The sequence below is a fragment of the Cornus florida genome, unplaced genomic scaffold, assembly GCF_030987335.1.
Source record: "Cornus florida cultivar Cherokee Brave unplaced genomic scaffold, ASM3098733v1 CherokeeBrave_3.0.0_Hap2_Chr08, whole genome shotgun sequence".
NCBI lineage: Eukaryota > Viridiplantae > Streptophyta > Magnoliopsida > Cornales > Cornaceae > Cornus > Cornus florida.
In genome coordinates, this window is record NW_026775578.1 from 92,624,655 (window position 1) to 92,696,743 (window position 72,089).

The 72,089-nt window shown below is 36.2% G+C and overlaps 1 protein-coding gene and 1 pseudogene across 1 annotated transcript; one reads left to right on the top strand and one right to left on the bottom strand.

The window, feature by feature from the left end:
* The first annotated feature begins 31,947 nt into the window (after positions 1-31,947).
* LOC132268268 (pectinesterase-like) lies at positions 31,948-34,350 on the top strand. The gene is made up of 2 exons (XM_059769095.1): positions 31,948-32,904; positions 33,570-34,350. The coding sequence occupies exons 1-2, from the start codon at positions 31,971-31,973 to the stop codon at positions 34,217-34,219; spliced, it is 1,584 nt and encodes a 527-aa protein (XP_059625078.1). The 5' UTR covers positions 31,948-31,970; the 3' UTR covers positions 34,220-34,350.
* Positions 34,351-61,028: 26,678 nt separating this feature from the next.
* On the bottom strand, positions 61,029-61,127 carry LOC132272098 (small nucleolar RNA R71; annotated as a pseudogene).
* Between the last annotated feature and the right edge of the window lie 10,962 nt (positions 61,128-72,089).

Consider the following 72,089-nt stretch of genomic DNA (forward strand, 5'->3'; position numbering starts at 1 on the left):
CAGCGCTACTCTATTCATCCTTGGGAGCACCCTGAGAGAGGAACCTGTCACTTCTTGAAGAAGGACTGGAACAAAAGCTATAACGCCATTATTACTAGACTGTAGGACCACGCGGTAGTGGCTGCAGAGGAGCTAGAGGAGGAGGAGGTAGAGGCAGCAGCTCAGGCAGCAACAGCAGATCCCGCAGCGGACGACGCACTAGTCGATCCAGCTGCTGAGCATATAAACATCGATTTAGACCGCCCTGCAGACGCTATAGAGCAGTACTCTCTAGCTGGGTTACCCATTCACGACCAGGAGCAGACTCAAGAGTTTTCTTCTGATTAATCTATACCTGAGGCTCCAAATCTGACCCCCGGCTTTGCAGTACATCTGCAGACTCTTCAGGATGTTGTTGTTGCTATACGAGCTGATCTTACAACCCACAGAGCTAATTTTGCTACCTTCCGTACGGATGTCGCGACTACATTCTGAGATCTATCCAGAGATATCCGCCGAGCCTGACCTGCCCGTCCTCCCTCATCGTCCTGAGTTCCAGTTCCTTCTATCTTTTAATCCATCTCTGATCTCTGATCTCTATTTTTGTCACTGTACAGTACTATTATTTTTGCACCAGGTCTGTCGGCTTTGATATTTCTGTTGTACCTGCACTTTATCTATTTTATATATCTATTTTTGCTATGGATGTCATATGATTATATTCTCATATCTGTATGTTTGACTCCATCAGGTGCATCACAGTGATTTCAGTGAGAGAGTGCTTCCCGATTTTCAGGACCACCCTTATATCTCTCTCCCTATTTTATTTCATTATCCCATTTACACTTGCATGTCCACTGTGCACTGATTATCCCATTTTATTATCTGATGAGTTTATCCAAGTGCCAATTTTCAAGACCACAGTTAATCCCAAGTTTGGGGGAGCCATGCCACCCACTTTGGATACTTCAGTCCCGATCATTCTTGCTTAGTTGCACTAGTATACTCTTTCTTTTGTTCTCTTGCACATTGAGGACATTGTGCCATTTAAGTTTAAGGGGAGTGGTGCTTTGTAGTGTTAGCTTTAAATTTCAAAATTTTGAGCATGACTTGTGTATTTGAAGGATATTTCTATGATTAGTCCATATCTAGCTATGATTTTGATTTTTTGAGGACTATATTGCTTAAAATTTAAAAATTGCTTGACTTGAGAGTCCAATACTCCTTGTATGTCTTATGGAAGCCATTTAGGCGTAAATTTTTTGAAAAATTGATATCTTGCTTGCACTTGTGGTCCACATCATCTTGATTTTGTGATTGTTTTGAGATGCATTCTAAGATTCTACACTAGCACAGGCGCACATTAGCATTCAATTGTGGGGTACATGCTTTGTTAATTATTGAATTAGTTATATCCCAATTAGGCTAGTAGTGCATTGAAAGCTTTCATTCTTGATAAAGGTAGATAACAACCCCTTTTCACTAAGTAACCGGGATTCTAGCCTCATCAAGCACTGAACTTCTCGCGCCGAAAGGTGGTGGGCCCAAACTCTAGGCTAATAATTGAACTTGATTTAAAAAAAAAAATAAAAAATAAAAAATAAAATAAAAAGTTGCAAAAGCAATAAAAAAAGTGAGGACTTCTCCCAAAAGGAGAGAAGTAGGAAATGATTAGATGAAACTTGTCTTGATTTGAGATTGTAAGTCCGTAAGGGTGTTTGAACGCCTAATGCCCTAAAGCCGTCTGGTTTGGGAGTCATTGACCTAACCCTTGATCTCATGAATCGCTAGAAAGCTTAATAGATCAACACATTGCACCATGCTTCCATCTTTGATCCTAAAAAAAATTAAAAAAATAAAATAAATAAAAAAATCGAGTGAAAAGAATAAGCGGACCTAAAACAATAAAGCTTTAATAAAAGGTTCACTTTTTGTCCTAATGATCGATACTAGATTTGTGTACTAGTTTGAGGGTAAGGATGTGATTAATTCTTTAGTTGGCTAAGATAGCAACACATTTGATGCCGGTCCACTCAAAAGGATTGTAAAGTTGTTTTGATTTGCATGATCATTTTCTTGATATGTGGAGGACCATACTTGCTTGCTTGATGTTGAGATTTTGGGAGATTGCTTGGAAATGTTTGAAAAATTGCATACTTGAGGTAGTTTTCTCTCAATGCTTGTTTGCAATATTGGTACCTCTTTTGAAAGAATGAGCTTAATGTTTGTGGGTACCATTTCTGGAAACCCTCATGAGACTTCATTCGTCCACTAGGGGTAACCTAGGGGTTCAAAAGGATTGTTGCATGTGCTAAGTGCAATCGTGTTCCCTACAAAAGTGGCGTTATCCATTTATTGTTTTCTAGATTCATAGTTGTATAGTTGTAAATTTCATTCTTTACTTTCTAGTTCATTGCTAGGGACTAGCAATATTTAAGTTTGGCGGTGTGATGAGTGCTGAAAAGTGCATATTTAAACCCCTTAAGCTTAGGCATTCTAGTACCTTTATCTATCTTACTTTACCGTTTTAGATTGATTTCGTATTATTTCTATTTTTGGGCACTTATCCCGAAAATAAGCTAACTCAGCCAAATAAGAGCTTAATTGATGCAATTCTGGGATTAAACAAAGAAATGAGCAAAGTAGAGAAAGAAAGAAGCAAATGAAGCCAAAGGTGGGAAGCAGCAAAGTTCGATCGATCCAACTTCAAGGTTCGATCGATCGAACACTGATCGATCTCAGTACTTCAAGGTAGGTCCAAACCTTGACCCAAAACATAAAGTCTAAAGTTCGATCGATCGAACACCACCCTTTGATCGATTGAACACTTTTGTCCTTATTCAAATGATTGATCTTATCCACAGTTGTACCACCCACTAACCACTTTTGTCCTTTTCCCAAAAATATCTCCCAAAAAGCTCAACCAGTTGGATCGATCCAATCTTAGTTCGATAGATCTCAGCCAAGTTCGATCGATCGAACTTCCTCCGATGCAAAAAAGTTAAAAAGCCAGCTTGTTCGATCCGTCCTCTATCCAATCATTAGAGAATATTCTTTGCACAACCCCAGCTCATTTTGTGTGTCATTTGACCTACCTATAAAAGGAATATGATGCACTTTTTTAGGAGACTTAGCATTGGAGATATAGAATTCTAGGGATTATTCTCAAAGGAGGCAAGCTTAGAGGAGGAGGAGGCTAGAGACACCATTGGAGTTCTTCATCAACAAGGAGCGGATTTCTTCCATGGAGTTAGCCCTTGAGGGTTGGAGCAACATCACCATGAGTGGCTAGACATCCTCTTGGGGCTAGAGTTAGCCCCAAGCATGCTTTCTATATCTTAATCTTGCGTATTATTGAGGGATTAGTGTTGTAGTTGATGTTTTGACACTTTGATTTATATAGATCTTGATTGTTCAATGATTTATGCAATTAATTGCTTCCAATTGATCATTTCATTCTATCCATATGTCTATATATGTTAGAATAGATGCTCATGTGCTTGTCTTTAGATTTAGTGTTATTGATGCATGTCTATGTGTATTGATGCTATAGATTTAGAGATTGTCAAAACATAGTGCTTAATGGAATGCTCTTGTGATTTTCTTGATGGTTCATACTTATTCCTTGATGGATTGTGCCTCTCCTTAGTTTAATTTATGCTAGTAGTGTAGATGTAGTGTAGTTGTAGTGTAGTGTTAAATGGGAGGACAATCTATGTTTATTGTTTGATGATCCAAGCTTTTGAATGCAAGTAGGATATGTCTCTAACCTTGTGTTGTATTTGGATTATGAGCTTAATGAAAGGATTAATGACTTGTTTTGATCTATTGTGCCTTTCACATATTATTTAGACAATATATGCTTCATTTCTTATTATGCCTTTCACATGATGTTTAGACAATACATGTTTGACTAGCCATCATTGCTTGTTGAATCAACCAAACACACACACACACCAATATTGCAATACACCATTTGCCCTCATTAGTCATTTGTCAATGGTATAGAAATGCATTGCTTGGCGGTGATTTCTAAACCCCAAGACTCTTCTCTCTCTTATTTGCTCTTAATTGCATTCTTTTGTTATAACTTAGTTTAATTTAGTTGTTCTCTTGTTTAATCAACCAACCAACCAATTGTTTGATCACTCGACCTACTAGCCCTAATAGCGATTCCACAACCTTGTTTGACCCTCATAATCCCTTGGGACGATCCCTACTCGCCCTAGCTATATTTATAGTGAAAGGTAGTAATGGCTTCTATAAATGTAAAACTCTTGGCCCACACCTAAAATTCACACTCTCAAACTTGATGGTAGTGCGATAGACCAGTCATAAGTCTTTCAGCTTGTTCGGCTAATTTGACTTAAGTATCAATAGCAAACAATCCAGATAGTCATTCAACTTTGTTCGGTCGATCTAACTTAAATATAGGTAGGACTTAACATTTTTAATTAACATTCCCTTATATAAAATAGGTAGGACTTAACTTCTTTGGTTAATCCGTCCCTAGAATGCCACCGTCCCATACCGGTTCATTAAACCATACAATCCATAGTAAATGATGCACAAATAAAATAGTACACCAATTAATCCATACCTAGCATGATATAAATCACACACATAACCTTTTGTATTTATTTAAGCAAATATAAGAATTTAAATAGCATATAGTTAACTTACATTCTACGTAATTAACCTACATCTTAGATAGATTGTATAAATGCTTAATCATGAATAAAGACATTTCAACATTTAATTCAATTGTTAAAACAATTATATAACTAACCATCCATTAAATAATTTATACAAATTATTTATAAATCCGTATTGTCTAGTTCCTTAAGCATATGAAGTATATTATGCATTCTAGAACCTTCCAAAGTCCATTTAACTCATTTAGATTAATTAAAATAGGTTTAAAAATAATTCTGGGTAATTAAACCAAAAATCCAAGCCGCGGTCCAACTAAGCAGGCTAAGTTCCCAACTGAGTAGGCTAAGTTCCAACTTAGTCGGCTCGGTTGGTGCTGAAGTGTCTTCTTCATCTGTTCAACCTCTATAAACCCTAAAACTTCTTTGCTAAGGCCTCTAAGCTTCAACCTAAGTCTCATACATCCATACTAAATTATTTTAAGTGTTTTAGTAGACAAAGATTCAACTTAAACAATAGTTCATGCATAAATATCTAAGAATAAAGAAATCACGAACAAGCATATATAATCATGAAACTCTCTGTTTTAGTCCGATTAAGCATGCATGACTATTCCGTTTTAATTGTTTAAGTCTCCTGGAATATCCTGGGCATGTATAGAAACACAGATTAAAGGGAGAGAGTAAGAGAAGAACTTGCCTCTAAGGTTTTTGGACGACTTGCTCTGCCGTCAAACCTGTAACAACCCGGTCATTTACCTCCCTTTCTATTTTCCAGAAATTTAACGGATAAATTTTTTTTTTTTTTTTTTTCCGTTTAATTTTCTTTTCCGAGTTCTGTTTCTTGTCACTTAGTGTCATCTCGAGTGCTTGGAATTGGTTTCTGAGACTCTTTCGTTCGGATTGACAACTTCCTTTGAGGACCGAGTCATTTCTGCATTTTTCATTTTTTTTACACTATTCATCTTTTGTCTTTTTCTCAATTGTCACTTTGTTGGCATAACCTCACTTTTCGTGTCGGTTTTGCTTCCACTTTTGCATGCACTCATGATATATGATTTCTTAGAGATGTGTGTTTTTACTTTCCTAGAAATGCATGCCATTTATGCACTTTCTTCCTTAGGGGTGTGGATGCACACTTTCCTTGGAATTTTCCTTTCTTTTGGGGTCACTAGTGTAATTACTAAAAGTAATTATTTTTCGTCTTAGGGACCATTTTTTAATTTAATTTGGAAGATACTTTCAAATAGGACCTTTTTGCAATTTCAGGAAAGTGTGACAAGTGTCACACTCTCATTGATCCACTTGTTGACATTTGTGTGGAGACACTTTTATGCCTTGGATGATGACATTTGGAGGGTGGAGATTCACCCACTTGTTGGCATAGGATTGGTGCACTTGTTGGCTTAGATGGTTGACAAGTGTAGGCTTGAGATTAAGCCTAGAAAGGAGCCATTGATTTATGACAAATGTATGCTCCAAATTTAGTCTTGCAAATTACTTTTGGTCCACTTAGGTATTATGGTTTTAAAGAAGGGCTTTTGTGCAATTGACTAAGACTTGTGTGTGTTGACCATGGTGTAAGATCACATAGTGAGTGGAGGATTTCTAATTCCTCCACTCACACTTCATCTCATTATTTCGTTCTCTTCCTTACAAGAAAACCCTAGCCTCCATGGATGGAGCTTGATGCTTAAGCTTTGACCTTGATCTTTGAGGGCCTTCCACTCACCTTAGACCATGAAGCTTGGAACACTTTTTGTTCCTCTCACTCTCCTCTTCATAACCCTAGAAGGGTTTGCCATTTTATGTTGATTTGCCTTGGATTCAAGAGGAACAATCCTCTTGTGAGGTAGGGGATGTTATAGGTTTATATTTTGTTGTCTTGCATGCTTTTGATACTTATACATGTTGTATGCATGTCTTTCACTAATTTGAGAATTTAATGATTGTTGTAACTTGCATATAACTCACTTTTGACTTGGTATATGGCATAGCCTTCACTTGATCTTTGTTATATAATCATTTGGAACCATTTGAATGAGTTTTCAAATCTAGAGATTTAATGAATTTAATTTGATTTAAATTCCCCTTAATTGTACCTTGCTTGTTTTCCATTTTTGACATGATATATGGCATGACCATGTCTTAATCCTCGATATATATTTATTTGCAATTATTTGAACAACTTTTGAAATATAGAAATTTAATAAATTTAAATTAATTAAATTCCACATGATAATTTCCCGCTCATTTTGTGAAATTGATGTGATAATTGCAACCACCATGGAACGGACATTCACATATATTAAATTGAGAACTTTTGGTCAACTTTGATTTCTAGAGAAATTAATTAATTAGGTTAATTAATTTTTACTTAGTGTTCAAATGATTTGGACATCTATTTCATAGGGCTTTTGCCTATTTATCATGTATCATGACTTGTTGCAACTTAGCTCCATTAATGTAGTTAATGAACTTGCACCCTTACATTGGAATGGTTTAATTGTTCAAGAATGGTTAAGCAAATGACTGAATGATTAATCTTATACTAGTGGTATACTTACATCAATGGATTCTATGTGCTATATATATCTTGGTTGTAGTTTACATAGATGCACACTATGATTTCTTGACATTTCACATACCGTGATAGTCGATGAACTTAGGGCATGACTTGTGTGTTTCAAAATCTTGGTTATGCATGGAATGTGGCTTAATGCATTACTAGTATCTTGATACTATCTTGACATGCACAACTTGTTGATTTTGGAACTTGGGATATCAATCAAGAATTGACATGGCTAGGACTTGGTTCTAGTACGGGGGAATGTCCTTCTACAACTATAGTGCGCACTAGGAGAAAGGTACCCATGGGTTAGTAGCCCTAAAGTGATCTCAAGAGTACGGTTTTAATCCGGGCGATATCCGAGTTTCCACATTGGTTGATTTCACTCTTTAAATTTTAAATTGTTATTCCTTGAAGATTTAAACTTGTCGTGTATGTGAAATGCTCCAATCTTGTTTCATTGCATAGATTTTATGCTTCATTCGTGATTTAACTCCTTAAATTTCAAGTGTTGTATTCCTTGAAGATTTAAGACTTTTTTCGTGTTGTATGGAGTATTTCATTCTTGTTTAGTTGCATAGATTTTATGCCTTGTTCTTGATTCCATGTGTGACTCTTTCGTGGTTCATGTAACATCCCATTCTTATTTAGTTGCACAGATATTATGCCTTATTCTTGATTTCACGTATGACTCTTTTTCTGTTTCATGGAATGTTCCATCCTTGTTAATTGCATAGACAATATGCCTTATTCTTGAATCCTTGTTTACTTGCATAGATATTATGCCTTGTTCTTGAACCCTTATATAACTCTTATCGTGTTAATCAGAATATCCTAATCTTGTTAATTACATAGATATTGTGCTATATTCTTGATTTCGTGTATTAAACTTTTCGTGTCATGTGGAATGATCTAACTTGCTTAAATTACATTGATAATGTGATTCTTGTATTCTAGTATCTTCTTGTCGTGTTGAATGAATATTTCTAAACCTTGCTTAATTCTATTGAAAATGGAAATCATGTTAATCCATGTTCAAGCATTCTTCTTGTCATGTTCCTTGGATTATCCCAAACTTGACTCATTTCATATTTGTATATATATCATGATTCTTGTTGATTAGACTCTAAGATAGCTTAGGATGCTCCCTGAGTCTCACTTTGACATAGACATTAGGAGGCATAAGCCCTTTAACATGTTTCACCTTAAGGTGATAAATTTGTAAAATGCTAGGTCGATGCATGCTCATCTCCTACGAGTAGCTTTATGTTGCTCACCCCTACGATACTGGGGCCTATTTCAGGTACGAAGACTTGGTTCATGACGTTTAGCATTCCTTAGGTGGTTTGGAGACTTGAAGTCCTTTTAAATGCATTATTGATCACATGCAAGTGTTAGCATGCTTTAGTTCAGTTTTTGAATTGTATTGTGTAAGTAGGCCAAAATGTCATTTTTTTTGCCTTTGACTTGTAATATGTGCTTAAGCACACTTTTTGGCACTCATTCTATGTATATGATATATAGCCGAGGCCAAACTTCATTTGAAATCCTTTCGTATTGAAAATGTATAAATTTGTCTCTAATGTGAATGCTATGAAAACCATGTGAATTACCATGTCATTTTTGCACTGGAGTGTGTATCGAGTGTGTAATTCATCCTTTAGTATCCATTTACCATGTATGAGGTGTGGCTAAGGGCCAAACACCAATTTGTCTTCACTTTTGCATTTTAGTCCCATACATTGCATTTTGGGCCAAAATAGTTAAAACCGATCCTTTAATGATTTATTTTCAAATCGGGAGGTGCAAAGTGTGTTCTGGCACCTCCACTAGGTCTCATTGCTCTTGTTTGAAGTGTGGTCAAGGGCCAAATGGTCATTTGAAGTCATTTGTTGATTTTGGATTTCGAAATCTCCATTTCAAGTTCATTTTTGCCTTTTTGGCCGTCGGGGGGTCGGATTTTGACTCGGCCATTTTCGGGAGCCGTGGACCATTCCCGAACACTCAAAATCACTTATTACGTATGCATACATATTCTTTTAACCTTAGAAGTGCATTTGGGGTCAAACGTATGCTTGGTACAAAGTTGCATTTTTACCGTTTTGAGCCTAAACTGATTTAAGGGCAATTTGGGGATTTACTTTGGGAATTAAATTCCGTTCTCAACTTCATCACATAGAAAATGTGATTTTAGGGGGAGTTTCCTATTCGTGTTTTTTCGAAAAATATCATCTTGACCACAAAAATCACGCTTCGAACGCAAAAATCTTCTAAAAACACTATTCCTGCAATTTTTGAGGTTCCAGACCACCCCTCTGCCTCATTTCGCGGGCCCCCGCAGTGTTCTGGTGGGCGCCCGCGAGAATCTTCCATGTTTGGTGGGCCCCCGCGGGTCTTTGGCGGGCACCCGCGAACACTGTTCCTGCTCCAGATATTTTTTTTCAATGGGTCATATCTCACTCGTTTTAACTCCGAATTAGTCCGTTCTTGAGTCTAAATTGACCGCGTTGAAACAAGATTTCTAATGGTACCAATTAGAGCTTTATATTACTCTTGTAGCTCAAGATATTGAAGTTTTAGTAAGGTAGTGTCAGAATTTGGTTCAAACCAGGATAGGGTTTCCCTTTCTTCGACTTCAGAACTTGATATCTTTTCTGTCCGAACTTCGAATCAGGTGATTCTTAAGTCTAACTTCATTAATTTTTCATTTTCTTTCCACTGGTACCAGTTTTAGTTTCTTAAATTTCTCCTAACTCAAGATATCCTTGTTTTAGTGTGAGGGTGTCGGATTTGGTTTGAACCGGGATAGGGTTCATCTGGGATTCCACTTCCTTTGGCCCTGGTGTTGGGATTTGTATGCCCTAGCATAGCAAATTCCTGTTTGGATTAAAGTGACATATGTTCCTGATGTTTCTGAAATATTTATGTTTTATACAATTGGTGAATTCAATGTATTATATTTCGATTCATTATAGAATTGATAGTGTCCACTTGATTACAAGAGATATTTATATATGTATGTGATGGCAATCAATACATGAATATAAATAGTAATCATAAATGGTTCATAGTCGGTAATTATGGATGGACTCATAATTAATTAAGACTTGAACTGGATCCGCGTTAGTTTGAGATATATTGCGAGAGCCGTCGTATGCAATTGCTCCTTATCACCGTCATGGCATTTGACTCTTAAGCATGAGAAAATTATAGACTCTTTTATTAATTAATAATTACTTTAATTTATTCGGCGGATTCTTTGGGATCCTTAGATCGACACTTTAGGTAGTTATGTAATTAATAGTTAGAGGGTTATATTTTCAATATTGGCATCATTGCTACTTGTATTTATTTTGTATTGATTATGGTTGATCACAAAGTAAATTCGAAGGCCTTCGTATGTTTTTAGACAAAATGATTTATTATATATTTATTTATTTAAATTATTATTTTTGTCCAACAAATGTTTTTATTGTGATCGAGCCAGAAATAATCAATGGTACGAAAATAAATATATTAATTAAGTAGTTGGATTGATGGTTTTATTTATCCGATAACTAATTAAGAATAGAGGGGTCAAAGTGCAATATTGACTTAGAAATTATTTATTATTTAATTGGAGTTCAATTAATTTCTTTTAGTAGAGTAGAAATTAATTTATGAATTAATTGAATTGGGTCTATGGACTGGGCCAATTATTAATTCATTGTAGCCAATAAAATAATAGGCCCAATGGATTCTCACTCATAGCCCAACTTGATATTGGAATCATATTAGATTTGAGATATATGAATTAGAGATTGAGAAGGATTTGTTGTTTCCTTTTCTTTATTTTTATGTTGCCTATAAATATACATGGTCTATGTATATTTTGTGAGTGATTTTTGGAAAGAAGGAAAAAGGAATAAATTTTCTCTCTCTAGAAAATTAGGGTTAGTATTCTCATCTAATGGAGGCTCCCACAAGCCTAGTTTTCCAAGGTCATTCATGGAGGCTTATGAGTGATTCCTAAAGGCAAGACCATTACCAAGAAGATGGAGATCCATAGAAAAGGTGTCTAGCAAAAGGGATCTACAATAAGTGAGAACATTCACTTTAGAGGAGAGATCTAAGGTTTACTCAAACCTTGATGTAAGTATTTAATCTTTTAATTGAATGATACATCATGTTTTATTTTTACATAAAACTTGTCTCTATGTGATAAATCAAGATCTATGAATTAAAATTCCTCGAAAAGTTTTTAAATATTGCACGTTTCCCAACACTTGGTACTTCATGTGAAGTTACCAAAGGATGTTTTAGATCTAATTTGACTTGTTGAAATTTAAATTCCTTCCTCTTGGGGTAAAATGACCATTTTACCCCTGGCTCTTCTCTTGTAGGGTTTTGATGCCCTTCTCATCATTTTGTTTCCATTGAGTCTCGAAACTCTTTGAGAGTCCATTCTTGTGCCCTAGGGATGACGTACATCTCTAAGGACTTGTCTTTGTCTTGCTTCAGTACTTTATTCATTTGAATTTCGTGACTTCATAGGGAGTCATCGTGGTACCTAGGGATGGCGTACATCTCTTAAGGCCATTTTGCTTCTTTTGCTTCCGCATCTTAAATTCAGTTCGGGTCATAAAAGGACACACTGGGTTGAAAAATCCAGGGTCGTTACTGGTGGTATCAGAGCTTCCGGGTTTAAATACCTTGGACGATGGGTTTTGGGTGCATATCATGCTCACAGTGTTTGCTTTGATATAACATTGTATCTTAATAACATATCTTGTTTGATAACATGTCTTGTATGATAACATGTTCACATGCTTAGGTGTTGTGAGACGCCTATTATTATTTGTTAAGTATGCTTTATGTGAAAATATGTTTCCTGATAACATAGGACCTAGATCATGTCTGTGTTGTTCTCATATTCTAATATGATATCATGACTGCATGCTTATGTTAGCATGACTATATGCAACATATGTCGACATACCTTACGTTTTTCATTCGCGTGTGTTATCGTACCATGTACTTACGTGCTTCTTGATAACATGTTTTGAGTTGACAACATGTATGTTTGCTTATATGGCAACTTGTTTAGAAGCTTACTTGACTGTCTTAGCGTATGATATATGCTTATTTACCTTACATGGTACCTATTTGTTATCTTAGCATGTGGTGCATGCTTGTCTACCTAAGTATACTGTATACGTTTGTTCATCTTGACATGATTATATGCATCATATCATCATGCCTTACGTCCTCCTGTATACTCTGACATATTCTACGAGATTTTTACTACTTGTGTGAGTAGGTAGTCTGTTGATATGTTGCATGCTAGCTGTTTACTTTATGTCAGGTTTTGGCATTGTCTCATAGGGTCTGTTGTATCCCTTGGATACGTTCTTGTTTCATGAGTTTTTTCCTTGGATAGGAGAAATTTATTCCGTAAGGACCAATGTAGGGAACCTTCTTGTCTGTTCTGTCGGTTGATGTGAGTGTAGCGTCGTAGTCCTTGTCTGGTGGAGTAAGACGCGTGCCAGGGAGGCACCGTTTCATTTCCCTTTCCTTCGTGGCTTCTGGATCTAAGGCCTTAAGCGTAGCGGTGCTTATGACATTGTTGTTAGAGTTTTGGGATTAGCTACCCCAACTCTCGTAGATGCCTGGTTCCTGTAGTGTTTATGGTATTGGTCATTTCTGACATTTATGTCATCCGTATCGATATGTTTTTCCGAGTCGACCTGGTTTGGGGCATGTTATGAACTAGTGCCTTATACCGTCATGCTACCTTACTAACGAGTAAGTGTGGGCGGGTTCTGGTCGCTGTTCATACTGCCGTGTCACTCTCTTCTTTTGTCGTGTTTCAATGTTTTGTTGTCTTGGGATTCTCTTGGTGGTTAACATTGAGTCAATGTGCCGATTCGTGTGAGGTGTTGTCTCAGTCCATGGTTTCGCGTTCCTTCAGTTGATCTTGAGACATCTAGAGTTATCCTTCAGTGCTCTATCAACTATCATTTGTTTTGACCTTCTGTTTGGTCCCCGTTCTGTTCTTTCCTGTGTGTTCTGAATTTCAGGGACGAAATTCCTTTAAGGAGGGTAGGTTGTAACAACTCGGTCATATACCTCCCTTTCTATTTTCCTGAAATTTTACGGATAAATTTTTTTTTTTTTTTCCGTTTAATTTTCTTTTCCGAGTTCTGTTTCTTGTCACTTAGTGTCGTCTCGAGTGCTTGGAATTGATTTTTGAGACTCTTTTGTTCAGATTGACAACTTCCTTTGAGGACCAAGTCATTTCCGCATTTTCATTTTTTTTACACTATTCATCTTTTGTCTTTTTCTCAGTTGTCACTTTGTTAGCATAACCTCACTTTTCGTGTTCAGTTTTGCTTCCACTTTTGCATGCGCTCATGATATATGATTTCTTAAAGACGTGTGTTTTTACTTTCCTATAAATGCATGCCATTTGTGCACTTTCTTCCTTAGGGGTGTGGATGCACACTTTCCTTGGAATTTTCCTTTCTTTTGGGGTCACTAGTGTAATTACTGAAAGTAATTATTTTTCGTCCTAAGGACCATTTTATAATTTAATTTGGAAGCTATTTTCAAAAAGGACCTTTTTGCAATTTCAGGAAAGTGTGACAAGTGTCACACTCTCATTGGTCCACTTGTTGACATTTGTGTAGAGACACTTTGATGCCTTGGATGATGACAATTGGAGGGTGGAGATTCACCCACTTGTTGGCCTAGGATTGGTGCACTTGTTGGCTTAGATGGTTGATAAGTGTAGGCTTGAGATTAAGCCGAGAAAGGAGCCATTGATTTATGACAAATGTATGCTTCAAATTTAGTCTTGCAAATTACTTTTGGGCCATTTAGGGATTATGCTTTTAAAGAAGTGTTTTTGTGCAATTGACCAAGACTTGTGTGTGTTGACCATGGTGTAAGATCACATAGTGAGTGGTGGATTTCTAATTCCTCAACTCACACTTCATCTCATTATTTCTTTCTCTTCCTTATAAGAAAACCCTAGCCTCCATGGATGGAGCTTGATGCTTAAGCTTTGACCTTGATTTTTTAGGGCCTTCCACTCACCTTAGACCATGAACCTTGGAACACTTTTTGTTCCTCTCACTCTCTTCTTCATAACCCTAGAAGAGTTTGCCATTTTGTGTTAATTTGCCTTGGATTCAAGAGGAACAATCCTCTTGTGAGGTAGGGGATGTTATAGGTTTATATTTTATTGTCTTGCATGCTTTTGATGCTTATACATGTTGTATGCATGTCTTTTACTAATTTAAGAAATTAATGATTGTTGTAACTTGCATATAACTCACTTTTGACTTGGTATATGGTATGGCCTTCACTTGATCTTTGTTATAATCATTTGGAACCATTTGAATGAGTTTTCAAATCTAGAGATTTAATGAATTTAATTTGATTTAAATTCCCCTTAATTATACCTTGCTTGTTTTCCATTTTTGACATGATATATGGCATGACCATGTCTTAATCCTCGATATATATTTATTTGCAATTATTTGAACAACTTTTGAAATCTAGAGATTTAATTAATTTAAATTAATTAAATTCCACATGATTATATCTTTCTCATTTTGTGAAATTGATGTGATAATTGGAACCACCATGGAATGGACATTCACATATATTAAATTAAGAATTTTTGGTCAACTTTGATTTCTAGAGAAATTAATTAACTAGGTTAACTAATTTCTACTTAGTGTTCAAATGATTTGGACATCTATTTCATAGGGCTTTTGCCTATTTATCACGTATCATGACTTGTTGTAACTTAGCTCCATTAATGTAGTAAATGAACTTGCACCCTTACATTGGAATGGTTTAATTGTTCAAGAATGGTTAAGCAAATGATTGAATGATTAATCTTATACTAGTGGTATACTTACATCAATGGATTCCGTGTGCTATATATATCTTGGTTGTAGTTTACATAGATGCATACTATGATTTCTTGACATTTCACATGCCATGATAGTCGATGAACTTAGGGCATAACTTGTGTGTTCCAAAATCTTGATTGTGCATGGAATATGGCTTAATGCATTACTTGTATCTTGATACTATCTTGACTTGCACAACTTGTTGATTTTAGAATTTGGGATATCAATCAAGAATTGACATGGCTAGGACTTGGTTCAAGTACGGGGGAATGTCCCCCTACAACTATAGTGCGCACTAGGGGAAAGGTACCCATGGGTTAGTAGCCCTAAAGTGATCTCAAGAGTACGGTTTTAATCCGGGCTATATCCGAGTTTCCACATTGGTTGATTTCACTCTTTAAATTTTAAGTTGTTATTCCTTGAAGATTTAAACTTGTCGTGTATGTGAAGTGCTCCAATCTTGTTTCATTGCATAGATTTTATGCTTCATTTGTGATTTAACTCTTTAAATTTCAAGTGTTGTATTCCTTGAAGATTTAAGACTCTTTTCGTGTCGTATGGAGTATTTCATTCTTGTTTAGTTGCATAGATTTTATGCCTTGTTCTTGATTCCATGTGCGACTCTTTCATATTTCATGTACCGTCCCATTCTTATTTAGTTGCATAGATATTATGCCTTATTCTTGATTTCACGTATGACACTTTTTGTGTTTCATGGAATGTTCCATCCTTGTTAATTGCATTAACATTATGCCTTGTTCTTGAATCTTTGTTTACTTGCATAGATATTATGCCTTGTTCTTGAACCCTTGTATAACTCTTATCGTGTTTATCAGAATATCCTAATCTTGTTAATTGCATAGATATTGTGCCATATTCTTGAATTCGTGTATTAAACCTTTCGTGTCATGTGGAATGATCTAACTTGCTTAAATTGCATTGATAATGTGATTCTTATATTCTAGTATCTGCTTGTCGTGTTTAATGAATATTTCTAAACCTTACTTAATTCTATTGAAAATGCAAATCATGATAATCCATGTTTAAGCATTCTTCTTGTCATGTTCCTTGGATTATCCCAAACTTGACTCATTTCATATTTGTATATATATCATGATTCTTGTTGATTAGACTCTAAGATAGCTTAGAATGCTCCATGAGTCTCACTTTGACATAGACATTAGGTGGTATGAGCCCTTTAACATGTTTCACCTTAAGGTGATAAATTTGTAAAATGCTAGGTCGATGCATGCTCATCTCCTACGAGTAGCTTTATGTTGCTCACCCCTACGAAATTGGGCATATTTCAGGTACAAAGACTTGGTTCGTGACATTTAGCATTCCTTGGGTGGTTTGGAGACTTGAAGTCCTTTTAAATGAATTATTGATCACATGCAAGTGCTAGCATGCTTAAGTCTAGTTTTTGAATTGTATTGTGTAAGTAGGCCAAAATGTCATTTTTTTTGCCTTTGACTTGTAATATGTGCTTAAGCACACTTTTTGGCACTCATTCTATGTGTATGATATATGGCCGAGGGCCAAACTTCATTTGAAATCCTTGCGTATTGAAAAATGTATAAATTTGTCTCTAATGTGAATGCTATGAAAACCATGTGAATTACCATGTCATTTTTGCACTGTAGTGTGCATCGAGTGTGTAATTCATCCTTCAGTATCCATTTACCATGTATGAGGTGTGGCCAAGGGCTAAACACCAATTTGTCTTCACTTTTGCATTTTAGTCTCATACATTGCATTTCGGGCCAAAATAGTTAAAACCATGCCTTTAATGATTCATTTTCAAATCGGGAGGTGCAAAGTGTGTTCCGGCACCTCCACTAGGTCTCATTAGTCATGTTTGAAGTGTGGTCAAGGGCCAAACGGTCATTTGAAGTCATTTGCTGATTTTGGATTTCAAAATCTCCATTTCAAGTTTATTTTTGCCTTTTTGGCCGTCACGGGTTGGTTTTGACTCGGCCATTTCCGGGAGCCACGGACCATTCCCGCATGCTTAAAATTACTTATTATGTGTGTGTGCATATTCGTTTCAGCTTAGAAGTGCATTTGGGGTCAAAATTATGCTTGGTGCAAAGTTGCATTTTTACCGTTTTGAGCCTAAACTGATTTAAGGCAATTTGGGGATTTACTTTGTGAAATAAATTCCGTTCTCAACTCCTTCACATAGAAAATGTGATTTTAGGGGGAGTTTCCTTTTCGTGTTTTTTCGAAAAATGTCAGCTTGACCTCAAAAACCTCGCTCCGAACTCAAAAATCTGCTAAAAACACTATTCCTGCAATTTTTGAGGTTCCAGACCACCCCTCTACCTCATTTGGCAAGGCCCCGCAGTGTTCTGGCCGGCACTTGCGAGAATCTGCCATGTTTGGCGGGCCCCTGCGGGTCTTTGGCGGGCGCCCGCGAACACTGTTCCTATTCCAGACATTTTTTTTCAACGGGCCATATCTCACTCGTTTTAACTCTGAATTAGTACGTTCTTGAGTCTAAATTGACCGTGTCGAAACAAGCTTTCTAATGGTACCAATTAGAGCTTCATATTCCTCTTGTAGCTCAAGATATTTAAGTTTTATTAAGGTAGTGTCAGAATTTGGTTCGAATCGGGATAGGGTGTCCTTTTCTTCGACTTCAGAACTTGATATCTTTTCTGTCCGGACTCCGAATCAGGTGATTCTTGAGTCTAACTTCATTAATTTTTCATTTAATTTCCAATGGTACCAGTTTTAGTTTCAGAACTTTCTCCTAGCTTAAGATATCTTGTTTTAGTGTGAGGGTGTCGGATTTGGTTTGAACTGGGATAGGGTTCATCTGGGATTTCACTTCTTTTGGCCGTGGTACTTCATGTGAAGTTACCAAAGGATGTTTTTGATCTAATTTGACTTGTTGAAAGTCAAATTCCTTCCTCTTGGGGTAAAATGACCAGTTTACCCCTAGCTCTTCTCTTGTAGGGTTTTGATGCCCTTCTCATCATTTTGTTTCCATTGAGTCTCGAAACTCTTTGAGAGTCCATTCTTGTGCCCTAAGGATGACGTACATCTCTAAGGACTTGTCTTTGTCTTGCTTCCATACTTTATTCATTTGAATTCTGTGACTTCATAGGGAGTCATCGTGATGCCTAGGAATGGCACACATCTCCTGAGGCCATTTTGCTTCTTTTACTTCCGCATCTTGGATCCGGTTCGGGTCATCATAGGACACACTGGGTTGAAAAATTCAGGGTCGTTACAAAACCACTCTGCTATCCCGTACACAGACCCTTCTTTCTTTCCCTTGGGTTCGGCCTTGCACTCCCTTGGCTGAATCTCCTTCTTCCTCTCAAGACTCTCGGCTCTCTCTATTTCTCACGTTCTCTCTCTATGTCTGCTTAATAGTTTGTAACAATCCTATGTAGACTTGTAATATGCATATATATAGACATAAAACAAAACACTAACCCCAAATCCATTACAACTCCTAAAACTGGCGTGAAATAAAAGTAAGAGGAAAATAAAATAAAACTAATATTATTATTTTATATATTAACTATATATATATATAATCATTTATATAGATACATATATACTTTGTTTGCCTTAACGTGATAATATTACATATAATATATTAATTATATAACTATTAATTAGTAATTAATAATAATAGCTACAATTATAATTACATCCTTATATACATATATAACCATATATATATGTATAACCATCCATGGGAAGTATCCATACCTATTTAAACCTACCCAAGTAGTCCATGCGACCCATGGGTTTGATCCCTTATTATGAACCATAAACATTAAAATAAAATAGAATTTAAACAAATAAGATAACATCTAAATTATTTAATTCTAACAATTAATTACAAATAAACAACTAACATTTAAACAACCAAATACACATCACCAAGAATATAATTTAATTAAACAAGTATGTTAAACAAACACAAAATCAATTAATTCAAATAAACTATTAAAACAATTTAAACAAATAGTTAAGAAATCAAATAAATAATTAAAATGCAATTAAAATAATTAATTAAATACCGAGACTATCCTTTTAAAATTAGGGGTATTACAGAAAGTGCCCTCATCATGACATACCTTCGTGGCAACTAGTTCAATATTTCTTTGAAAGTTTACCAGATAATCACAAGGGTATGGTTGATGCATCCATGGGTGGTTCTTATCTTGATAAGCATGAAAATGATGTGTGGTAATTGTATGAAAGCATGAGTGAGAATTCAATGCATAGATCTTTATCCTCTAAAAATGGTAGAAACCTAGGTGGAAGGAAGAATGTTGGCTTATATCAAGTTGACAACTCCAATGATATAGCCGCCGAGATGAAATCCTTATCTCAAAGGTTTGATCAATTTTTGATAAACCAAAATTCGGCGAATCAAGTATCTTCCTCCCATAATCATGTTCATCATCGTTCATCTAATGAATCTTGCATGACTTGTTCAAGTGTTTTACATTCTACTTCCAATTGTCTCCATGGACATATGCAAAGTAAGCCCCATGAGCAAGTCAATGCAACATTTGTCAACTAAGGGAATAATCCCTATGGCACTCATTATAATTCAAGTTGGAGGAACCATCTGAACTTTTCTTGAAAAAGCCAAGGGGAAGGCTCAAACCCTCCCCAAGGTGGTTTTCAAAACAAGTATGTTCCACCTCCAATGCAAGGCCAAGGTTCCCAAGGTTTTAAATCATCATCATTTCAATCACATAGCAATCAATTTTCTAATTCTCATTTTCCTAACCAATCATCATATTCTCAAGGAAACTCTAGGAGTCCCACTTTTGAGGAGAAAGTGTTAACCGCTCTAGGTACTTTAGAGGCGAACACTCAATTGTTTCATTCCCATTCTTAATCCATTGCTAAGCTAGAAACCCAAGTCGGGCAAATAGCTAGTACCTTAAAAGCTAGAGAGAAGGGGAAAATGCCTTTGAATGAACCACCAAAGCAACAATGTGTTGTGGAGACTCATTCCTCATCGGAAGGGCACATAATTGAACATGTCAATGCGGTAACAACCTTGAGAAGTGGGAAGATTTTTGACAACCAAGTAGGTACTCCCAATAAAGAGAGTGAACCGGTGCAACCAAAAGTTGACACCCATCCCATTTCTCATCTTATTCCTCCTTCATTGCATATGCATGATCATTTTTTTAAGAAAGTTGTCAAAAATGATTTGAAAGATGAATTGCAATATGATTTGAAAAAGGATTCTAAAAATTCATGTGTTCAAGATTCTTCAAAGAAAATCTTTGAAAAAGATTTTGAGCCAAGAGCTCCATTTCCAGATGCCTTGAAATGATCCATTTTGCTTGAAAAATAAAAGATCAAGACCAATGAAATCATTGAAATGTTTAGGCAAGTGAAGATTAATCTTCCACTTTTGGATACAATTAAGCAAATTCTGACTTATGCCAAGTTCTTGAAAGATCTTTGCACCCAAAAGAGGAAGAACAAAAGCCAGGCACCAAAGAAAGTGGTCTTAACCAAGCAAGTGAGCTCCATTTTACAACATAACACTCTCCCAAAGTTTAAGGACCCTGGTTCACCTACTACTTCTTACATCATTGGTGACTATGTCATTAATCGGTCTCTTCTAGACTTAAGTGCAAGTGTCAACCTTTTTCCATACTCGATATATGTCAAATTGGGCTTAGGAGACTTAAAGTCGACGTCGGTGGTTTTACAACTTGCCGACTAATCCATCAAAAAGCCTCGGGGTATCATAGAGGATGTTTTGTTTAAGATTGATAAGTTCTTCTTCCCCGTTGATTTCGTTGTCATAGACACGAAACCGATTCCGAACCTTAAGAGCCAAATTCCCTTTATCCTTGGCCGTCCCTTCTTGGCAACTGTGAATGCCAACATAAATTGTAGGATGGGGATAATGAAAATCTCATTTGGGCATATGAAAGTGAAGTTGAACATCTTTAATCCAACCCTAAATTCGATAGACAAGTATGAAGAAGTGTGTGTTGTAGAAAAGTGCATTGATAAAGAACTTGAAAAACATGAGTTTTTGCTTGGAAATGCTAAGAGTCAATCTTCAAACTTGAATTCAAGAATGGTTGTTTCAAAAGAAAAGTTTGAAAGGGCATGGAAGCCCAAGAGTTGTTTTGACCAAGGACCATCAATGTCTTCTGATCCAAATTCAACAAGTTCTCTAAAGAACCAATTTTTGGATGAGGTTCAAAGTGTTTCTCACCCTACTAAGGAGGGGATGCATAACAAGATATTCGATCTGGGCTAAAAGAGCCCAACGTCTTACTAGAGACGTTAAGGACTAGAAAATATTTCGTAGGGTTTACAACCCTATTACTCCCTCATTTCTATTTTTACCTTTCATTTCTTGCGACGTCTAGATACCTTCCGGGTTCATACACATTGTTGGGGATTTTGGTTGAAAATGCCTCCACTTTTATTCTGAAAATGGACATCTTGTGCTTGTTCGATCAATCTCAAAAGAGGTTTGATCGATCGAACTTCATTTCTGCATCAAACCTGCATATTTCACCCCTCTGTCCCATTATGCGAAGTGTTTTGTGATCAATCTGAAAGTCCAAGATCGATCCAAATTTCTCTTGGATCGATCTTCACTTCCAACACTTAGAAAATTTTTGAACCCTACATAAAACAGTTCTCTGTCTGATCGTTCGAACTTGTCTGCAGGTTTTTACCTATTCGATCGATCAAAGTATCTTTTCGATCGATCTTGGATTGATCGATCTGTACCCCTTTCTTCACTTTTACTTTGACTTTGACTACATTTTTATTTTTAGTGTTTATTTTATTTTATTTGCAAAAACCTCAAAAAGATTTTTATTTTAATTTTTACTTTTATTTTAAAATTTTCAAAATCCAATATATATATCTATATACACTTTATTTTTAATTAATTATTTACAAATATTTTCAAAAATTCCAAAAAGATTTTATTTTATTTTATTTTATTTTTATTTTATTTTATTTTTCAAAAATCTAAAAATATTTTGAATTTTAATTTCTAATTTGTAAATATTCAAATTAATAAAAAAAAAAATCAAAAATACTGTGTCGTTTTGAGCTTTAGATCGATCTGTGTTCTTAAAGATCGATCTATGTTCAATCGACCAAAGATCTTTCTTGATCGATCGAACTTGTTGAAGGTAGTTTTTAAAAATATAAGCCATTTGGATAGATCCAACACCCTAGCCCTCCTCCGTCATTGCCCATCTTCTTCCCAACCTCCAGCGAAGCTCCAGTCAGCTTCCAAGGCTTCGAATCTTCATCTCTCGTCTCAAATCTCATCTCTCTCCTTCGTTTCCACTTTTCTCATTGAGTTTTTGTAAGTTTGGGTTTTAGTTTCCATGTCCGAGCTTCAATCTCAATATTTTTGCTGTGTCCATGTTAGATCTGAGTTTCCATGATGATTTCTTTCTATTTTTGAAGCTTTGAGCATGTGTCTATATATGTATATATATATGTGTATATATATTTTTGTATATATTTTGATTTTGATTCAATTTTGAGGGTCACGTACATAAATAAGTGATCAATATTGTGTTGTTGGGGTGTAGGGGGACCCACAAGCTTGCTTGGGTACCCCCCTGTCATCCACATTAGAGATCTGTGACTTTTCGAATTTCCCGATGCAGTTCGATCGATCGAAGTTTTCTTAGATCGATCATACAAAGTTCGATCGAACCTGATCGATCTGATAGAGATTGATCTCACTCAAATCCTGATCGATCGAACTTCACAGATTTGCATTTGTGCACTTCACATACCATCCATAGTGTTCATGTTAGTTTTTTGATGCCCAATGCCTGTGTTTTCCACATTGGATGCATTCCATACTTATACTGTTTAGCATGCTTCACTTATTCACAATTTATTTGGCTTCATAATCACTTGCGTAGATTTATGATTATTATTCTGGGTTGTCTATCTTATTTGACATACATGTTTCTATATACTGTGTTTCAAATCTTTCTTATCTGTTACTAATTTTGCAAGTGTTTCTTTTCTGTTTTGCAGGCTATGGCAAGGGTTAAGACCATCGCCCGTCGACATTATACTAAGAGGGTACGACAACATGTAGAGGAGCTAGCAGAGCCCTCTCATGCCCAGGATATAGAGTAGCATGAGCAGGATGAACTAAAGGACCAGGCAGGACCTTCTCATATTTCGGACTCATCTCCTGAGCAAGCTTCAGCTCAGTCCCCCTCATCAGATTCCATATTGTAGTCTTCAGATGCTGCATCTACCTCATCTCATTTTGATGAGGCTGAGCATGTACTTTCTCCTTCTCCGCCACCGGCACAGCCTGGCCAGGCCCAAGACCGACCTCTCCCAAGATACAAACGCCTTTCAGTGGAGCACAAGTCTGTATTTGATATGTCTTTCTTCTCCCGGTCAGTCCTAACCCGGGTAGCCTTTGACAACATTGAGCGGCGCCGCATTTCAGCCATTCTGGCGCCAATCACTTATCTTGTTTTCTTCTAGAACCTCTGACTGGCTCCGGGCAATCTATCAGAGCTACAGACTACCATTGATGGCTATCCCATCAGGATTACAGTTGATACACTGGCCAGAGCTTCTCGGTGCCCACATATCTGCCCTCCCAAGCTTCATTATCCTACCTTGCGAAGGCCTTCAAACGTGATATGGTTGTTACACTTATAGGCCATTATGTAGCTAGGGAGACATTTACCACTCGGACTTATCTGCCCGATGACCTTTGGTTCTACGATTCGATCTTATTCTGAAACGTATTTATGGCAAGGCATAAGATCTAGAGGCGCACAGACTTCTTGGCTACTTTATACGGATTTTACACGGGCCATTGGGTATCTATCCTGGCGCTCTACTGGAGTGTCATAATGAAACTCTACACTGATTACATCAGCAAGGTGAAGCCCAAACGGGCTAAGTTCCTTCCATTTGCCCATCTTATCACTCATATCCTGCGGAACAAGCACTTTCCTTTCCATTCAAAGGAGTGTCCCGAGGCAAGAGCTTGTAGCTTCCTCAAGAAGGACTGGAACAAGAGCTACAATGCTCTTATCAGGAGCCTGGAGGACGATGCTGTTTTGGCAGCTAAGGAGGCGGAGCTTGAGGAGATGACATCAACAGTAGTAGAGCATGATCCGGTAGACCCACCAGCGGCTACGGGCATGCCTATGGACATTGATCTGGAGCAGGAGCCTCCAGTAGAGGAGTTACCACATCATTCTCCGACAGGGTCGCCACTACATGTCCCAGAGCCTCATCAGGATGAGCATCATTCTCCTGACCTCCGACACCCGGCCTAAGAGAGCACATACAGACTTCGAAGGATGTCATTGTCTCTCTTGAGTCCGATATGGTCTCCCTCAGAGCAGATATTTCTACACTCCACTCAGATGTCCTAGCTGCGCTGTGAGATAATATCCGGGGATCACGCCCCACTCGCCCGACCTCCTCTTCCTGATCTCTCTATCTCTATATCATCATTTTTCTATATCTGTGATATTTGACTGTTTTTTTTTTTATACTGTTACTATATTTTTGTGGCCAGTCTGTTGGCCCATGATGTACATTATTTTTTATCTTTTATCCATGTTATCTTTTGGATGTCATATCTCTATATTGATATATCTGTTTGTGATTGACTCCATTATCAGCTACATCCCAGTGACTTCAGTGAGAGAGAGTGCTACCCAAATTTTCAGGACCACCCTTTTTCCTCTCTCTTTACTTCAATTCTTGTCCTATTTACACTTGCATGTCCACTGCGCACTATTATTATCCCTTTTGTTATCTAATGAGTTTTATCCAAGTGTTATCTTTTCAAGACTACAGTTAATCCCAAGTTTGCGAGGGTTATACCACCCACTTTGGATACTTGTGTTCCGGCCATTCATTACTATAGCTACACTGGTATACTCTTTCCTTTGTTCTCTTTGCACATTGAGGATATTGTGCCATTTAAGTTTGGGGGTAATGGTGTTAAATGCAGTATTTGCTTTCAATTCAAAATTTTAAGTATGACTTGTGTATTTGAGGGATTTTCTATGATTGGTCCATAACTAGCTATGATTTTGATCTTTTGAGGACTATATTGGTTAGAATTTAAAAATTGCTTAACTTGAGAGTCCAATACTCCTTATATGCCTTGTGGATGCCATTTAGGAGTAAATTTTTTGAAAAATTGCTATCTTGCTTGCACTTGTGGTCCATATCATCCTGATTTTGTGATTGCTTTAAAATTCACTCTAGGATTCTACACTAGCACAGGCGCACACTAGCATTCATTTGTGGGGTACATGCTTCGTTGATTATTGAATTGGTTATATCCCAATTGGGCTAGCAGTGCGTTGAAAGTTTTCATTTTGAAAAAAGTGGTAACAATCCCTTTTCATTGAGTAGCCAGGATTCTAGCCTCGTCAAGCACTAAATTTCTCACGCCGAAAGGTGAAGGGCCCAAACTTTAGGTTAATAATTGAATTGAAAAAAAAAAAAAAGAAGAAGAAGAAGAAGAAGAAGTTGCAAAACCAATAAAAAAGTGAGGACTTCTTCCAAAAGGTGAGAAGTGGGAAATGATTAGATGGAGGTTATTTTGATTTGTAGCCTAATTAATTTGAGCTTGTAAGTCCGTAGGGGTGTTTGAACACCTAATGCCCTAAAGCCGTCTGGTTTGGAAGTCATTGACCTAACACTCGACCTTGTAAATCACTAGAAAGCTTAATAGATCACTACATTGCACTATGTTTCCATCTTTGATCCTATATTAAAAAAAGAAAAAGAAAAAATTGATTGGAAAGAATAAATGCACCTAGTTTAATAAAGCTTTAATAAAAGGTTCACTCTTTGTTTTGATGATCGGGACTAGATTTGTGTGCTAGTTTGAGGGTAAGGATGTGATCATTTCTTTAGTTGGCTTAGATAACAATACATTTGATGCCGGTCCACTCAAAAAGGATTCTAGTGTTGTTTTGATTTGCATGATCATTTTCTTGATGTGTGGAGGACCATACTTGCTTGCTTGATATTGAGATTTTGGGACATTGCTTGGAAAGGGTTGAAAAATTGCATACTTGAGGTAGTTTTCTCCCAATGCTTGTTTGGAATATTGGTGCCTCTTTTATAAAAATGAGCTTAATGTTTGTGGGTATCATTTCTGGAAACCCTCACGAGACTTCACTCATCCACTAGGGGTAACCTAAGGGTTTAAAAAGCTTGTTGCATATGCTAAATGCAATCAAGTTCCTTACGAAGTTAGCGTTATCTATTTATTGCTTTCTAGTTCATAGTTGTATAGTCATTCATTTCATTCCTTTACTTTGTAGTTCATTGCTAGGGACTAGCAATATTTAAGTTTAGGGGTGTGATAAGAGCTGAAAAGTACGCATTTAAACCGCTTAAGCTTAGGTATTTTAGGACCTTTATCTATCTTACTTTCCTGTTTTAGACTAATTTCATGTTATTGCCCTTTTCTGGCACTTGTCCCAAAAATAAGTTAATTCAGCCAAATAAGAGCCTAAAAGAAGTTAACTCCAGCTGGATGGAAGAAAGGAGAAAAGTGGAAGCAGAATGAAGCAAAGTGTGGAAATCAGCAAGTTCGATCGATCACAACATTTCTTCAATTGATCGAAAAAGCATCGATCTAGACTGTTCAAGATGGGTCCAAGCAACTGTCCTTATCCAAAAGATCTCATCATCTTCGATCGATCGAAAATACTCAGCTTTATCCACACCTACCACTTTTGTCTTTTTCCCAAAATATCCCAAAATATCTCAGAGATTTGTCTTTATTCAAAAAGGCGCCGCCAAGGATGATCGATCTCAACCATGTTCGATCGATCTCAAGCAAGTTCGATCGATTGAACCTCCACAAGTCCGAAAAAAATAAAGTTCCAGCTCATTAAAAGTTGGCCCATGGTGTAATCAATTCAAAGACCATAGTGCACGAGTCCAGGCCATGGGGGGTGACATTTGAGCCTCCTATATAAAGATTTTGAGCCACTTTTAACATATAACACATATCATAGAACATATATCATATATCTCAAATCTTGAAGAGGACTCGAGAGACTAGAGAGAGATTTTACACATCTTTGGCAGTTCTTCCATTCTTCTAGGGTTTTCATCAAGAAAGAAGTCATTCCTACCATGGAGATAGCCCTTGAGGGTTGGATGACTACTTTAGTGAGTGGCTAGACATCCACTTGGGGCTAGAGTAGCCCCTAAGTTTGCTTCCTAAACTTAGTGCTTTGTATATTTTTGGGAATTTACTTGTAACAAATGTTTTGATCTTAGATTTGTATATATATCTTGTGGTTTCTACTTGATGTGTATGGATTAATGTTTTTAATTGATTATCTATTTCTAATCATATGTCTATGTATGCTAGAATGGATGATTCATATGCTTTTCTTTAGATTTAATGGAATATATGCATGTCTATGTGTATGGATGAAGTTAATCTAGAGATGATCAAAACATAGTGCTGAATTGAACACTCTTACAATTTATTTAATGGTTCACACTTGTTTCTTGATGGATTGTGCCACACCTTTAGTTTACTTAGTTTAATTTCCATGTCTTTAGTGTAGATTTAGTGTAGTTACTTTAGATTCATAGATAGGTGGACAATTTATTCTTATTTTTTGGTGCTCCATGCTTATGAATGCAAAGAGTGTATGTTTTTAGATAGTTGTGTGTGCATAAATTGTGGTTTCATTGAATGGATTATGGTCTCATTTGATAGTTGTGCTTTCCATTTGAAATGGCTAGAAAATCTATGCTTATTTGCCATCCATGCCTAGTTTCAATTAATGTCACACACACCCACAAGTTATAATTCAATTTCCCCATTGATATACAATTGTTAGTGTCTAGTGAAGTCAAGCTTAGAGGTGAGCTCTAGTACCCCAAGTCCTCTCCTGTATATCTTTTCCCCTACTTTCTAAATTGTTACTTTTGGTTGCTCTAATTTCAATTGCATTGTAATTTAATCAACCAAATAATCTACCTTTGATCACTTAACCTACTAACCCTATACATTGTTTCCATTGCTAGTGCACCCGCAATCCCTTGGGACGATCCTTACTTATCCTAGCTATATTTTTAGTTAGCGGTAGTAGTGGCACTAATAAATTTAAAACTTCGCCATACTATTTTACATATCTTTTAGACGTTGGTGCTACGGCAACACCATTCATCACCACCTCCTTGAAGATAAAACACTTCTTAATTAGATGACTGACAATATGATGATATTTGTAGTATTTTTGGTCGTTAACACGTCCCATCTCTTGAGGGCATTTGCATTTAGGGAGTTCTATAATTTTACTTTTGAGTAAGCATTCTAATATGCCAGGAACATTGGAATCGGGGAATAGGTATTCCTTCTTCTCTAATTCCTTTAACGTAGGACGTTGTCTTTCCCCCTTTTGAAACTGGCGAAACTTTTTATCATCTTTCTTGTTATCTTTGACAGATATCTTGACTGGGGTAGTCGAAATAGTCATGGATTCTTTAGCAGCGTTCTTTGACGACTTATCACTCTTTTTCAAGTCCTTCTTATCCTTGCATGGTTCTATGGCCACCGGACCTTTTTCGTCATGGGATTTTATACTGATCTCCAAGTCATAGGCACACGTAGCCAATTCTTTGAATGTGCGAGGTTTTATGCCATGCATTCCCTGCATACACATCTCTACAGCAGAGATTTCTGACAATCGGTCCTTGTAGTCAAGACTAAGTGCTCGCCACCGATTAATGTAGTCGATTACAAGCTCATCCTTTCATTGCTTCGTGTTAGTCAATTCTATCATACTAACAGTACGGCGAGTGCCATAGAACCTATTCAAGAATTCTCATTCCATTTGGTCCCAACTATCAATTGATTCTGACTTTAGGTCGGTGTACCACTCGAACACATTTTCTTTAAGGGAGTGGACAAACTGTTTAACTAGTAAGTCCCCATCAGTTCTGGCATTATTGCAAGTCTCGACAAAATGGGCAATGTGTTGCTTGGGGTTGCTTTTTCATCAAATTGCTGAATCTTCAGAGGTTAGTATCCTACATGTATCCTCATAATATCGATTCTTTTTATATAAGGCTTTGAGTACATGAGAGTGCTCTGTAAGACGCCTCCGTATTGGGCTCAGATTATACTCGTTATCATATCTTGCAATTGTTCAACAGATAATAAAGAGACTGAATAAGTATGATTGGTTTGACCAGTCGTCTGTTCTGTCCCTAGTATTTATCTGGGTCCTCCATGCGAGTTCCTTGTGCCGTAGAATTAGGATTCCCAGACGGTATTACTGTGGAAGATGCAAGATTCCCAGACGGTGGTGGTATGGAAGTTGTAAGATTCCCAGATGGCACTACTGTGAAAAATGTAGGATTCCCAAAATGTACTGTTGTGGAAGCTATAGGATTCGCAGATAGTACTGGTGATTAACTAAAGGTCTAAACTTTCAATTTTTTCATTAGTGTAGTGATTTGTAAGTCCTTTTCTTCAACAGTCTTTGTGAGATTCTCAATGGCACATGACATAGTTGCTAGTTGTTCCTCCACCGTGGCAGATCCAGTTATCATAGCAGCGACCACATCTGAGTATGATAGGCCTTGAGAATCAATGTTCTTTGAAGTGATTGATTGCTCCGAAGTTTGGCGTGGTGACTTTGGGGGTGAACTGACACTAGAGTGAGTATATCAGATGGAATAAAGTGAATCTGGTAGCGGAACCTCCTCTCGAACAACGTCAAGGTTCTTGACATGTTGAGTTTTCACGTTCACCGGCTTTGCAGGATTAGCTTGCACCAAGTCTTGCTGACATTTGAATAGCATGATTGCCTGGGATTTGCTCCGTGTTACAGGCCCACCGGAGGTACTTCCATCACTTGATGCGTTTTTGGCCTGCGTGCCACTTTTCATGGTGGTTTAGGTGTTGACCTTTGTAGCAGCGATGTTCTTTGGGGCTTTCTTGTCTGTCTGAGTCTTAGGGGGAGTCATAGAATCTGATAGAGAAGAAACTTGATCGTAGGTGAAAGAGATGAGAGGCAAAGGATGTCCCACCGGGCATGCCAGAAATCTGTACACACAAATTTTGTAGTCTGTAAATAAAAGACCAAAATATAGAGCAAAAATAATATTTTATTAATTTGGAAAAATTAGAGTACAATCCTCAATAATATTCTTTACAAAGAATAAGGTCCTCTGATTCGATCTCCTTTTTCTTGGTTAGATCTAAGGGTTGCACGAGCTTGATCATGAATCACTTTAAAATTTGGGTGAAGAACGGCATGATTTGATGTGCTTATTGTTGATCACCGTGAAATTTGATGAAGAAACGGCACGATTTGATGTGCTTGGTGTTCTTCATTTTTGGGTTTGGATGTTAGGGATGAAAATTGGTAAAGTTTCTATATTTCTTTCTAGAATTCTAGGTTTCTGAATTCTGAATTTTTATACCTTTTGGATTTCTGAGTCTCTAAATTTCTATACCTTTTGAATTTCTGGATTCTGAATTTGTATACCTTCCTCCTTCCCCAGAACTCTATTTATAGGCTTCTTGGAGTAATAGGATGATAACATGTGTCATCTCTTGATAGGGATAAAATCATAACTTGGTTGGGCCAGTTATATTATGATAATTATCTTTAAAAATAATTATTTCAAATATATTTTATTTGAAATAATTATATTTTCATTTAATCATCTGCGTTAGGCTAATTAAATAATTTAAGTGGACCAAACTTGTAACTTAATTAAACATTAGACCCATATTTGATGGGTCAATTTGTCAAAACCAAAGCCTACTAAAATTTTAATGTCTATATATACATTTTGATAGTTTGAGGGTTTAATTGTTGGGTTTTATAGTTCATGAATGAATTCTGCAAAAAGTTTATAAATCACATGTGCTTAGTGAAATTTTCCGGTTCTATATATTTGGAATTTAAAATTATTCCTTCAAAATTTAAGGATGATCAAGAAATTATCATCATTTTCTACCTAAATCATAAATCATAATTCTCAAATTCTATTTTGCCTTCAAATTCTCCTTTCCAAGTTCCTACCACATTCATATTTTGTTGTTTTTATATTTTTATGTACAATAGCTTATATTCAACCATATGCGCACTGAATTCCATAGCCAAATTTGCATGTCGGTTGTTATTGCAGGACTAGTGACTTATTGGTCTTTTACAAATTATAGACCAATACTTGCCTACCCGTGCCCGGTGAGCAGGATATATCACCTTATATGTGACATAATAATAAAGCATGTGTCATTCCGAATTTAAAATACATAAAAAAAAAATAAAAATTTTATATTTTTATATTTTGTTAATATCGAGGGACTGGTCTAATTTGAAAAGACTTAGCTCATATTTAATAAAATATTAGGTCTCAAGATCGATTCCTGCTCACTGCAAAAAGTTCTTTATGTTATATAAGAGGCAGCCTACAGTTATAGTCTGAACTTTATCCGATTCGTGTGAGGAAGTTTTTTGTACAAATTCATGAATTAGTCGGGACCAAATCTAATACCCCGGTTATCGAAAATATATATATAAATATAAATATAAGTTTTACTTGAAATGAATTTATAATTCATTGGTGTAGCTTTGCCGCTTCAAGTAACCGCAATTGCTATTAAAAAAATCCCATAAAACCGTAAGATTCTTCTTTCACGTATGCATCACCGCATGACATTTTCAATTACCTAAAAGCATTCATGAAATATCCACATGTTTACATTATACAAAACTAAAAAGTAGCGGGCCTAGTTGCCTATATAAGAAGCCCCTCCCTAGCAATCTTTACATCATTGAATCATCGATCTTATAGCTAGCAAACTTAATTATGGTATGCATGGATAAACATATACTTCTCGTGCTCTCAGCCTTTTTAAGTGTCCATGCTTTACTTTTATTTCCTAATGTGGTGCATGGTGACACAATAACATCATGCAGCCAAACACCATACCCTCAAACATGCAATTCTTTTGTTAGTAGTACTATTCAACCTCAGGCAAACCTAGATGAAACCCTATTCGTGTTCCGCGAATCTGCCCTTAGAATCACCATGGCTCAATCTGAGCAAGCCCACAGCCTCGTGTCCACCATGGACTTGAGCTCATTCAATGAGCGAGCCAAGGCGGCTTGGGCTGATTGTTTAGAGCTTTATGAGGACACAATTAGCCAACTCAATCGCTCTATCGGTTCTAACCATTCATTGGGCATTGTTGATGCACAGACATGGTTAAGTGCAGCAATCACCAATCATCAAACATGTCAAAATGGATTTATCGATTTTAATCTATCTTCTCTCTTAGAAGCCTTCCCATTGATGTTAAGTGACTTCTCAAAGTTGCTTAGCAATTCACTTGCTATAAACAAGGCTGCAACTTTATCATCATCTTCATTATTGTCTAAGAAAAAGACTAAGAGCCGCCGATTACTAGCCGACGATGGCTTTCCAGAATGGGTTTCAACTGCTGATAGGAAGCTGCTTGAGTTGTCCGGGGTGCCAGAATCACGAGCTGATATTGTGGTGGCAAAGGATGGTTCCGGTAATTACAAGACCATTTCTGAGGCAGTGGCAGCTTCAGTGAAGCTGAGGAGTGGGACTAAGCGATTTGTTATATATGTGAAAAAAGGTGTTTACAAAGAGAATGTCGAAATTAAGGGGTCGATGAAAAATTTGATGTTTATTGGAGATGGGATCGATGCCACCATTGTTACCGGCAGCAAGAACGTTCAGGACGGCTCCACCACTTTCAAATCAGCAACTTTTGGTGAGTATTTATTATTATTATTATTATTATTCTTATATGCTTCTTGTGCCCAAAATTTATTATTGAGAAATAGAGAACCTCAAGAAATAGACAAAATTTACAAACTTCATATTATTATGTAGTGCTTTAGGGATGGAAGGACAGTCCATGAAACCACCTCTTCAAATAACATTAAAAATCATTGCCATCTGTGCTAATGGATATATATCTCGCACACAAACAAACTGATTACAAACTGATTTATCAAACAGTTGTAGTGTCACATTTAGATAATCAAATTTATCAAACAGGTGTAGTGTCACATTAGATAATCAAATTTATCAAACAGTTGTAGTGTCACATTAGATAATCAAACAGTTGTAGTGTCACATTAGATAATCAAATTGATTTGTTGTACCCCGGTCTCATTAAATGAGACAGCCCAACCATAAAGCTTGCAACGTTCATATGATCTAGTCAATTTTCAAGCTAGTTATCATAAGACATACAACTCATATAATAGTAGTTTATACATATATCTACATAAATACACATACTTGTGTACCAAACGTGAACAACAAATAAAACAAAATTTCTTGCCTAAGATAAGAAAAATCTTACATAAAACAAAAAAACTATATCTCATGATGAATTGATCATACAAACTTCTTTGACTCTCTCCTCAGCGGTTTCCGGTGATGGTTTCATTGCTCGTGAAATGACATTTGAGAACACGGCCGGACCTCAGAAACACCAAGCGGTGGCACTCCGTTCCGGCTCTGATTTGTCAGTTTTCTACAGCTGCAGTTTCAAAGGCTACCAAGACACCTTATATGTCCACTCTCAACGCCAATTCTATAGAAACTGTGACATCTATGGCACCATAGACTTCATATTTGGGGACGCGGTTACAGTTCTTCAGAACTGCAACATATACGTGAGAAAGCCGATGAGCCATCAGATAAACACCATCACTGCTCAAGGACGGTCCGATCCCAATGAGAACACCGGAATTGTGATTCATAATTCACGTGTGACCGCATCCACGGACTTGAGACCGGTCCTGAGCTCCTTTAAAACCTATCTGGGACGGCCATGGAAGGAGTACTCGAGGACAGTGTTCATGAAGTGTTCTCTAGACGGGTCGATTGATCGGGCCGGTTGGCTTCCATGGAGTGGGAGTTTTGCTTTGAGGACACTGTTTTACGGCGAGTACATGAACACCGGAGATGGTGCAGGAACTGGTGGTAGGGTGAGGTGGCCAGGGTACAAGATCATAACTAGTGTGACAGAGGCCGAAATGTTCACTGTCGGCAAGTTCTTGCATGTTGTATAGGAAAGTGATATGCGAGTGTCATTTACTAGTCATATAGTTTGTGGTGCTTTGTTGCCGTACATAAGGACAGATGCCTTGTATTTGGATTTGATTGAATAAAATTGAAGGAAACTAAACTTATTTTATTTGAATTATTAGTAGTATAATACTCCATATGAATATATAGTTAAATGTGGTTTTGATGGTTGGACTGGGACTTTGGGCAAAAGCTTACTTGAACCACCCAACCTAAAAGTTAGGCGAACTTTAGCAGTGTACTTAAGGAAAAATTATTAGTTTTGGTCGTGACACAAGGCACAGAAAAGTAATCAACTTTGTCAGACAAATTAATAATAGAAAAATGGTACGTGCTGCAATTATTATTATTATTATTATTATTATTATTATTATTCTTTTATTTTAATTTTCTCGAGATGTTATGGGTAAACCATGCAGTCGTTAATGTGACGACCCTAGATTTTACAAACTCCATGTGTCCTGTGATAATTCGAAACGGATCCAAAATGCGGAAGCTAAATATGACACACAAGTATACATGCTCAAGTATACTAAACAATGATGAAAAATATTATACGACGAATAGACATATATTTTTAAGTATACTAAACCATATTAAAACAAGTTATGCCATGTCTAAGCATATCTTCACAAGTATACATTTAATATGAAAATCTCGTAAATCAAGTACACAACACAAGTATGCTAAATTAAATGAGATTGCGCATAAGACAAATATACACGGCACAAGTATACTAAATGAAATCTACACACGTGAAGTAAGTATACAAGTTCAAGTATACTAAATAGGATTCAAATACCCAAAGCAAGTATTAATTCTCAAGCTGCAAGTAATCCATGATTAACAACTTGAAATTAAATGCAAAAAATAAATAGTGGAAAGATTAGGACATGCGATCACTAGACCAAGCAAGCGTTTTCGGGGTAATTACGACCCACAAGGTACTACCTAGTGCGCACTTATGACTTAGAAGACTTTTGTCTCCGTACTAGAGCCAAACCCTAACCATCATATAAATTATGTCCTTACAAGCTTTACAAAAGTAATAAGTTCAAAACTTAAACAAAATCAAATACAAGTTACTACATTCCATATACAAGTAAGGTTGAATCCACACAACTATATCCTAGAATTCAAGTTTAAATAACATATGACATGTCAAGTCTCCAATATACAATTATATACAAAACAAGAATATCTTACAACAATTGGACTAATTTACCATCTTAAGCCACAAGTATTAAATAAACTATAATTTAGTAACAAGCTTTTAAGGTAATCAATTGTAATATTCTAAACAAGCTATACCTACACAAGAGATATTTAAACAAGTTATGCAAGTCAATGATATTCTATATCATGCTAAGTCCAATTACCATTTTAAGAGGCCACAAGTACTAATTTTACATTTAATTAGTAATATGCTCATAAGGTAATTAAACATACTAAGTTTCAAGAGGTTATCAACCTAACACGAAAAGTCTCTAGATTTCAAATTAATTCTAAATAGACTCAAATTAATATATGTTGAAGGACATAGCACGGTTTTCACATATATTATACCCAATATCAATTTAAGTGACTACAACACTTAAAATAAAATTAATTAAGTTAATTAATTAATTTTCTCTAGATTTTTAAACAATTCCAAATGTCCTCAATATAACATAGGTTAAAGAGCATACCAAGTCTCATTTTAATATCACATTACAAGTTGATTTCATGCTTATTACAGCTATATGAATTAATCTTTTATAAAAGATAAATATTAAATAAAAGTTGTAATTCTTATTCAAATGCTCCCAATTTAATGTATATTGATAAACATACCAAGGCCTAATTTACTGGCATGCCACAATTTAATTCTAAGTTGTATACTATCATGAGAATTAAATCTTAAACATAGAAAATAATTAAATTAAATTCTAAAACTTGAACAAAGGCATGCTCACAAGTTATATATGCTTATAAAAACAATCAATACAACTCAAATATAAACCTATGACATCCCCTACCTCACTTTGAGATATAATCTCAACTTCCCACCGAAATGAAACCACTCCGAATCTGATGAAACTTCGGGGTTTTGTCGGGGACAACAAGGTAATCATTAAACCCCAGGGGAGTCACACCAAAATCCAAACTTGGCTTCAAACCTGAACCCAAAAAATAGCCAAAAAGGGATTCCAATCAGTTAGAATCGAAGGTCTCATCAAGGCGGACGTTAAACATTAAGGCATCACCATTTTTTAATAAAGGGAAGAAGTCCAAAAGAGGAGAGAGAAGGTGGCATCCATGGGAGAAGCTTTGGCCGACCAAGAGAGGTGAAAGAGATGAAAATATCTGATTTTTTATTTTACAGACCCCAATTTATAGAAAAACTCAAAAAGTGCCCCGAACGGGCCCCGCTGGGTCTCAAAAAGTGAAATTTGAGCCGACGCACTCCAACGGCAAAACTCCATGAATTAAAAAGAACCGAAATGAGAAAAAATGATCAACGAAAGAAACAGCATAAAAAACCAAGTCCCGAGCAGAGAGATATGCCCCAAACAAGTTTAGCACTAATCGGGGCTAAAAACCCAAAAACGGTAGGGTTCGACCGCAAGACAATTCTAAGAGTACAAGACTGAAGGAGACATTTAGCAGTTAACTTTCATTAATTGCACAAAGGCCCCTATACAAAAAGATAACAGCGCAAGTGACCACAAATGAAAATATCTTTCAAAAGATATTTTCTTAGAAACCCCTAAATCAAAATATCTTCAAAAGATATTTATGTAAAACACCCCAAGAAACAAAAATGTTTCTGAAGAATCTCTTCATCCACGCCCCTACGGGAAAAAGAAACAACCGGCGAGCTTTTCTCCAAAAGTAAAGTTAGGCATTTCAAGGAAACCAACTAGAATGGAAGTACGTGAAGTCAAAAACTAACTCTGAGCACGAAAAATGAGGTTACACGAAAGGAATTTCAATGAAAAAAAAATAATCCGTAAAAATGGAGAAAAAAAGAAAGGAAGGAAAATGACCGAGTCATTATAACTTACCCTCCTTAAAGAGATTTTGTTTCTGAAATCAAGAACATTCCCAAAAGAACTGAACAAAGACCGAACACATGATCACACCAAGGAACAGATCGTAAAGTACCCAAGGACAACTCCAAAGGTCTCAAGATCAACGAAAAGACACGAAACCATGAACTGTGAGACACCTCTCCACGAATTGACATACTAACCCAATGTCAACTACCCAAAGAAGACCAAGGCAACAAGATTTCGAAACAAGGAACACTACTAGAAGTAACATGGCAGCACGAATAGTGACAAGAACTTGCCCACAGCGTACCCATGGTGCGATAGCATCAACAACATCAAGTGTCCGCCCACACTCACATTACTAGCTAGATAATGCAAGGTAGCATCGACGACAACTAGCACTCACCCACACATAACCTGTATGGTAGCATGACAGTATAAAGCCCTAATTCGTCATCTGCCCCCAACAAACTTACCCGTGAAATCAATTGATATAAATGACATCAATGTCAAATGATCATTACCAAAAGCACTATGGGAACCAGGCATTCTGTGAGAGTTACGATATGGTCCAAAATGTCCAGCCGGACCATTCTGGCCAATCCAAAACTCTAACAACAATGTCATAGGCACCGCTACACTTAAGGCCCTAAATCATCAATTGTAGAAAATTTGACAATCTCAAATGCAGTACTGGAATGATAAACGAAATGAACTAATTAAGGTAATTAGTCACAGAACATACACACACATATATATACAAGTATACACAAGTATACTAAGCAATATCGAAACAGAACGCAACATATATATGCACAAGTATACATCCACAAGTATACTAAGCGGTACCAAATCCAAGGTATACAAGTATACGGGATCAGTATACTATACCAAAACAAAATGAAGTAAACAATGCACAAGCATACTAGGCATAAGTATTCTAAACGTAAATGAAAATCCACACACCATACAACTAAACACATAATGTATGAAGGCAATCAAACATGCTACCTATCACATAGGGATCAAGCATCAGAGACACGCTGCAAATCACCTATGACTCTAGCATGACAAGTAGATATAGTAAATGAAAAACACATCATTTATATCATCCGATAACTACCAAATAGTTATATCCCCTAACATGTTTCTAAGGCATGCTCAAAACAACAAGACATATAAACATATAGGAATGACTATGCAAATAACAATCCCAAAAAATCATAAGCAAAAAGGGATGAAATGCCTCTCAAAAGGACAAACTCATCGAAAGTGAATCCTAAAAACTCGGATGAGTCCAATCCCTCACCACGAGGAAATGAATCATCTCCTAGAATTAACACTAAAGATTCTCGAAACAAAAATCCTATAAGTCGTTCCCAAGACTTACTCATACCCAAGGTGGAACACTAACGCCACTCAAAACAAATCAACAATGTAATGAATATTTCCAACACTAGCCATTACAAGACACCAACAAGAGAATTCAATTCATGACGCCGACGACTTCGATGAGAACTTTACGGGATCCTATCGGAACCCTAAACACAACCCCAAGTCTCCAATGATAAGGGAAAGTAATTAATTGCACCAAGATAATTAACTACACGAAACCACTCATACCCCAACCTTAGCTCGTATGGGCTGTCCAAGGTAAGACACGAAGAATCTTAAGTCAACACACCTATCAAATCCCTAACCATCACTCTAAGAAGAAGAAACACGAGGACCTCGCCATTGAGGCTTGCGAAAATAAAACTCCCAATCCCCATGGAAAGACTCGAGTCAGTCCGACCTATCGTCCCATGACATTATAAATAAGACCACAATGACATCACCATATCAAGGTCACCACGAAACCCCAAGAGATGATACCTATACCCTGGACACTCCCCGACCACATAGTGAAGCCACGAAGGAAGAAGGAAATGAAACGGCGCCTCCCTGGCCCATGTCTCATTCCACTTGACAAAGATTGCAACTCTACGCTCATATGAGTCTTACTCGTATCAACCATAGACTAAAGTCTCGAAACACCCAAACTAACAAAACAGACAAGAAGGTTTCCCGACATGGGGTCCTTACACAATGAGTTTCTCCTACCCAAGGAGGAAACTCCGTAAAACAAGAATGTACCCAAAGGACACAACAGACTGTAAGACATAATGCCCTAGCATCAGTCTCAACCAACAGACTGGGACAATCCGTAATGCCAAAACAAGACATAAAAATAAACAGTTAACACATAACAAAGCAACGAACTACATACTCAAACAAGTAGTAAAGAATCACATAAGGATGTCAATGTATACATCATACAATCATGCTAAGATGAACAAACTCATATAACACGCTAAAACAGACAAGCATATCTAACATGCTAAGCAAACAAGTGCTAAATAATAAGCTACGATAGTCAAGCATATACAATGTACAAAAGCCGACAAGCATATACAGTATGCTAAGGCAAACAGGCATATACAATGTACTTAGGCAGACAAGCACATACAATATGCTGAAGCAGTTAAAGTAAACTTCTAAACATACGTCTACATAAACACTTAACATGTTATCAAACCAAAACATGTTATCAAGAAACAACTAAAAACATAGAGCATGGCAACACAAGCATGTTATGCACCCAAAATCTGTCGTCCTAAGGTTTTCGAACCTAGGAGCTCTGATACCACCTGTGACGACCCTGGATTTTACAAACCCAGTGTGTCTTGTGATGACCCAAAATGGATCCAAATTATGGAAGCTACACATAAACAAGTCTATAGAGATGTACGTAATCCCTAAGACACAAGAACGGCCTTCTAAGGAGTCCCGTGACTCAGCGAAAGCAAGATTGGAGTTAGGGTTTTAAAATCCAAGGAATGGACCAAGGGCAAAATGGTCATTCCAAATTGAAATGGGTGCCACCATACACACCATTAGAAAGAAAACAAAAAATTAACAAAGATAGACTCAAGAATCACTTGATTCGGAATCCAGACGGCAAAGATATCAAGTCTTGAAGTTGAATGAAGGGACATCCTATCCCGTTTCGAACCAAATCTCGACAGTACCTTACTAAAACTTGAATATCATGAGCTACAAGTGGATTCAAATACTGTAATTGGTACCAATGGAAATCTTATTTTGACGCGATCAATTTAGACTTAAGAACAGACCAATTCAGAGTTAAAACGAAGAAGATACGATGACTTGAAGTCAGGGGTGCAGTGCTAAACCAAGACACACACACACACACACACACACAAACACACACAAACATAGTGACGGATGAGTGGCTCATCCAAGGATGAAGAGTGCTCACAAAAGGGAATGCCCAGGGAAGTGTCCACTGCCCTAACTACGAGTGCTCGTCCCCCATGTACGAGCGCTCGTCCAGTAGACAAGCATAACAGATTTTTAGACTTTAAATGCAATTTTGAGGACTTTTTGGGCCTTTTTGAAAAAAACACAAAGAAGAAACTCCACCTAAAATCATATTTTCTAGCCAACCATGCCAAAAGAAACTTTATTTTTCATGAAAAAACCCCAAAATGCCCCTATGCATAGTTTTTGGCATGAATAGTGCAAAATAAGCCAATAGAAGGCTCAAATCACCAAGGAAAGGGTTTTGCCTATAAAACATCATGCACACAGATGTAACTTACTTATTAGGATGAACTATAATGATCCACGGCTTAAGAATACTGCCGATGCAAAATATGACCTATCAAACATCATATGTGAAAAATTTGCCCTTTAAAGACAAACAATGCAAGAACCGGACTTTAATGCTATCAAAAGACCATTTGGACCTTGGCCACACTTCATGCATATTAAATGATTCCTAGTGGAGGTGCTCGTGTGCACTTTACGTCACCCAATTTGAAAATAAACCCTTAAATGCTCGGATTTTCCTATTTTAGCCTAAAAATGCAGTATATGAAACAAAAATGCAAAACCTAAAACAAAATGGTGTTTGGCCCTTGGCCACACCTCATACATGGTAAATGAATACCAAAGGAAGAATTTCATACACAATGCACACTCCGGTGTAAAAATGACATATTAAAACCCTAGTTTACATACTTTTCTCATTAAAGGCAAAATTCAACATTTATGGATATACATAGATTTCAAATGAAGTTTAGCCATTGCTCACATATCATATATATGAAATAAGTGTCAAAAAGAGTGCTTAGGCACACATTACAAATCCAATGCAAAAAATAACATTTTGGCCTATCTATGCATTATAACTTTAAAAGTAAAAATCAAACATACTAATACTTGCATATGAACATGAATACACTTAAAGGAACTTCAATCCATTGAAATGACCTAGGGATGTTGTGCATCCCAAACCAAGGCATCCATACCTGAAAACAACCCGATAACTTTGGGGTGAGTAAACAAGTTACTAGTTGGGAATGAGTATACATCGACCTAACTTTTTATAAGGTTTTCACATTAACGTGAAACAATTCAAAGGGATCATGCCACCTAACGTCTATGTTAAAAGTGGGACTAAGGGATCATTTCAAGCTACTCATGCAATTGAAATGAAACATGGCACACAAGTATACATGTTCAAGTATACTAAACAATCTTGAAACATGTTATACGACGAATAGGCATATATTTTCAAATATACTAAACCATATTAAAACAAGTTATGCCATGTCTAAGAATATCTTCACAAGTATACATTTAATATGGAAATCTGGTAAATCAAGTACACAACACAAGCATACTAAACTAAATGGGATTGCGCATAAGACAAGTATACATTGCATAAGTATACTAAATGAAATCTACACACGTGAAGTAAGTATACAAGTTCAAGTATACTAAATAGGATTCAAATACCCAAAGCAAGCATCAATTCTCAAGCTATAAGTAATCCATGATAAATAACTTGAAATTAAATGCAAAAACAAATAGTGGAAAGACTAGGACATGTGGTCGCCAGACCAAACAAGTATTTTTGGGTAATTACGACGCACAAGGTACCACCTAGTGCATACTTATGACTTAGAAGACTCTTGTTTCCATACCAAAGCCAAACCCTAGCCATCACATAAATTATTTCCTCACAAGCTTTCTAAAATCACAAGCTTTTTAAAATCAAATGCAAGTTACCACATTCCATGTACAAGGTTGAATCCACACAACCATGTCCTAGAATTCAAGTTTAAATAGCATATGACATGTCAAGTCTCCAATATGCCATTATATACAAAATAAGAATATCTTACAACAATTGAACTAATTTACCATCCTAAGCCTCAAGTACTAAATAAGCTACAATTTAGTAACAAGCTTTCAATGTAATCATTTGTAATATTCTAAACAAGGTATATACCTACACAAGATATATTTAAACAAGTTATGCAAGTCAATGATATTCTATATCATGCTAAGTCCAATTACCATTTTAAGAGGCCATAAGTACTTCTATATAATTAGTAATATGCTCATAAGGTAATTAAACATACTAAGTTTCAAGAGGTTATCAACCTAATATAAAAAGTCTCTAGATTTCAAATTAATTCCAAATAGACTCAAATTAGTATATGTTAAAGGACATAATATGGTCTTCACATATATTTTACCCAATATCAATTTAAGTGACTACAACACTTAAAATAAAATTAATTAAGCTAATTAATTAATTTTCTCTAGAGTTTTAAACAACTCCAAATGTCCTCAATATAACAAACGTTAAAGAACATACCAAGGTCTATTTTAATATCACAGTACAAGTTGATTTCATGCTTGTTATAACTATGTGAATTAATCTTTCATAAAAGATAAATATTAAATAAAAGTTGCAATTCTTATTCAAATGCTCCCAATTAAAATATGTTGATAAACACACCAAGGCCTAATTTACTAGCATGCCATAATTTAATTCTAAGTTGTATACCATCATAAGAATTAAATCTTAAATATAGAAAATAATAAAATTAAATTCTAAAACTCGAACAAAGACATGCTCACAAGTTATATATGCTTATAAAACAATCAATACAACTCAAATATAAACCTATAACATCCCCTACCTTATTTTGAGATGTAATCTTAAATTTCCACCGAAATAAAATCGCTCCGAATTGGACGAAACTTTTGGGTTTTGTCGCGGACAATAAGGTGATCATTAAACCCCAAGGGAGTCACACAAAAATCCTAACTTGGCTTCAAACCCAAACTCGAAAAATGGCCACAACAGGATTCCAATTGGTTGGAATTAAAGGTCTTGTCAAGGCGGATGTTAAACACTAAGGCATCACCACTTTTTAATAAAGGGAAGAAGTCCGAAAGAGCAGAGAGAAAGTGGCAGCTGATGAACACTGAATATTGCATATTTGAGCCCTTAAATACGCATATATTAAGACTTAAAGTGATAAATCTATCATGTTTTATACTGATTTATGTTTATTTCGTGTTTTTAGGTGATTTTCCAAAGAAACGATTAAAACCGAGCTTTTATGATTAAAATAATGATAATGAAGTTTACCGCGTCGTTGCCGGTCATCCAAAGCAAACCAAGAATCAAAATGGTGAATTTTAGAAGAGTTTAAGTTCAGAAGCTCGAGCCTCAGTTTTAAGGCTCGAGTAGAAAACAAGAAATTCCACCAGGGCTAGAAAGATTGAGCCTTGACCCTCAGGCTCAAGCCCAACCATAGGTACTCGAGCCTTTACTTAAAAACTTAAGCACACGATGCTTCAAAATTGAAAAGTTGATCCAGGCTCCCAGGACCTCGTGCCAAGCCTCAGGGATCGAGCACTAACACCTAGAGCTCGAACCCATAACCCCAAAACTTGAGCCTATAACCCCAAAGCTCAATAAAAAGATGTATTAGAATAATTTTACTCCTAGAGCTTTAAGGCTGGAGCCCGAATTAGAAAGCTCGAACACCACCAATTTGGGCTCGAGTATGGCTGAAAACTATGAACCTGCTTCAGTAGTTTGGGCATAACTTTTGACTCAGATCTCTAAATTGAGTAAACTTAGCTACTTTCGAAAGAAAACTCAAAACCCAGCGTTTTTGTCTCTAATAGCCATCTCGAGATTCGCGCTCTAAATGGGTTAAAATTGCATTACAAAGTCAGAACAAGTTGCTGGCAGGTGAAGCTCGAGCCTGGGACTCTAGAGCTCGAGCCTTAACATCCTGGAACTGAAAAATACATGCAGGATTTATATATATTCACCTTTCTTTATTTCCTTAAGAGCCTAATTGTGATCAAAAGTTGTAAAACCAATCCAAAGGGAATTAGGACTTGTTCTCCACTATAAAAGAAGAGGAGAAGGCTACAGAAAATCATCTCTTTTTAGTTATCATTCTTCTCTGTCACGGTGGCTTTTAGGGTTTTGAAGGGAAGTCCCCAAGAGAGAAATGCAGACCTTGACGATGAAGACTACACCAACATAGATGATATCTAGTGTCGTCATGAGTGGCTAATTCCTCTCTTAGGGCATTGATGTAACCCGATCCGATTACTATGGTTGGATTGTTTTTACTTTGGGAATTTAATAATTTATATACTTTAATTATATGATTTTGAGCAATTGAGCCAACTTAATTGGTGTTTTAATGAATTAATAGTTTCTGAATAGTTATTACCTTGTCTTAGATATAACTTTTTATAAATTGTTCTCAACCCATTCTTATTAGACTGTATCTGGCGGAGCCCTGCCGGATATAAGAATGGAGATCATGTAATGGTGTTCAAATATTTTTTGTGCATGAATATTTTTATAGGCTATACTTAGGAAAGATAGATTATACTGTAAAATTAGTTAGAAGTAGATAGGTGGATAGTCCCTGCTAACCACAGATAGGTTATAGTTAATTGAAATTCATGAAACATCTTTCTTTAAAACTGAATTAAATGAATGTTATTGAGTTTAATTCATATGGTATATAAATTTTTGAAATCCCAATGTTAAACAGTTAGGAGGATCGTGGTGAAGTCAATCCCTAAGTATCTTTACATTTGATCTTTTCTTTTACTTTATTTATTTTCTGTTTATATTATTATACCATAACAAATCAAATCTTCTTTCTTAATTAAAATAGCAATTAATTGAAGACTCGATAAATCACCACAGTCTTCGAGGTTCGACACCCTCAACATAGCCCTATCCTACAAGGATTTGTTCTATAGGGAGTGGCATTTTATTATTGACACATCAGTTTTTGACGCCGTTGCCGGGGACTGTGTCACGGATTTATTGAGTTCAAGATTAGTTTATTTTAATTTATAGTTTAGGACTTTGTATATATTTTTCTTTTGATTTCTTTTTGTTTTCAGGTGCAAGATTTTAGGCGCGGGAGCAACAAAGCAGAAGGATTAGAATTTTCTGAACCTTTTGTGAGTTTTTCTGAACCTTTTGTGAGTTTTTCTTACTCTTATAATTGCACTTATTTTTGTTGTATAATATTATTATTATTATTATTATTTATGTTGAAGAGGATTGAGCGTGAATAAAGGAATTTTTAGATACAGGTTATAGGGACCATTACATCCATTCTACTTATAATGCTACATCCTATTTTGTTCCTTATGAAATTGAGTCTAATTCGTTACAAGCATCACCATCTTACTATGGACTTTATTACTCTTTTTATCCTCCTTATAACCACTACCCTCCCTAACAATTCTATAATGAACCAACTCCATCACCTTCAAGGTACTTGCCTGGATTTAAAGAAAAAGTATTAGCTGCTTTTGCTAAACTTACAGAAATTTACCCACTTATTCATTCTCATTCTCAAGCCATAGCGAGGTTAGAGGCTCAAGTTGAGCAAATAGCAAGTACTCTATCTCATCAAGAGGAAGAGAAAATGGCAAGTCAGCTAATGGCCATTCCAATAGAGCACAACATGATTTATGAGGACATTCCTTGTAATTTAGATCATAAAGTCATTGAGGCCACCTTGAAATCATGAAGTCATTTAGAGGAAGAGAAAAATGATGAAGAGAGTGAGTTTCTTAAAGATCCAATTGAGTCTTTGAAAGATACTGTCTTACTAAATAACAAAAGAAGTAATTCTTTAAATATATTTCAAGAGCACAATAATGATGCAAGGTAGACCACTGTTGATTTTGTTTTCAAGACCGTGGATGAAGGGAACGATATTAAATCTTTCATTTATTTTCAAATTACTCCTTTGGAAGATGATTTCATTGTTGTAAGTGAAGAGTTAATGGGGAAAATTGATAAGAGGTTAAACGTAGATATTTTGTATCCCGTTTTTGATAGTTTTGACTAGCGAGTTACCCCCACGTCTGCTAGAGACGTTAAACTTAGCACTTGTAGATTAGTTTATTTTTTTATTTTTATTTTTCCTTTATTTTAATTTTTCTTTTATTTTTTTATAGGTTTTTTATTTTAGTTATTATTATTATTAATTTTGTTTAGATTAGCTTCTTTTTTTTTTCTTTTTAGTTGTTCTAGGTTTTTAGTTTATTTTTGTATTTTTCTTTCATTTCTCGATTAAGTTAGTTTTGGTTTGTTTTTATAAAAAATAAAAATAATAATATAATAAAAAAAGAAGTTAGTTTCTTTATGTATTTTTCTTTTATTTTTAGATTAGGTTTGTTTTGTTTTGTTTTGAAAAAAAATAAAATAAAATAAAATAAATTTGATTGACTTGTGCATAATGATATATATATGTTTTACTCCATATACTTGATATTTGTCGAGATAGTTTTGATGATTTTGATTCCTAGAATACTTCACTTTACACATATTCATACTTACATACATTCTGTGGGGTAGAAACTTGAAATTTTATTCTAATTTGTGTTAAACTGAGATAAGCAGGTGAATTTGATGATTTTGAGAACTAAGGTATAAAAAAAAATTTTAAAAATGAAAGAAATAAATGGTATGTATGCAATGAAAAAAGAAAAAAGAAAAAAAAGTTCTTCACCAATGTGAAAGAAAAAAATGCAAAGAGAGAAAAAGGGTCAAGTTTTGGTCTGTACCTCGATTGCTGGAACAATTAAGTTCTTAGGGGTGTTTCAACACCTAATGCCCTAAAACCAACTAGTTTGGGAGTCATTGGCTGAAAGTTCGTTACATAAGAAGTTTAGATTACCTAGATTACTTGAGCAATTAGGTTCGTAAGGGTGTTTTAACTAGGGATGGCAACGGGGCGGGTTTGGAGCGAGTTTGTGTAAACCCGCCCCTGCCCATTAAAATTTTGATAAATCTATCTCCACCCCGCGACCCGCAACGGGTTGAACTTCCATAATCCATCCCTGCCCTGTTATAAAATATTTATCCCTGTGCGCACCGCCTGTTCCCGTTAACTTTTTTGTTTTTTCCTTAATTCATGTGCAAATCATTTTCAGACTTCATGTATCGAAAAAAATTAAATAAATAAATAAAAGAAAAAAAAAATCCATTTTGAAGGATCGTTTTATGGTAAATCTTTGATTTTTTTGTAAGTAATCACTTACCCAAATTGCAAGATAAGGATCCTTATATACTAAATAATCACTTAACCAAAAATGGAAGAATGATAAATCATGTATATACTAAAATGTACAGCAGTAAATGACGACAAAATATAAAAATAAACCCTCCACCCATTCTAGATTTTAGATCTGCCATCGACCTCTAGCAATGGTGGTAGATCATAGCCTCAATTGTGAGTTGGGATCGTTTACACATAGAAAATAGAAGGGAGAATGAGATAAAAAAATTAGGATTGTTAACTTCTCTCTCTAACCTCCAAGGGGGTGGTAGATTGAAGCCTCAATCTGTATTTGGTTGCAAGATTAAATCACTCACCTAAAATTATTTAGTTACAAGTGAGTTTGGTTATGGAGGATATGAGATATTAGAGAGAGAAGTTTTGTTTGGCCTTTGACTACTGAGGTGAGGAGTGAGGTGACATGAGTAGGTGTTATTAACTTTAGGGTTTCTAGTGTATATATATATATATATATATATTATAAAAAAGGATGGTATATAAGGCAAGGCGGGGTGGGGAGGATATAAATTAGAACTCGTCCCCGCCCCGTGACCCGCGGCGAGTACAAAAAATGTATCCATGCCTGCCTCGACGGTATACAATTTATTTCCATATCCTATTATTGACGGGGCAGAGCCCCGGTGGGGCGGTAAAAATTGCCACCAATAGTTTTAACACCTAATGTCCTAAAGTCATCTGGTTTGGAAGTCATTGGCTGAAAACTCGTTACAAGAGTAATTTAGAAAGCTTAATAGACGTGAGCATTGCATAGAACCCTTTTGAAAAAAAAAAAAAAAAAAAGTTGAAAAAAATTGAGTGATGAATGAAATAAATGCATACATGTAGAAAATTAGGAAAAAAATACCTTCGAGATCAGAATTTGAAAGGTTTACTTGTAAATTGAGGGATAACATGAGTTAGATATAAGTGTGGATAGTAAGCCATATGTTTTAAATTGTAAGTTCATTACTAAAAGAATTTTGGGGATCGAGATTGTTAAACATGTGATTAAACTAACATATGGGGACCATAGCTGCTGATATGATATTGAGAGTTGGAGATTTTTTCTGTTTAATATAGTTCCTTATACTTGTTGTCGTTGACTGATTGATGCATTGCTGTGACATTATGATATAAAAACAGGTTTGAATGAGCTTACCATGCAATTAAGGCACCGATTTGAGAAGTTTGTGGGTATCTTCATTGGAACCCCTCACGAGACTACAACTCATCCACTAGGGGTTTAACGGCTTTTTGCATAAGCTAAATGCAACTGTGATTCCCACGAAAATAGCTTTTTAGTTCTGTATTGCTAAGGTACTAGCGATATGTAAGTTTAGGGGTGTGATGAGCGCTGAATATTACATATTCGAGCCCCTAAATACACATATGTTAAGACCTAAAGTGATATATCTATCCTGTTTTATACTGATTTATGTTTATTTCGTGTTTTTAGGTGATTTCCCAAAGAAACGGTTAAAACTGAGCTTTTATGATGAAAAGAATGATAATAAAGTTTACTGCGTCGTTGCCGATCATCCGAAGCAAGCTGAGAATCAAAATGGTAAATTTTTGAAGAGTTTAAGTTCAGAAGCTCGTGCCTCAGTTTTATGGCTCGAGCACAAAATAAGAAATTCCACCAAGGAAAGAAGGCTCGAGCCCTGACCCTCAGGCTCGAGCCCAACCATAGGTTGCTCGAGCCTTTACTTAAAAGCTTAAGCACATGATGCATCGGAATTGAAAATTTGATCTAAGCTCCCAGGACCTCGTGCCAAGCCTCAAGGATTGAGCACTAACACATAGAGCTCGAGCCCACAGCCCAAAAGCTCGAGCCCAACACCTTGGGATCAAGCACTATGAAGAGAGGATCAAGAACCATTAATAAAAAGATGCATCGAAACAATTTTGCTCCTAGAGCTTGAGCCCGAATCAGAAAGCTCGAGCACCACCACTTCGGGCTCGAGCATGGCTAAAAACTCTGAACCCGCTTCAGTATTTTAGGCAAAACTTTTGACTTGGAACTCTAAATTAAGCAAACTCAGCGGCCCTGGAAAGAATACTCAAGGTCTGATGGTTTTGTCTCTAATAGCCATCTCGAGATTCGTGCTCTAAATGGGTTAAAATCGCGTTACAAAGTCAGAACAAGTTATTGGCAGGTGAAGCTCGAGCCTGGGACTCTAGGGCTTGAGCCTTAACATCCTGGAACCTAAAAATACCTGTAAGAATTATATATTTTCACCTTTCTTTATTTCTTTAAAAGCCCAATTGTTACCAAAAGCAATAAAACCAATCCAAAGGGGATTAGGACTTATTCTCCACTATAAAAGAAGAGGAGAAGGCCACAGAGAATCATCTCTTTTCTAGTTATCATTCCTCTCTCTCACGACGGCTTTTAGGGTTTTAAAGGGAAGTCCCCAAGGGAGAAGTGCAAACCTTGACGATGAAGACTATACCAACACAGATGATATCTAGCGTCGTCATGAGTGGCTAATTCCTCTCTTAGGGCATTGATGTAACCCGATTTGATTACTATGGTTGGATTGTTTTTACTTTGGGAATTTAATAATTTATATACTTTGATTATATGATTTTGAGCAATTGAGCCAACTCAATTGGTGTTTTAATGAATTAATAGTTTCTGAATAGTTATTACCTTGTCTTAGATATAACTGTTTATAAACTATTCTCAACCCATTCTTATTAGATGATATCTGGCAGAGCCCTGCTGGCCATAAGAATGGAGATCATGTAATGGTATTCAAATTTTTTTTTGTAAATGATTATTTTCATAGGCTATAGTTAGGAAAGATGGAATATACTACAAAATTAGTTAGAAGTAGGTAAGTGGATAATCAATGTTAACTGCAGATAGGTTATAGTTAATTGAAATTCATGAAACATCCTTCTTTAAAATCGAATTAAATGAATGTTATTAAGTTTAATTCATATGGTATATAAATTATTGAAATCCCATTGTTGAACAGTTGACCATAGTAGGAGGATTGTGGTGAAGTCAATCCCTAAGTATCTCTACCCTTGATCTTTTCTTTTACTTTATTTATTTTTTGTTTATATTATTACATCACAACAAATCAAATCTTCTTCTTAATTAAAATAGCAATTAATTAAAAACTCGATAAACAACCACAGTCCTTGAGGTTTGACACCCTCAACATAGCCCTATCCTATAAGGATTTGTTCTATTGTGAGTGGTATTTTATTATTAACATATCGGCCGCCATAAGAGAAGTTTTGGCTGGCCAAGAGAGGGGAAAAGGATGAAAATATCTGATTTTTCATTTTAGAGACACCTATTTATATAAAAACTCAAAAAGTAGAATTTGAGCAGATGCACTCAAACGGCAAAACTCTGTGAATGAAAAAGAATCAAAATGAGAAAAAAAAAAAAAAAAAAAAAAAAAAAAAAAAAAAAGACAAACGGAAGAAACGACGTAGAAAATTGAGTCCCGACCAGAGAGATATGCCCCAAACAAGTTTGGCGCTAACTAGGACCGAAAACTGTAAGGTTTGACCGCAAGACAATTATAAGAGTACATGACTCAATGAAATGTGAAAATGAATCCTATATGCGGATTCTAGCCCCAAGGAAATACTTAGTAATTAACTTTCATTAATTACACAAAGGCCCCTATACAAAAGGATAACTGTGCAAGTGACCCCAAATGAAAATATCTTCCAAAAGATATTTCCTTAGAAACCCCTATATCAAAATATCTTCAAAAGATATTTACGAAAAACACCCCAAGAAATAAAAATATTTCTGAAGAATCTCTTCATCCACGCCCCTGTAGAAAAAAGAAACAACCGGCGAGCTTTTCTCCAAAAGTAAAGCTACGCCTTTCAAGGAAACCAACTAGAATGGTAGTACGTGAAGTCAAAAACCAACTCTGAGCATGAAGAGTGAGGTTACGCAAAAGGAATTTCAACGAAAAAAATAATTCGTAAAAATGGCGAAAAAAAGAAAAGGAAGGAAAATGACCAGATCATTACAGTTAATTTAGTCAACATTCTTTCTTCAATCACTGATTAAAATTGAATAAATCAAGTTAGTTGTCTCCAATATCCAAAAATATGAATGGATATGAATTTGAAATGTTGAAAAAAGAAAAAAAAAAAAAAAAAAAAAAAATTCACCTTATAATTACAAAATTATTTGTATTTTTCAACCATGAGGCACTAAAGGCCGTAACACAACGTTTGCCTCGTAAATATATAATTTCATCTAAAGATAAATTAATAGTTGAAACTGGTATGTACTGTAATTACTTTTTTTATTTTTTTATTTTAATTCTCTCGAGATGTTATGTAGGCAAACCACGGTTGGTGTAGGCCATTAATTCAATCAACTTTCTTTTTCCTATCACTACTTAAAATTGAACAAATCAAGTTAGTTGCCTCCAATATCCAAAAATATGAATGGGTATGAATTTGAGATGTTGAAAAAAGAGAAACAGAGTAGTATTCTTGGATGGTGGTTGTTGCCCAAGAATGAACTCTAAAGGGGGGTAAATAAAGTCCTTATCCAACTACGATAGAATTAAAATTAATTAGACAAGTTATAAGCAATTTCAATTTCATGAATGCTTAAACAAATTCAGTAAATAGCAGCAAATGAAAACAAAATTGTAAAAAGAAGAGTTAGAGAAATTGTAAACATAGATGTAGTGATTTTAGCGAGGTTCGAAAACTCCTACTCCTCGGCTCAAGACCCCTCTTGAGACTTCCCAATCCAATACGGCTCCTCCGTACGAGTGGAGACTAAACCTTGATTAGAAGCAATTCCTTATTTCTCCTTGCTAAGAGACAACCTCTCTTAGTCTTACTTAGGGCCAAACCAGCCCTTACAATAGCTTTGCTAAGAAAACTCCTTCTCTTAGGCTTACAATGGAATATAGAATTGTTTTACAAATATCTCACTCCCTCAACTTGAAATTATAGAAAACACTATCTAGAGAATCAAATGATACAAGTGAAGCTTACTCTCTAAATGATGTGAATGTGAGAGAGAATGAATAACAGAAGAGCAGCTAAGTATAAGAGTCATAAGTGTCTGAACTTTTGCTATGTGAGAAGATAATAATATGTCTCTGTGTGTTGAGGCACAAGCACACCCTTTCCAAACAACTTATCTCAGCCTATATAGAACTCCTTGGTTAAATAGTCGTTGTAAAACCCCCTTCTTGATTAAGACACATCAAGACTTCATTTGGCAGAAAAACTCTGTGCATTGGGCAGACTTCGAACTTGGAAGTATATGCATTATATATGGAACTTTTATAGACAATATAGCTGTTGACTTTAAGACAAAAACAATTTAACACAGCTAGAGAACCTTCAATATGTCAGTATGCACATGTGTGAGAAACTACAAAAGCACAAAGATCAACAGACACAAGAGTCTGCAACAGTTTTGTTTGACTAACAGAAGAAGTCGACTTAGTTGAGAACTAAGTTGGCTCAGTTCAAGAATGAGTCGACTTAATTGATAATAACTGAGTCGGCTGAGTTGTCTATTCTCAGGGCTTTAAAAATGATGACCCTCGAGCCAAACAAGTTGACTAAGTTTTTTGAAGGAGTTCGCTTAATTGAAGACTGAGTCGGCTAAGTTGAGGATTTAATTTATGCAATACTTGGCCAACACGAGTTGACTAAGTTTGAGACTAAGTGGGCTTAGTTGTAGACTCAGTCGGCTTGTTTACTAATGGAGTCGGCTGAGTTGTGCTTTACTTGCTGCTTTGTGATACTTCTATGTTTGGATGCTTAATGACATATATTATGTGAATCTTTAGCATCTCAAATAGTATGGTTTGTGAGATATATTTTTGTAATTGGCTAATTTCAGTAACAAAATAAGTCCCAGTCGAGTTGTAATTTCAGTTACCGTATCAAATCAACATCGACTACGGAATATGGAAGGTTATTCAAAAGAAGAAAATAATGTTGATCATCGAAAAGGAAAGAACAACACATTAGGAAGTCATTTCCCACTTAGGATACAAATACCTATAAGGTACATTTATAGAGTTACCAAAATATAGAAAATCCAAGTTCTAGTTGGATACCTAAATTTGGGAACTGGTTCAGTTTTGAACTTTCTATTTGGTTTAGAAGTTTACCAAAAGTCCTATGTATGAAATTTCCTTTATTTTCAGAAGGAATAGGACTTTGAAAACTCTATATAAACCCTGATACACATCTAAATTTATTCATGACTTTTGCATTATCAAGTTATTATTTTTAAAAGCCTTAGAAAGATTTTTGTTTCAGAAAATCTTAGAGATTTTTCTGTTAGTCTTTCTAGAACACACATACATTCATATAGTGATTTTAGAGTTGTGTTGTTCAAATTCTGATCATAATCATACTGTTGCATCTACATTAATCAGACAAAAGCAGATCTACTTTTGAATCGAATTCAGATGATTGAAGAATAGAAGTAAAAGCGATCACACTTTAAAAGGGTTAGAGAATTTGAGGAGTGTTGTCTAATCTACCTGCTACTTTTCTACAAATATCAAGCATAAGCCCTAAGGTCAAGTTAATATTGGACAAGGAGTCGCAAAGCCAGAGGATTGTCAACAATTGGTGTTTGGTAGAACGATAGGGTGTGAACCAGAGTCAAATTTCAGTGTACTTTGTTTCAAACATAGTGGATTTATTTACTTCGAATTACACAATTCATGAGGTTTTTCCCGCGCAAACAGTTGACGTATTTTATCAACTGGGGTTTCCTCGTTAAAAATCCTGGTGTTATCTCTAAATTTTTCTTTGCTTTATTTTATCTGCATATGATTAATTGTTTAATTACTAAAATAAAGAAAGTTAGAAAAACACAAGATCTATTTTCAAAATAATCAAAACTTTCTTAACATTCCGCTGCATACAACTCACAAATTGGTATTAGAGCTAATCTCTATACATTTAGTTGATCCTTGTGGAAAGTTTTGATTGATTTCAAATTTTTGTTTTAATCATGTCTTATGCATTGAAAGAAGGTGGTTCTAATCAATGTGGTCCTTTGTTTGAATGAGATAATTACAATTTTTAGAAATCAAAGATGAGAGCATATTTGCAAAATTCAGGTAGTAAAACTTGGGCTATTGTTGAATCTAGCTATTCACCACCTACAGAAGATAAAACTGTAGATGGTAAAGAAGTCAAGGTCTTAAAAGATGCTTTTACTTTTACTGCTATTGAAATTAAGACTAATGATGCTAATGGAAAATCTTTTTATGCAATTATTAATTTTGTTGTTTCATCTGAATATGCTAGAATTTCTGATTGTAAAATTACTAAAGAAGCTTGGGGTATTTTGTAGGTTACTCATGAAGGAACTTCAAAAGTAAAGTTATCCAAAATTCAGATTCTTTCTCATAACTTTGGGAGCATCGTGATGAAAGAAGATGAATCATTTTCTGATTTTTATTCTAGTCTTCTTGAAATAATTTTGAACTGCGACATTTAGGCAAAAGAGTTAGTGATAAGAAATTTTGTGAGAAAGTCTTAAGGTCTCTACCTAAAAGATTTCAGATTAAGGTTGAAACCATCACAGAACATTGGGATTTAACTTCCTATAAAGTTGACGCGGTTGCAGGTTCATTGAAAACCTTTGAGATACAGAATTTTGATTTAAATCAGAAGGAGGAGAACCTTGCTTTAAAATCTACACAGGCTGAGAATTCTGTGGATGACAACTCTGATGATGATTTTGCTTTTCAATCAAGGCAATTTAATCAGATCTTGCAAAGACAATAGAGGAGAAGGAATAGCAACTTGGCTAATCCTCAAAATTTTGACAAGACGTCAAAATTTAGGTTTAATGAATAGAAAATAGAAGATTCAAAAGAAACTAAATTCACTTGCTAGAATTGTGGTGGTAAAGGTCATGCATCCAATGTCCGTCCTAGTCCTAGAAAAGAACAAAGGATAGGAATAAAGGAAAAACAATGAAAGTTTCTATATGTCATTTTTCTCGATTATCTACTTTAAGTGATAATGATTCTCTTCATGATGATTCTAATGATTTTTCTTATGTCGTTTTTCTTGAAAACGGTCCTCATGTCATTACTTTATCTGACTCTGATATTTCAGATAATGACGACAATGAAGTTCATGATGAACAGGTGCAAGAGGCTAAAAAGGACGATCAAATATTGAAGAAGATGGTCTGAGAAACCATTGAAGTAAAATAGGCAATCAATAAGCTAACAAAGGAGCTTATCCAAGCTAAAGGAGAGAATGAAAATCTAAGGAAACAAATTGATAAGGGAAAAATGAAAGCTTTTGAAAGCAATTCTGTCATCACTAAGCTTGAGAAGAAGATCATTATTTTTGAGGAAAAGGTAAGTATTGCAAACTCATTGAAGGAATGTCTTGCTTTGAAACATGATTATCTTGAAATTGAATTGAAATCTGCACAAGATAAACTAAAAGGATTCAATATGAGTCAAACCAATATGGGTAAGGATGTGAATGATAAAACTGGGTTAGGATTTGTTAAAGGTTCATCTAGTAGTCAAGGTAAAACAACTTTTGTTAAACCTACTGATTATCATATGGCTAATTCATGTTTACCTGATGCATCACATTCGGATATGTCTTATATGCTTAAATTGTTGCATTGCACTTTTTATGGTAAAAATGGATATAAGCATAACTCATGCCTTCACAGGAAAAAGAAAGATTTTTCTAAAATTCATTCTCAAAATTCTCATGCTAAGAAAAATGTGCGTTCTAGGAAGAAAAAGAATGTTGTGACACCTAAGAATTCTAGAGCTAAAAATTTGCTTAAGAAAGAGGTGAAGAAAGAAAGAAAATTTCAGGAAGTGAGAATAAAAACTGTGTGGATCAAAAAGTCTGATCCACACAGTGGAATTAGTTTCCAAAAGGATTTCACATTCAAATTGAGTCTTATAAAATTCAGTGATCATGGCTTGTGCCTAAAAGAAAATTTTGTTGCCATTGGATCACTTGTTAAGGTTTGGTTAAGGTATTGAGTTTCTAATCATAGTCTTCATGAAATATTTGTGAAAATTCTTCCATTTAATTTATGATCTATCTGTGAAAGCAAATTATGACACATGAATTTTGACTAAAAATAGATTCTTGGTTTGTAATCTATACAATGAAAATTAATTTGCATTGATTAGGAGATCTTTAGATTTGAATCTCTTAAGTTTATAACCTTTTTGTGCACTAGTCCATATCTGAAAATTTTCATTGAAAATCATTGAATTATTGAATAGTGTATATTGATCATAAAAGTTATAAAGGTTATTGTCTAAAAAAAATTTATTAGGAGCTTGAAACAAAATAATAATAATAATAATAACAAATAAAAAAAAATAAAAACTATTCAGCATGAAAAGAAAAGAAAATTTTGGAAATTGCTGAATTCTTTGTTAAGGAAAATGCTATCTATTGAGATGTGTTCGAAAGATCCTATTAGACTTTGAAAAGGAGCTAAGAGAGTAAAAAGAAAGGTAGAGACAAGTTAAATTGGGAAATTGTTGTATGCTCTTTAGAGTGAAAGCCACCTTACTTAAAAAAATTTCTTAAAGATAATTTTTTTTTTGATGTTTTTTGATAAATATAATTTGGACAATGATTTATTAATAATTAATTGAAAATTGATAAGATGGATTGCATACGCCCACTTGAACTTTTTAGATTTATTTTTAAATGTTTCATTAATATTTGCAAGTTAAAATTCGTGTTGTGATTATTTCCTGAGAATTGAAATTAATTGAATATTCTGTGGAGTCGAGATTTTCGTTCATAAGTATCTCTAAAAATTTCTGAAAATTTGGATCGTGTGTGGACTTGAAAAACTTTGATTGACTGGTCAATGATTTGTTCTTTATTTTGTTTAAAAAAAAAAAATTTGAAAAACTATATAAAATTAAAAAAGATTTTTGATTTTAGTTTGTAGATTTTTTTTTTTTTTTTTTTTTTTTGTTTGCTTTGATCATTAAGTGATTCAAAAGGTCTGTTAGAAAATTTTCTTAAAAAAAAATTCAAGTCTTTAAAATGCATTCTGCCATATCCCTACCAGTTTAAGGTGCTTAGTAGTAAGGCCAAACCATTCTAGCGCTTGGCTATCGATACCATAAGTTTGGTACCGGTTCTGATGAGTGCTGAAAAGTGCGTATTTAAACCCCTTAAACTTAGGCATTCTAGCACCTTTATCTATTTTACTTTACCATTTTAGATTGATTTCGTATTATTTCCATTTTCAGGCACTTATCCCGAAAATAAGCTAACTTAGCCAAATAAGAGCTTAATTGAAACAATTATGGGATTAAACAAAGAAAAAAGCAAAGTAGAGAAAAAAGAAAGCAATTGAAGCCAAAGGTGGGAAGCAGCAAAGTTTGATCGATCCAACTTCAAGGTTCGAAAGATCGAACAATGATCGATCTCAGCACTTCAAGATAGATCCAAGCCTTGGCCCAAAAGCATAGAGTCTAAAAGTTCGATCGATCCAACACCACCCTTCGATCGATCGAACACTTTTATCCTTATTCAAATGATTGATCCTATCTACAGCTGTACCACTCACTAACCACTTTTGTCATTTTCCCAAAAATATCTCAAATTTTGTCTTTTCCCAAAAAGCTCAACCAGTTGGATCGATTCAGCCTAAGTTCGATGGATCTTAGCCAGTTCGATCGATCCAAGTCCAAGGTTTGATCGATCGAACTTCCTCCAGTGCGAAAAAATTAAATGTCCATCTCATTGAAAGTTGTCCTTTATCCAATCATTAGGGAATATTGTGTGCACGACCCCAGCTCATTTTCGGTGTCATTTTAACCTATCTATATAAGGATAAGGATTGCTTTTTACAAGGGGGGGGGGGCCAATATAATTTTCATATCATCTCTTGGAGAGCAAGCTTAAAGGAGGAGGAGGCTTGAGACACCATTGGAGTTCTTCATCAACAAGGAGCAGATTTCAACCATGGAGTTAGCCCTTAAGGGTTAGAGCAACATCATCATGAGTGTCTAGACATCCTCTTGGGGCTAGAGTTAGCCCCAAGCATGCTTTTTATATCTTAATCTTGTGTATTATTGAGGGATTAGTGTTGTAATTGATGTTTTGACACTTTGACATATATAGATCTTGTTTATTCAATGATTTATGTGGTTTAATGCTTCCAATTGATCATTTTATTCTATCCATATGTCTATGTATGCTAGAGTAGATGTTCATGTGCTTGTCTCTAGATTTTGTGTTATTAATGCATGTCTATGTGTATTGATGCTATAGATTTGGAGATTGTTAAAACATAGGGCTTAAAGGAATGCTCTTGTGATTCTCTTGACGGTTCATACTTATTCCTTGATGGATTGTGCCTCTCCCCTAGTTTATTTTCATGATAGTAGTGTAGATGTAGTGTAGTTGTAGTGTAGTGTTAAATGGGAGGACAATCTATGCTTGTTGTTTAATGATCCAAGCTTTTGAATACAAGTAGCATATATCTCTAACCTTGTGTTCTATTTGGATTGTGAGCTTAATGAAATGATTAATGACTTTTCTTAATCTATTGTGCCTTTCCCATGTTTTTTAGACAATATATGCTTCATTGCTTATTATGCCTTTCACATGATGTTTAGACAATACATGCTTGACTAGCCATCCTTACTTGTTGAATCAACCAAACACACACACACACCAATATTACAACCCACCATTTGCCCTCGTTAGTCACTTGTCAACGGTACAGAAATGCATTTCTTGGTGGTGATCTCTAAACCCCAAGAACTCTTTCTCTCTTACTTACTCTTAATTGCATTCTTTTGTTATCACTTAGTTGAATTTAGTTGCTCTTTAATCAATCAACCAACCAATTGTTTGATCACTCAACCTACTAGCCCTAATAACAATTCCACGACATTGCTCGATCCTCACAATCCCTTGGGACGATCCCTACTCGCCCTAGCTATATTTATAGTGAAAGGTAGTAGTGGCTTTTATAAATGTAAAACTCTTGGCCCTCGCCTTAATGCACACTCTCAAGCTTGACGGTGGTACAGCAAACACCGGTCAGTTTTTGGTGCCGTTGCCGGGGATTTGATTGATTCGATTAGATAACGTCGGATTTGTGGAATCGATTAGGATTAGTACTCTTTTGATCGTGTCTTTACTTTACTTTTATTTTTCTTTTTGGTTACTTATTGTGTTGTTCTTACTTAACTAGGTGCATTGTTGGAGAGGAAGTAAGCAAAGGAGCATTCAAGCTAAGCAAGCAAGGAAAAAAGCTAAAAATTCTAAAAATTTGCTAAGCTAAGCTTTAAATTTGGAGTTGAAGTGCTAAAGGACCTTTGTGAGACTTTCTTTACTCAATCCCTTAGTTCAATCGTCGGCCCGCGTGGAGGCTTGTTTTTAAATTGTTCTTGCATCATTGTTGTTAAAGCATGGGAGTATGAATTAAGTGTTTGTGGAAGAAGTCTAATTGCATTGTTGTGAAGGCATAGTGTTTGTCATTCTTCGTACTTGTTGTGTTTTGCATTATGCATGCATGGACGTCGTTCATTGAGACCCACTCTTGTCCTTCTTGATTTGCATCTTGAATCCATCGTTAGAAATCCTAGGGGAAGAGGAAGTTCAAATATAACCAATCTATCAATGGATAACCATAATAATGATCATGTTGAGGACCTTGGTCACATAGACCAACAAGGTATCCTTCTTCCCAATGTGCACAATGAGAACATACAAGTACCATTAGGCATGCCTAGGCCATTCATTCACCAACCACCACAACAAGAAGGCCAAGTTCCATATGGAATGTCAAGGCCAATGTATGCTCCACAACCTCACATCATCAATCAAGGAATTCAAAACCTAGGTGTTCATATTGCACCTCAAGTAGCTAATCCACCTCTTGCTTTAAGAGACCATTATGTGCCTAATGAATATAATGCACCTACATGTATCCAATTGGCTCCATTTAGAGCACATCATTATGAAATTAAGCCACAAACCATTCAAATGCTTCCTAACTATCATGGACTTCTAAGTGAAGAACCTTACAAGCATTTGGATGAGTTTCTTGAAGTATGTTCCACCGTAAAATATACGAACATGCCGGAAGAGGTTTTAAGACTCCAACTTTTTCCATTCACCTTAAAAGATAAGGCAAAGTATTGGTTTAACAATCTCAGGCCGTTTTCAATCACTTATTGGGCAGAAATGCAACAAGAGTTCTTGAAGAAATACTATCCGGTTTCTAAGACCAATGCCATGAGAACCTCAATTCAAGAATTTTCACATGGGGATGGAGAAACGTTCCATGAGGCATGGGAACGCTTCAATGAGTTGCTTAGGAAGTGTCCATATCATGACATGCCCAAATAACAATTAGTTCAATATTTCTTTAAGAGCTTATCGGACAACTATAAGGGTATGGTTGATGCTTCCATGGGTGGCTCATACATTGATAGGCATAAGGATGACGTGTGGTGTCTTTATGAGAGCATGAGTGAAAATTCTTTGCATAGAACACTATCATCCAAGAATGGTAGAAATTCACAAGGTAGGAAGAGTGTTGGCTTACATCAAGTTGACCATTCAAATGAAATAGCTGCCAAAATGAAGTCTTTATCTCAAAGGTTTGATCAATTTTTTATTAACCAAAACTCGGCGAACCAAGTATCTTCCTTCCCTAACCATTCTTATCATGCATCAAATGAAACATGTATGACTTGTTCTAGTGTTCTTCATTCTACTTTTCATTGTCCTCGCAGATAAGTGCAAAATGAACCAAATGAACAAGTCAATGCAGCTTTTGTGAACCAAGGGAACAATTCTTATGGTACTCACTATAATCCAAGTTGGAGGAATCATCCGAATTTCTCTTGGAAAAACCAAGGAGAGGGCTTAAACCCTTCCCAAGGCGGTTTTCAAGGGAAGTACATTCCACCTCCACTTCAAAACGAAGGATCCCAAGGTTATAGACCTTATCAATCACAAGGGAATCAATTTGCTAATTCTCATTTTTCCAACCAATCTTATTCCCAAGGTAATACTAGAAGTCCTGCCTTTGAAGAAAAAGTTTTGAATGCTTTGGGCAATTTAGAGGCTAACACACAATTACTTCATTCTCACTCTCAATCTATTGTGAAGCTAGGAACCCAAGTAGGAAAAATAGCAAACACTCTCAATGCAAGAGAGAAGGGAAAGATGCCAATTAATGCCCCACCTAAGCAACAATGTGTTGTGGAAACTCATTCCTCATCGGAAGGCCACACCATTGAACATGTTAATGCGGTGACTACCTTGCGGAGTGGTAGGATTGTGGATAATCAAGTTGGAATGTCCAGTGAAGAGAGTGAACCGGTGCAACCTCAAGTTGTCACCCATCCCGTTTCACATCCCATTCCTCCATTGCATGTACATGATCTTGTGAATGAGAAAGTTTTGAAAAATGTGTTTGAAAAAGAAGTTTTGAAAAATAATGTTGAAAAGGTTTTGTTGAAAAATGATTTGGAACAAAATGATTTAAAAACTTCTTATGTTGAAAAGAGTTCAAAAGAAAACTCTGAAAAAGTATTTGAACCAAAAGTTCTATTTCCGGATGCCTTAAAAGGATCCATTTCAAAAGACATGCAAAAGGCAAAAACCACTGAAATTATGGAAATGTTTAGGCAAGTGAAAGTCAATCTTCCACTATTGGATGCAATCAAGCAAATTTCGGCTTATGCCAAATTTTTGAAAGACTTGTGCACCCAAAAGCGGAAGAACAAGATCCAAGCACCAAGAAAAATGGTTTTGACCGAGCAAGTAAGCTCGATTTTGCAACATAACACTCTTCCAAAGTTTAAAGACCCCGGTTCACCCACTACATCATGCATTATTGGTGATCATATCATTAATTGGGTGCTTCATGACTTAGGAGCAAGTGTTAACCTTCTTTCATACTCGGTTTATGTCAAATTAGGCCTAGGTGAATTGAAACCGATGTTAGTAGTTTTGCAACTTGCCAACCGATCCATTAAGAAGCCTAAGGGTATAATTGAAGATGTTTTGATTAAGATTGATAAATTCTTCTTCCCCGTTGATTTCGTTATCATTAACACGGAACCGGTCCCCAACCCTAAGAGCTAAATTCCCGTTATCCTTGGCCGTCCTTTCTTGGCAACCGTTAATGCCAACATCAATTGTAGGACGGGGATAATAAAGATCTCATTTGGCCACATGAAGGTGAAGTTGAATATCTTTAATCCCACACCCAATTCATTTGACAAATATGAAGGAGAGGTTAATATTGTAGATAAATGTCATGATCTTCAATGTCAAGAAAATGAGCTTTTGTGTTAGACCAAAACTTCAAAGGAATCATCTTCAACCTTGCATTCTAAAAGTTTCGCTTCAAATTCTTGCTTTGAAAGGGCATGGAAGCCCAAAAGTTGTGATTGAATAGACAAGGGACCAAAGGCTTCTTTTGAGCTTAATCTAATAAGTTCTTCAAAGAACCATTTGTTGGGTGGAGTTCAAAGCATCTATCACCCCAACAAGGAGGGGATGCATTATAAGATCTTTAATCCAGGCTAAAAGAGCCCAATGTCTTGCTAGAGACGTTAAAGAGATTTGAGCGATTCCCATCCAGAGATGGTTTTTAGCATTGGTGATTGGAGTCGCCACATATCCTACTTGACTAGTTTGCTAGATAACGAGGATAGCAGTTTGGGCCATGTTCTTCCAGCAGTTGTTGAGGATTTTGTTGATGTCTTTCCAGAGGAACTGACAGAGTTACCTCCTTTAAGGGAAGTTATTTTTGCTATTGATGTCATTCTCAGTACAACATCTATCTCTATGGTATCTTATTGTATGGCACCGACAGAGCTTGATAAACTGAAAGGTCAGTTGGATGATTTGAAAGCTAAGGGCTTTAGTCGTCCTAGTACTTCACCATAGGGAGCACTGGTTCTTTTTGCGAAGAAGAAGGACGGGTCTTTGAGACTTTGCATCGATTATCGCAAGTAGAATCACACTATGATCAAGAACAAGTATCCTTTGCCTATGATTGATGACTTGTTTGATCAGTTGAAGGGAGCGACATACTTTTCGAAGATTAATTTGAGATCGGGTCACTATCAGTTGAGGGTTAAGGATGAGGATATTTCCAAGACCGCTTTCCGTACACGGTATAGTCATTATGAGTTTCTGGTGATGCCATTTGGTTTGACCAATGCTCCAGCAGCTTTCATGGATTTAATGAACCGTGTATTTAGTGACTATCTTGACAGATTTGTGGTGGTGTTCGTTGATGACATTCTCGTGTACTCAGCTTTGAGGGAGGAGCATGAGTATCATTTGAGGATAGTATTGCAGATCCTTAGGGATAACCGATTGTATGCCAAGTTCAAGAAATACAAATTTTGGCTACCAGAGGTAAAGTTCCTTGGACATATTGTGTCAAGGGGCGGTATTGTAGTGGATCCATTAAAGATTGAGTTTGTAATGGATTGGGAGCGTCCGAAGACAATGTTTGAGGTTCAGAGCTTTCTTGGCCTAGCCGGCTACTATAGGAGATTTGTTTGGGATTTTTCTCGTCTAGCAGCACCTATGACTCGACTTACCCGCAAGGGAGTCAAGTTCATATGGAATAAGGCTTGTAATTCTGCTTTTCACGAGCTGAAGGTTAGGTTGACATCAACTCTAGTTTTGATTATACCTGAACATGGTTTGGGTTACGTAGTCTATTATGATGCTTTGCGGAAGGTTTAGGGTGTGTTCTGATGCAGACTGAACGGGTGGTAACTTATGGGTCTCGATAGTTAATGACTCACGAGTTGAACTATCCGACGCATGATTTGGAGTTGGCAGTGGTTATCCTTGCCCTGAAAGGGTGGAGACATTATTTGTACGGGGAGAAGCTTGAGGTTTTCTCTAATCACAAGAGTCTCAGATTTCTCTTCTCTCAGAAGGATTTGAATTTGAGATAGCGCAGATGGGTTGAGTTCATGGAGGACTATGACTTTGAGTTGCAGTATCATCCGTGAAAGGCCAATGTGGTGGCCGATGCATTGACTAGAAAGTCACGGAGTACTCTTGCTAGCATTTCTGTCCATAGATGGAAGATGCTAGAAGAGCTTACAGATCTTGGTTTACAGTTGTATGAGGATGTTTCACCGGCTATCTTGTTTAGCCTTGTGGCTCTACCGGCTCTAGTTAGTAGCGTTATTAAGGCATAGTAGGGGGATGGGGAGATGAAGTCCATCCACGTTCAGATTTTAGGATGCGAGAATGTAGAGGGTTGGACCTTGCATTCAGACAGTGGTCTCAGGTACAGAGGGAAGATGTTTGTCCCTTTGTCTTGTCGTGATGTTGTTCTTCAGAATTTTTACCATTCTTAACTCGCAATTCATCCTGGTGGTATGAAGATGTATTACAATCTGTGGAGACAATTTTGGTGGAAAGGTATGAAACGAGATTTTTCTCAGTTTGTGGCTAAACGCCTTACTTGTCAACAAGTGAAGGCAGAGCATCAGAGACCGGCGGGTTTGTTGCAACCACTACCAGTGGCAAAGTGGAAGTGGGAGCACATCACTATAGATTTCGTGACGAGACTTCCAAGATCCAAGGCAGGGAATGATGCTGTTTGGGTCATTATTGATAGATTAACTAAGATGGCTCACTTTTTGCTTATGCCAGTGACAGATGATGCAAAGAGAGTTAATGGACTGTATGTGGGGTAGATTGTCAGGCTTCACGGGGTTCCAGTATCTATTGTTTTAGATAGGGATCCCAGGTTCACGTGTCACTTTTGGCAGAGTTTTCAAGAGGCTCTTGACACGAGGCTTTATTTCAGCACGGCATTCCATCCTCAGACTGATAGTCAGTCGGAGCGTACCATTCATATATTGGAGGATATGCTACAGGCTTGCATTTTGGATTTTGGGAGTAGTTAGGAAGACTACTTACCGTTAGTTGAGTTTGCCTGCAACAACAGTTACCAGACCTGTATTGGCATGGCACCTTTTGAGGCGTTGTATGGCAAACCTTACAGATCTCCAGTTTGTTGGATCGAGGTTGGTGATGTAGTCGCCTTGGGTCACGATATTGTCTTTGAGACTACAGAGAAGATTAAGTTGATTCGGCAGCAGTTGGCTACAACTTAGAACAGGCAGAAGAGTTATAATGACAAGAGGAGGAGATCCTTGTCTTTTGAGGTAGGGGACCACGTCTTTCTCAAGATTTCTCTACGGAAGGGACTTCTGAGATTTTGGCAGACGATCAAGTTGTCTCCTAGGTTCATTGGGCCATTTTAGATTTTGGAGTGCGTTGATGAAGTTGCTTATCATTTGGCGTTGCCGCTAGACCTAGATAGGGTTCACGACGTCTTTCATGTATCTATGTTGAGAAAGTATAAGCCGGATCCATCGCATGTTTTATGGTGGACAGATGTTGTTGTTAATAAGGACGTGACCTACGAGGAAGGCCCAGTCCATTTTCTTAATTCACGAAAGCAGGTCTTGCGGACCAAGACCATTCCATTAGTTAAGGTCTTGTGAGACATCATAGTGTTGAGGAGGCTACCTAGGAGCTCAAACATAGGTTCGCTCTCGGTATCCCAATTTATTCTCTCTTTTAGGTATGACTTAATTTAGGGGATGAAATCCTTTTAAGGAGGGTAGGTTTTAATGACGTAGTCATTTTCCTTCTTTTCATTTTTGATAATTTCATTTTTTTTTCGTCTTTTTTCCTATTTCGTCTTTCTCCTATTTATCATTTTTCCTTGCATAACCTCACTTTTTGTGTTCGGATTTGATTCCGGCTTTGCATGCATCTATAATATGTGAATTCCATGATAATTGTATTTTTACTTTTGTAGAAAATACATTCAAGTTGCTTATTTTTTTCATAAAGGGCATGGATGCATGGTTTCTTGGAAACATTCTTGATTTTTGGGGTTTTAGTGTAATTATGTAAAGTAATTATTTTTCATCTTAGGGACCATTTTGTAATTTAAGAAGATATTTTGGAAAATGACCTTTTTGCAGTTTTTGAAAAATGTGACAAGTGTCACATTCTCATGGAGCCACTTGTTGGCATTTGGGTGGGGAGACTTGGAAGCATGATCTTGTGACATGTAGAGGGTGGAGATTCATCCACTTGTTGGCCTAGGATTGGTGCACTTGTTGGCTTTGATGGTTAATAAGTGTAGGCTTAAGATTAAGCTTAGGAAAGAGCCATGGATTTGTGATAAGTTCAGGCTCACAATTTAGTCTTGCATTGTGTGTGTGTGAGAAGTAGTGTAAGAGCACATAGTGAATAGAGGAATACTAGATCCTCCATTCATCATTTTCATTTTATCTTTATCATTTTTGCTTGTTCTTCAAAACCCTAACCTAGCCACCATTGGAGAAAAACTTGGTTTAGAGCTTATTTCCTCATTTTAGCCTCCTTCCGTTCACCTTAGACCATTAACCTTGGGAAGCAAAAGTTTCCTCTCACTTCCCTCTACAAAACCTTAGATTTGTTTTCCATTTCAAGCTTGGTTGCTTTAGATTATAGAGATTCAATTCTCCATTAAGGTAGGGGCAGTAGTATGTTTATACTTCAAATGTTTTATGTCCTTTGGGGTTTAATATATATGGTGTACATGCTTGTAATATGATAGTCTTGCATATTACAGGAAACCCTCACTTTTTGACTTAGGGTTTATTGATTTAAGCATGTATGATATGTATATACCTTGTGTAGAAAGATTACATGAGTTAGCAGTATGCGATATTCTAGTATTTTCACATGAGGTAGTGATATAAAACTCTTGTAGAATTATTAGTGTTATATACAATTCCTATTGACTTGAATTGCTATAATTAAGGGGGTAATAATTCTATATTCTTGTTAATGACAAATTGTGATTTTTCTTGGAAGCTTATTACTATGATGTTAAGATTTAGTCTATAAAGCTTATTGTTGAGGCATGATTTAAATTGATAAGTTGGTGATATTATATTGTACATTATATCATGTGGAGGACTTGTCATTTGGTATGCCATTTTAGACTTGGAACCCTAAGACATGGTTTGTGTGGTTTCAAAGTACTTGTGCATGGAAGGTGGTTTCTATGCCTTAATTATAGTATATGAGTTTTGAACTTGATTATAATTTTGGATTCTCTTGGGACATTGTTACAAGTGATATGGCTAGAGTTTAGCTCTAGTGCGGGAGGTATGAGTTCTCCCCATTTGAGATAGTGCATACCAGGGTGGTCTTCCTAGTGGGTTAATGCCCGGAATAACCATTTAGATCTTGGTTTATTCCGAGATGTGATGTCCAAGTCTTCCACTAATTGATTTCGCATTCAATTCCAAGTTGACAACCAATGCTTAATTGTAACTTGTGATTTATGCTATTGGCGAATTGATGTTGTTAAGTACATTGATATTGATATGTATTGTTAAAGAATCATTTAAGTTAGCTTAAGATGATCCCTTAGAACACCTTGAACAAAGGCGTTAAGTGGAATAATCCCTTGTATTCGTTTATATTGATCTTGCAATGATATTGAAACTTTAGGGTATACGCATATGCTTCTTCCTACGAGTAACTTGATTACTCACCCTAGTGGTTTGGGTTGTTTTTCAGGTAAGGAGACTATATTCTTGGATACTCATCATCCTTAGGGGCTTATAAGCAATTTGAAGCATTTTTGTATATTGACATGCAAGTGTTTAGCATACCTTACTTTTGATGAAATAATTTTGCATATTATGGGTGTATGGTATTTTAGAAGCTAGTGTAGCTTCCTTGACATGTAATGACACTATTATCATGTATGTAATACGGCCAAGGGCCAAGCATGTACTTGTATTCATTTAGTACTACATTTTGCTTTTAAAATGTGTTTTAAGTAACTTTGCAGGTTTGGCATCTGAAATTCTTGTAATTGACATGTATGAGGCTATGAACCATTGTTTTACATTCAATTATTCATATTAAGGTTGTTGACATGTTCACATACTTACATCTCCTTGAAAATCAGCTTTAAACCTTTGTTTTTGAACGAATTCATGAAAGGATTTGAGGCATGGGTTAAACCTCAATATTTTTGACATGTAGCAGGTCCTATAACACCTTTTTGAGTCATTTTGGCTGACCAAAATGTCATTTCGGTTGACCAATGGCTTTTGGGAACTTTATTGAACAGTAAAACACACATTCCAGTAGCCAAAATCACTGTTTGGGTTCATTTCGGTCAACCGATGCCTTATTTTGGTCTAGCGAAGTGACCTTCCCTCAAAAACCAGCTTTCAGGAAAAATTTTGTTCATTTCCGTTGACCAAAATGCCATTTCTGTTAACCTAAATAGCTCTCATGCACCAGCCTTTTAGATTTTGTTTCAACATTGTTGTTATGACTTCAAATGGTCATAACTTCTTCATTTCTAATCCAAATGGGGTGATTCTTCAGCCTAAACTCAATGTTTTTGAGTCAGCTTTCCAATGGTACCAATATCATTCTTAGGTTCAAATCACAATGGGAGTAATTCATGTTTTAGTGACACAGTGTCAAATTTTGTTTAAACCGGGAATGGGCGTTTTGTGAGATTCTTGGCCAAAGTTCTTAGAACCTCTTAGAATGTTGTGAAATGATTAGTTTAGGTTGTATAAACCTCATTTGACTTGGTTAGAGTCAAATATCCATTCTCATTTTGATCGGTTGATCAACTATACATCAACCTTCGCAATAGCACGAATCATTGTAAAATAGGGCTATTGGTCGGGTAAGTCGAACCACTGGGACTGCGCTAGTCTAAGGCAACCTAAGTGTTTAGAGTCATTCCTAGGATGATGAAGGGGTGTTCATAGAGGTTGTGTTTGTTGTCACTTAACTACAAATTCAGAATGCATACAACAATAAATTGAAGGAGATTAAAAGAGAAGATTTAGAGAAGGAAGTCTAGGGAAGTGAATCCACTCCAAACCTCTACACAAGCTAATTATATGATTGATTTGGGGAATTAATGTAGAAATAACCTTGATGAATAGCAATTCATGACTACTATATCATCTTCAAGAAATTCAATTAATTAAAATGTAAGAACAACCTATCAAAGCTCCACATGCTTAAATTACCTAAACTATGGTGCAATCCTCAACATGCTCACTAAGCTAGAGATTGTCAAACAAGTAACCAATTGATGAGAGCACATGATAACAAGTCACAAGGTTAATCCATCAAAAGAAATTCTTAAGCAATAAATTAACAAGCTACTCAAAATCATGCCATTAAAACCATTCCATAGTCTTAGCTTCATTGTCACTATGAAACTACAAGCCATACAACCATGAGATTAAACCATCTAAGACAAGAGTATTTAATGCAACATTATCTTTAGAACATTAAAACATCCATTACATTATGTAACATGCTCTAGATTATGGAACTAGTCAAATACACATTTCATTCCCCAAAATAAATCAAAAACTAGACATGCTTACAAGGAGGAGTTTCATCACCTCCCTAGATGGAGGTTTAGTTATCCATGGATACAAACATGGAAGAGGAAGAAGAAGACTCCATCTCCATTTTCGAGCTCCTACTGTAGCACTCAAGAACACCTTCCTCCTTGCTCTCTTCTCTCTCCTCTATCTTGCTAAAGATCAAAGATAGCAAATGTGTGGCCTTTGGTAGCTTTTTATTCTCCAACACACCCTCTCTCTGTCCTCCAAGGAACACCTCCAACCACTTCATAAAGAAGGAAGATGGCATTGAGAAAACCAATGTGCAAGTGGCTGAAATTGAGCCATTTCCGAGTGCAATCTGCCTGATTTTCGAGCACTCGAAAAGTGATCTCGAGCACTCTAACTTAGTGCAATGTGCAACATGTTCCTCTTGCTCAGCGCTGACCTATTTTGGGAAAACTGCTATAACTTTGTGCCCCAAACTCCGAATGATGATCTGTTTGAAGATTTGGAGAGCTGATTCAGTGCTTTAAAAACTTCATGTTTTGATGAAGACCCAATTCTCCAGTCTGGTTGGTCGAAAATGGGGAGAAAGGCAGTACTTCAGTGCTGCCAGGCAGTTCTGTGCACCTCTGTTACGAAGATCATAACTCTCTGCTCCAAACTTCGAATGATGAACCACTTGAAGATTTGGAAAGCTGATTCAGAGATCTAAATCTTTCATGTTATGATGGAAGTCTAGTTCTTGAGTTTGCTAGGTCGAAAATGGCGACAAAAGTCAGGATCACTGCTGCCAGAAATTCAGAAATGGCATCCTTTTTGTTCAAAATCCCACAAGGCATCATTTTTGCTTCCTTTTTGCACTTTAACCTGAAAATGCATAAAAACATGCAAATGGAGTTAATCTACATAAAATAATTAAAAACTGGACTTTGTTAATGTAATTTAGGGCGCTTGAATATACAATATTCGGCGCTTATCACATTTGTAAATTGACCATTTTGCCTTTAACTAACGAATTTTGCCCGTTTTGACCCTCGTTTGTTCATTCGTTTGCCTTACATTCCTTGACTTCATGGAATGTCACTTTGGTGTCTTATAGATGATTTATATCTCTAAGGGCTATGGTTTTATCGTTCGCTTCCGCATTTCGGATCCGTTACCGGGTCAACTTTTGGGTCATCACTAACGCACCGGGTTGCAAAACTTAGGCTGTCACACTTCCGATGTTCATTTTTTCTCATTTTGGTTCTTTTTCATTCACAAAGTTTTGTCGTTCGAGCGCGTGTTCTCAAATTCCAATTTTCTGGACCCGTGGGGCCCGTTCGGGGCGCTTTTAGGGTTTTTCTATAATTAGGGGTCTCTAAGATGAAAAATTAGATATTTTCATCTCTTTCCCCTCTCTGGCCTCCATGGAAGCCCATGGGGCTGCCAGCTTCTCTCTCCCCTTTTGAACCTCTTCTCTTTTGTAAAAAGTGGTGATGCCTTAGTGTTTATTGTTCGGCTTAACGAGGCCTTCGATTCCAACCGATTGGAATCCCATTTTGGCCATTTTTTTGAGTTCGGGTTTGAAGTCAAGTTTGGATTTTGGTGTGACTTCTTTAGGGTTTAATGTTCACTGTGTTGTCCCCGACAAAACCCCAAAGTATCGTTAGATTCGGAGCGGTTTCATTTTGGTGGCTTTTGAGAATTTCATCTGAAATTGAGGTAGGGGATGTCTTAGGTTTATATTTAAGTTGTATTGATTGTTTTATAAACTTATACAACTTGTACACATGTTTTAGTTCAAGTTCTAGAATTGAATTTAATTATTTTCTATGTTTAAGATTTAATTCATATGGTTGTATATAGCTTAGAATTAAATTGTGGCATGCTAGTAAATTAGGCCTT

What these genes read in the sequence shown, in the direction of transcription:
- LOC132268268 (XM_059769095.1), top strand. Translation starts at nt 31,971, where the DNA reads ATGGTATGCATGGATAAACATATACTTCTCGTGCTCTCAGCCTTTTTA. An exon ending in TTTCAAATCAGCAACTTTTG is followed by an intron (nt 32,905 to 33,569) that starts GTGAGTATTTAT and finishes CTCTCTCCTCAG; the next exon opens with CGGTTTCCGGTGATGGTTTC.